This window comes from Hyperolius riggenbachi, chromosome 3, assembly GCF_040937935.1.
Source record: "Hyperolius riggenbachi isolate aHypRig1 chromosome 3, aHypRig1.pri, whole genome shotgun sequence".
Lineage (NCBI taxonomy): Eukaryota > Metazoa > Chordata > Amphibia > Anura > Hyperoliidae > Hyperolius > Hyperolius riggenbachi.
In genome coordinates, this window is record NC_090648.1 from 432,569,815 (window position 1) to 432,641,903 (window position 72,089).

The 72,089-nt window shown below is 48.3% G+C and overlaps 1 protein-coding gene across 1 annotated transcript; it reads left to right on the forward strand.

Moving 5' to 3' along the window:
- The first annotated feature begins 13,795 nt into the window (after positions 1-13,795).
- Positions 13,796-54,953, forward strand: LOC137562386 (tubby-related protein 3-like). The gene is made up of 12 exons (XM_068273723.1): positions 13,796-13,856; positions 18,502-18,627; positions 28,651-28,782; positions 40,655-40,785; positions 40,869-41,025; positions 43,924-44,027; positions 45,393-45,590; positions 45,669-45,781; positions 46,907-47,027; positions 48,896-48,994; positions 49,997-50,168; positions 53,324-54,953. The coding sequence occupies exons 1-12, from the start codon at positions 13,796-13,798 to the stop codon at positions 53,455-53,457; spliced, it is 1,548 nt and encodes a 515-aa protein (XP_068129824.1). The 3' UTR covers positions 53,458-54,953.
- The last annotated feature ends 17,136 nt before the right edge of the window (positions 54,954-72,089 follow it).

Sequence of the window (72,089 nt, forward strand, 5' to 3'; positions counted from 1 at the left end):
TACACCCCACTGACCCCATACACTGTGCTCCCCACTGACCATACAATGCACTGACCCCATACACTGCCACACCACTGACCCCAATGCACTGTACACCCCACTGACCATACAATGCACTGACCCCCATACACTGTACACACCACTGACCTCCATGCTCTGTACAACCCAGTGACCCCCATGCACTGTACACACCACTGAAACCCATATACTGTGATCTGCACTCAGCAACTTTTTATATCTCCATGACTAAACTTAAGGTTGGAAGTATGCACGGACGCACAGCTGCGCATGCACACTACAACCTCTGCAGGAAGCCGCCACCCACACTAAGCCACCACCCTTTAAGTGCACAGGCACACCATGCACTGTACTCCCCACTGACCCTCATGCACTGTACTCTCCACTGACCCCCATGCACTGTACTCTCCACTGACCCCCATGCACTGTACACCCCACTGACCCCATACAATGTGCTCCCCACTGCATACAATGCACTGACCCCATACACCGCCACACCACTGACTCCCATGCACTGTACACCCCACTGACCCCCATGCACTGTACACCCCACTGACCCCCATGCACTGTACACCCCACTGACCCCCATGCACTGTACACCCAACTGACCCCCATGCACTGTACACCCCACTGACCCCATACAATGTGCTCCCCACTGACCATACAATGCACTGACTCCATACACTGCCACACCACTGACCCCCATGCACTGTACACCCCACTGACCCCTATGCGCTGTACTCCTCACTGACCCACATGCACTGTACACCCCACTGACCCCCATGCACCGTACACCCCACTGACCTCCATGCACTGTACACCCCACTGACCCCATACACTGCCACACCACTGACCCCATACACTGCTACACCACTGACCCCCATGCACTGTACACCCCACTGACCCCTATGGATTGTACTCCCCACTGACCCCATACACTGTGCTTCCCACTGACCATACAATGCACTGACCCCTATGCACTGTACACCCCACTGACCCCTATGCACTGTACTCCCCACTGACCCCCATGCACTGTACTCCCCACTGACCCCATACACTGCCACACCACTGACCCCCATGCACTGTACACCCCACTGACCCCTATGGATTGTACTGTACTGTACTGTACAATGCACTGACTCCATACACTGCCACACCACTGACCCTAATGCACTGTACACCCCACTGACCATACAATGCACTGACCCCCATACACTGTACACACCACTGACCTCCATGCTCTGTACAACCAAGTGACCCCCATGCACTGTGCTCCCCATTGGCCCCCGTGCACTGTACACACCACTGAAACCCATATACTGTGATCTGCACTCAGCAACTTTTCATATCTCCATGACTAAACTTAAAGGGATACTGTAGGGGGGTCGGGGGAAAATGAGCTGAACTTACCCGGGGCTTCTAATGGTCCCCCGCAGACATCCTGTGTTGGCGCAGCCACTCCCCAATGCTCCGGCCCCGCCTCCGGTTCACTTCTGGAATTTCTGACTTTAAAGTCAGAAAACCACTGCGACTGCGTTGCCGTGTCCTCGCTCCCGCTGATGTCACCAGGAGTGTACCACGCAGACACAGACCATACTGGGCCTGCGCTGTGCGCTCTTGATGACATCAGCGGGATCGAGGACACGGCAACGCAGGCGCAGTGGTTTTCTGACTTTAAAGTCAGTAATTTCAGAAGTGAACCGGAGGCGGGGCCGGAGCATTGGGGAGTGGCTGCGCCAACACAGGATGTCTGCGGGGGACCGTTAGAAGCCCCGGGTAAGTTCAGCTCATTTTCCCCTGACCCCCCTACAGTATCCCTTTAAGGTTGGAAGTATGCACGGACACACAGCTGCGCATGCACACTACAACCTCTGCAGTAAGCCGCCACCCACACTAAGCCACCACCCTTTAAGTGCACAGGCACACCATGCACTGTACTCCCCACTGACCCTCATGCACTGTACACCCCACTGACCCCCATGCACTGTATACCCTACTGACCCCGTACACTGTGCTCCCCACTGACCATACAATGCACTGACCCCATACACTGCCACACCACTGACCCCCATAAACTGTACACCCCACTGACACCCATGCACTGTACACCCAACTGACCCCCATGCACTGTACACCCAACTGACCCCCATGCACTGTACACCCCACTGACCCCATACAATGTGCTCCCCACTGACCATACAATGCACTGACTCCATACACTGCCACACCACTGACCCCCATGCACTGTACACCCCACTGACCCCTATGCACTGTACTCCTCACTGACCCACATGCACTGTACACCCCACTGACCCCCATGCACCGTACACCCCACTGACCTCCATGCACTGTACACCTTACTGACCTCATACACTGTGCTCCCCACTGACTCCATACACTGCCACCCCACTGACCCCTATGCACTGTACACCCCACTTACCCCATACACTGTGCTCCCCACTGACCCCATACACTGCCACACCACTGACCCCCATTCACTGTACACCCCACTGACCCCTATGGATTGTACTCCCCACTGACCCCATACACTGTGCTTCCCACTGACCATACAATGCACTGACCCCTATGCACTGTACTCCCCACTGACCCCCATGCACTGTACACCCCACTGACCCCATACACTGCCACACCACTGACCCCCATGCACTGTACACCCCACTGACCCCTATGGATTTTACTCCCCACTGACCCCATACACTGTGCTTCCCACTGACCATACAATGCACCGACCCCTATGCACTGTACACCCCACTGACCCCATACACTGTGCTCCCCACTGACCATACAATGCACTGACCCCATACACTGCCACACCACTGACCCCAATGCACTGTACACCCCACTGACCATACAATGCACTGACCCCCATACACTGAACACACCACTGACCTCCATGCTATGTACAACCCAGTGACCCCCATGCACTGTGCTCCCCATTGGCCCCCGTGCACTGTACACACCACTGAAACCCATATACTGTGATCTGCACTCAGCAACTTTTCATATCTCCATGACTAAACTCAAGGTTGGAAGTATGCACGGACGCACAGCTGCGCATGCACACTACAACCTCTGCAGTAAGCCGCCACCCACACTAAGCCACCACCCTTTAAGTGCACAGGCACACCGGGAAGGCATCATAGGTTGGACCTCAGGTGTTGAACTCCAGGCCTGGAGGGCCAGATCCATGCCAGTGTTTAGGATGGACTGAGAAAGAGAGGAATGTGTTTTACCTAATGGACCACACCTTTCCTGATTCAGACCCATTAATTAAATTGAGCTGTGTCTAAAATGTGTGAGGACCTCGGCCCTCGAAGGACCGGTTTGGCATCCCTGCGGTTAGACGTACAAGGGAGGAACGGAAATGGGTACATCGCAGGGGGAGGGGGGGCATCTGGGATTTACACATCGGAGGATGGATGCCCTGGGAAGGGGGGGTGCATCGGAGCTTTATGATTCTTTCAAGAATCAGGGGTTTCCTGGTTTATACCGACAGGAGCAGCATAGCACAGATAGACATATTCATACTAATTCCTTCTCTGCCACACACAGAGGTACAGCTGCCCCCCTTTATTTTCCAGCTGTTTGCCATGTAATGGGTCTCTGGCACAGGGCATTGTGAGCACACAGCTAGATTTGCACATCTCTAGTGCCCCATTCTGAAGCACATGGGGGGAGTGTCCTCCAGAGTCTGCAGTGATGTCACAGTGATGTTTGTTATCCTTCTCAGGAATCGGAGAGTCTTCTGTCCCGGTGGCAGAGCAAACACAATGAAAACATAATCGAGCTGCACAACAAGGCTCCGGTGTGGAATGACGACACTCAGTCCTATGTGCTGAACTTCCACGGCCGCGTCACTCACGCCTCCGTCAAGAACTTCCAGATTGTACATGACAATGACCGTAAGTCCTTTGTACACCAGCTGCCGTATGTGTCTTCCTCCTTTATCTCTGGCTTTTCCTTCCCCCCCTCTACAGACTCAGGCCTGGTTCACACTACAAGAGCTTTTTCTAAGCGCTTGTGATTTTAAAAGTTCTTGCGAATGTAAATGCTGTGGCTGTGTTGTCACTTGAGCAAAGTGACTTTACAAAAATCACCCATAGCATTACATCACTAGCGTTTAAAGAACAAGTGACACCTATGCTAACCTAGAAATAAAAAGCACATATATGAGTAGATAAATACTAGTTCTACTTACATAACAGATGTATTGTGCTATCCACGTAATGATTCCTGTGAATTTTATAAAGGAAAAGCAAAGAATCCTATTCTAGGCAGTTTCCATCTTGATTACCTTTAACCTCCTGACATCATTTCCTCCCTCACTCTTTTTTTCTCTTGCTAATTGTGTATTAGTTACCTGCCCTCCTCCCAGAATCTTCTGATACTCCCACTTACCCACTTAGGTTTATACTAGGAAGTGCACTGTCTTATGTTATTAGGAGGGGGAAATAAAGGGAAGAGGAGGAATATATTATAGATAAAAAGACCCCCAGCATGCAACTGTTTGGCAATGGCAATTAAAGGGACAGTGCTCTTAAGGTATGCGATTAACAGCAGAAATAGTTTTGAATGCAGGATTAGCATCTTTGTCACTTAATACGCTCACACCAGTTGCTGTTGAAATTTGATTTTTATGGTGACAATCCCGCTTTAAAAAGCTCTTGCAGTGTGAACCAGGCCTAATCCTCCTCCACAAGCTTGACCTGTAGAACTGTCTGGAAGCCTGTTAAACGAAAAGAGGAACTTTACCGAAAGTTAGTAGTAGGGAGAGAAAAAATAAATTAATACATTGCAAAGTGAGAAGTTAAATATAATCTCTGTGTAATCTCATTTATCAAAAAAAGAGAAAAAAAAGACAAGACAAGACAAGACAAATAACATTTATATTGCGCTTTTCTCCTTGCGGACTCAAAGCGCGAGAGCAGCAGCCACTAGGGCGCGCTCTATTGGCAGTAGCAGTGTAAGGGAGACTTGCCAAAGGTCTCCTACTGAATTAGTGCTGGCTTACTGAACAGGCAGAGCCGAGATTCGAACCCTGGTCTCCTGTGTCAGAGGCAGAGCCCTTAACCATTACACCACCAGCCAACTAAAACGGGAAAGAGTAGTTTGGCACATGCATTTCTCTTAAAAAAGCTTTATTTATCTGGCTTCCAAAAACGACATTTCAGTCATATGGATAGAAAAAGTTGCATATAAAAATCCTACCAGGTTCTCCAAGCGCTGTGGGGTATGGTGGGAGCAGTGTTGGGCCTGACGACCGTTTTAGCTCACTGAGCGTCCTCAGAGGCTCTCTGCACGCCGTGGCATCCATTCCTGGATAACTTTATAGGGAAGTCCTTCCTCTTGCTTGCGTGCTTGTTCACCGCCGTACGCCTAATCTCCCGGCCAGCCGTCGCTTACCCGACGTCACGCTGGAACCGGAAGTTCGTGCGTTCCACCAAAAACATCAATCACATGTCAGACCAGATATGTAGTATATATCATCTGGTGCCCGTGCCTTCGTTTTTACGTGGGCATGACCACCAGAAAACGAAAAGAAAGAATACAGGGGCATATCGGGTCCATAGGATCAGGAAAAGGCTGCCCTCGTTTAATTGAACATGTCAAGTCACAACATGGTGGAGATCCAGGATGTCTAAAATTTGCTGGACTGGAACAGGTTATGACCCCACAGAGAGGTGGAGACAGAAAGAAGTTGTTGTTGAGAAGAGAAACCCAATGGATCATTAGAACTGATGCCATGGGGGCATTAGGCCTTAATGATTATGTGGACATGGCCTGTTTTCTTGATCCCTAAGTCAAGTGCCAATTTAAGTATTTACATAATGTACACCATCCCAGAGCTTTTCCTGTGGAAAAAATCTGTAAAGAATGTAAAATGTCACATGTGCATCCCATTGTGAAACACTAGCGGTGTAGTGCCCGCCTATTTTTCTTTATCAAGTGTAATCTCATTTATGTTTTTTGATTCACCATGAGCCTGCGGGCCATCATCTTTACTGCAGGCAGACAAGAAAAAACAGCACCAACAGCTATTATCTATAAACACACCCACTACCAATGTGATGGGCTAAATGGTTGTGTGTATGGTTATTATATTTCTCACAATACAATTAGGTTTACATACTCTGTCATCACAGTGTGGAAGGGATTTCACCACAATATCAGCTATACAGATGTCCCTGATGATCTATTAGAGAAAAGGTAAAGATTTCTAGTGGGAAAGGGTGTAAGGCCCGGTTCACATTAGAAAATATGAGCCAAACGGATCCAGTGAGCAGATCTGGTCTCCGCTTCACCGGATCAGGATGGCTCTGTGCACATTGACAAATGAATTGTGAAAACTGATCTGATCACTGTTGGATCGGATCGGTTTTCACTCTGTTTGCCAGCAAATGCATAGCTAATGGCAGCGGCAGAGGCTTCCTCTTCTTGCGCTGTGATTATGCAGCGCGTCACGTGACTAGTTACATGACGCGGAAGAAGACAGAAGCCTCTACCGCCGGCCTTTAGGTATGTATTTAAGGCCTGGTTACCCTCGCTCACCCACCCGCCTGGCTGCTGCACTCTCCCTCACCCTCCCGCCACTCAGGTTCACGTCCCCACATCCCCCGTGGAACTAGCGTGAAGAAACATTCCGTTCTCCATTGCCCCCAATGCAAAAGCATTTTTCATCCGGTTCTGTTCCGCTGGGCAGCAAGGTCCGGAAAATTAGGGCCTGCTGCAATTTTTTGATCCTGGGAACTGATCGTACTGAACGTATCCGTACCAATGGACGCATGTGAACAGTCCGTTGGGTTAACATTGGATCCTTTTACATCCGTTCCATTTGAACAGTATATGTTCCAGTTACATTCCGTAAAAAAAAGCAGACGTGAACCAGGCCTAATTGGCTACTGATTGGGATGAAGTTCAGTCTTGGGTTAAAGTTCCTCTTCTAAATCCAGAAAAAAAAAGAAGGAAAATCTTGTGTTGTCACTGTCACAGACCGCAAGGCCGGTGTAACAATGTGTGGTGTTTGGTGCACACTCAAGAGTATTCAGATTGTTGGTGATCCGCAGTATCACCAATAATGCTGATATATCCGATTATGTGGCGATCTGCGGAATCGCCAATAATGCGGATATTTATTTGTAACTCTGGATACCGGGTATAACAACAGTGGAAAACCCACCACACTGATATCTTTAAGAGGACTGGGTACCTCTAAAAGAGAAACGCAGTGTGTGCGATTCTGCGACTAGATGACGTAACGCTAGAATCGCGTTCCCCAGCAGCAATGATATACTGGGGAACCACTGAGACCTCCGCAAGGAGGGATTCAGCAGAATAAACCCTTTAGTGGGAGAACCACTAAAGGGGGCAAAGTCAGAAATCTAGCCAAGGTCAGTAACGGAAATCAGATAGGCGGAGGTACAAAGTCAGAAAGCCGAACTCGTAGTGAAATAGACAAGCAGAGGTTCGGCAACGGGAGATCAGAAAATGGCACAGATAACAATAGTGCTTGCGAATATATTGGCAAAACCAATATATGTCGCAGATCAGGAAAATAACAAGTCTGACTGTTGTGGGCTAGTTACGGCAAGCCGCACTTGGCCCACGATGGTACTGACTGTCAGATCACTATCTGGCTGACTATTAGATCAACTGACTGGCTGACTATAACAGAGATCAGGTTACATACAAATATACAATAATCAGGAAAACAACAAAGACTGACTGATGAGAGACAGGAGCCTTGCTCCAGCTAGGACTGTCTCTCTCGGATCTAGCTAAGGTCTGAGGGCTATCACAAAGTAACGCTTACTGCAGACAACTTGCAACTGACAGAATGCCTGCTTTTATACTGTGCTGGGCTCAACCAGCCCGCCCAGCCAATCAGCCAATCACAACACAGTTCAAGGACCTTGCAGCACAGCTCAAGGACCTTACTGAGGTCAGCTGACCAGCTGGTCAGCTGACTCTCCTTCTAAGAGTATAAAAGGCTTTATTGCACACGCGCGCAGCCCCTACGGGGTCCAGACTGGATTGAGGATAGCGTTGGTGTGTGGCAGGCCCTGAGGCCTGTGAGGGAAGAACCGGGCCACAGCCTCGACGTAAAGTACGCCGAGAGGCCTGTGACCGAACGGTGGATCGCAACGCCGATGCGGATGTTTCTCCGCGTTCCGCATGCGACCATGTGGTGGATGGTGCCGCTAATGCGGACGCGGCCAAACCTCCGCGTTCCGCTTGCTGAATGCGGTCAGGCCGCCGTCTTATTACAGTACCCCCCCTTTCAGGCGTGGCCTCCGGACATGCCTCTCCAGGCTTCCCGGGATGTGACTCATGAAACTTCTTTCTTATCTCTTTGGCATGCAGATCTCGAAGGGGAACCCATAATCTTTCCTCTGGTCCATACCCCTTCCAGTGTACCAGATACTGAACTTTATTGCGTACAATGCGAGAATCCAGGATATCCTGAACCTCATACTCCAGTTCCCCATTGACCACCACAGGAGAAGGGGGAGCCGAGTCTACCCTAACAGCAGGTTTCAATAGGGAGACATGGTATGTCCTGCCACATCTCAGACTGGCAGGTAGTTTCACCCTGTATGTCACATCATTAATCTTTCTTTCCACAGGGAAAGGCCCAATAAACCGGGGACCCAGTTTTGCCGATGGCTGTCTGAGAGAGATATGTTTGGTGGATACCCAAACAAAATCCCCCGGAACAAAGTTCCATTCAATGGAACGTCTTTTGTCCGCATACTTTTTCTGGATCTTAAAGGCCTTATTCAGATTGTACCTGACATTCTCCCAAATTTTCTTGAAGGCTCCTTGCCTCTCCTGGAGAGCCGGAAGAGGTGACTCCCTGACTGGAAGCGACGAGAATTTGGGTGATCTACCGTAAACGACCTGAAATGGAGAATACCCGGAAGATGTGTTCCTGAGATTATTGTGAGCGAATTCAGCAAATGGCAAGAATTTCACCCACAGATGTTGCGCCTCCGCCACGTAACATCTCAAGAATTGTTCAAGGGATTGGTTGATTCTCTCTGTCTGCCCATTGGTCTGGGGATGGTAGCCAGACGAAAAAGACAGAGAGATGCCCAAATCTTTGCAAAAGGACCTCCAGAATTTAGATACAAACTGTACCCCTCGGTCTGAAACCACATCCACAGGAATTCCATGAAGCTTAAAGATGTTATGCACAAATAGTTCTGCCAAATCCTGAGCAGACGGCAACCCGGGCAGAGCAACAAAATGTGCCATCTTACTGAACCTGTCAGTTACGACCCAGATGACGGTCTTACCGTCAGATTCAGGCAGTTCACCCACAAAGTCCATGGAGATGTGGGACCATGGAACCTGTGGAGAGGGCAGGGGTTGGAGAGACCCGGCTGGAGCCTTCCTGGAGGATTTGCACTTGGCACAGACAGAACAGGACTTGACAAACTCCTCACAGTCGGACATGAAAGAAGGCCACCAGACAGCCCTACTCAACAGTTCCTGAGTACGGGCAATGCCCGGGGTCCCACATTCTTGTGTTCATGAAACACATGTAGCACTTGCCCTCGGAAGCGGATGGGAACATACAGGAGACCCTCGGGTTTCCTCTTAGGAACATTAGCCTGACATGCCGAAAGCACCTTGGAAAGATCCTCCGAGATCTCAGTGGCTGCCAGAAAGTACTTTTCAGGGAGGATATTAGTAGGAGTAGCAGATGGGGCAGATTCAGGCTCAAAGCACCTAGACAAGGCATCAGCCTTAACGTTCTTGTCACCTGGCCTATACGTGATCACAAAATCAAAACGAGAAAAGAAAAGCGCCCATCTGGCCTGTCTGGGCGTTAACCTCTTAGCTTTCTCGATGTATTCAAGGTTTTTGTGATCTGTATACACTGTAAAAGGGAACTCTGCCCCTTCCAACCAATGGCGCCACTCCTCCAGTGCCAGTTTGATGGCCAACAGCTCTCGATTCCCCACATCATAATTTTTCTCCGCGGGCGCAAACCTCCTTGAGAAGTATGCACACGGATGGACCTTACCATCCGGGCCAAAAGCCTGCGATAAAACTGCGCCGACTCCTACATCGGATGCATCCACCTCCACCATAAAGGGGCGGGTGACGTCAGGATGACGCAAGATGGGAGCGGAACAGAAGGCTGCTTTCAACAACTCAAAGGCCTTAACTGCTTCAGATGGCCAGTTACTAGCATCAGCCCCCTTTCTTGTCAACTGAGTCATAGGGGCCACCACCGAAGAGTACCCCTTAATGAACCTCCTGTAATAGTTGGCGAATCCCAAAAACCTCTGCAGTGCCTTGAGGCCTGAAGGCTGTGGCCATTCCAGGACTGCTGCGACCTTACTAGGATCCATTGCCAACCCAGATGTGGAGATAATGTATCCCAGAAAGGCTACCTCCCTGACTTCGAAAATACATTTCTCCAACTTGGCGTATAATTGGTTCTCACGTAGTTTTTGGAGGACAAACCTAACATGCTGCCTATGCTGCTGCAAGTCTTTCGAAAAAATTAAAATGTCGTCAAGATAAACCACTAAGAATCTGCCTGATACATCTCTAAAGATATCATTGACAAACTCCTGAAAGACCGCCGGGGCATTGCATAACCCGAAGGGCATGACGAGGTACTCATAGTGACCGTCAGGTGTATTAAACGCGGTCTTCCACTCGTTGTCTTCTCGGATACGAATAAGGTTATATGCCCCCCTCAGGTCCAACTTGGAAAAAACACAGGCATCAGTAATCTGTGAGAATAGATCGTCGATGAGTGGGAGAGGGTAACGGTTTTTGATGGTGATCTTGTTAAGTTGTCTATAATCTATACACGGGCGAAGACCACCGTCTTTCTTCTTAACAAAGAAGAACCCCGCTCCCGCAGGGGACTTGGAAGGACGGATAAAGCCCTTCTCCAAGTTCTCCCTGATATAATCCTTCATCGCGATCTTCTCGGGACCAGAAAGATTGTACAACCGTCCCCGAGGGGGCATAGTACCTGGTCTCAGCTCAACAGGACAGTCATAGGGTCTATGGGGAGGCAACCTGTCCGCAGACCGGGCACAAAACACGTCACTGAATTCAGAATACTGAGGTGGAACCCCTTCAACGTGAACCTCAGAGGAACAGACTGATACAGACCCTAAACAATTCTCCTGACAATAGTGTGACCATGCAGACAGTTGTCCCTCTCTCCAATTTATCTGGGGAGAATGCTTCCTCAGCCAAGGGAGACCCAGGATGACTGATGAGGTGGCCATCTTTAAAACAAAGAACTGAATGTTTTCTGTGTGAAGAACCCCAATCTGGAGGGTGAGAAATGGAGTTTGACAAAGAGGTGACTTGTCTTGCAGTGGGGAGTCATCGATTGCAGTGACATAGATATGCTTCTGAATGGGGAGAATGGGGATATTGAACCTCAAAGCTAGATCACGATCTATGAAATTGGCGGCGGAGCCCGAGTCGATGAATGCAGACGTGTGACAAACTTGATTCTCCCATTGAAGGGAATAAGGCAGCAAGATCTTACTGTGATATGGAGGTAGGGTTGGCTCGCTTAGGGCGGTACCTCCAACCAGCCCTAAGCGGACAAGTTTCCCGTCCTCTTGCTGCACTTCTGCACTCGGTGACCCTTCTCCCCACAGTATAGGCATAGTCCCTCCTTCATTCTCCTAGCTCTCTCAGACCCTGTCAGATGGCCATGCCCCAATTGCATCGGTTCCTCCTCCGAGACCTCAGGAGGACTAACCGCATGGGACACCCTGGCGAGTGCTAAAGATCTGCCCTTCTTATGATATCGAATACGTCTATCAATTTTAATGGACAGTGTTATGGCCTCATCTAAACTTTTTGGTTCAGGGTGGCTTATGACGACATCAGAGATGGAATCAGATAACCCATTCATAAACGTGTCTAATAGTGTGAATTGATCCCACCTCACTGAGACTGCCCACTTCCTGAACTCTGCCGCATACTCCTCAACCATGCGACTACCTTGTTTAAGTTCCCTGAGCTTGCGCTCGGCTGTGCCGGCGATGTCGGGATCATCGTAGATAATGGCCATCGCTTTAAAGAATTCAGACACCGATGACAAGGCAGTATGACCTTCGGGAAGGCTAAATGCCCAGGTCTGGGAATCTCCCTGTAAGAGGGTCCTAATCAGAGTAATCCTCTGTGCCTCTGAACCGGACGACACAGGTTTCATCTGGAAATATGCTAAACAGCGATTTCTAAAGTTACTAAAGTCGGCCCGTGAGCCAGAAAAATTTTCCGGAAGGGGTATCTTGGGCTCGACTGTGTGAGGGGAAGGTTGAACCACTGGTGGAGACAGGGCATTAATTCTCTCTGTAAGCTGGGAGATCTGAGCTTGCTGTAAGGTCACAGTTTTGGACAGTTCTCCAATAGTGCCTGACAGCATATTCAATCGTTCCACCAGACCTTCCATATTCATAATATGGTCTGCAGTACTGTAACAATGTGTGGTGTTTGGTGCACACTCAGAGTATTCAGATTGTTGGTGATCCGCAGTATCACCAATAATGCTGATATATCCGATTATGTGGCGATCTGCGGAATCGCCAATAATGCGGATATTTATTTGTAACTCTGGATACCGGGTATAACAACAGTGGAAAACCCACCACACTGATATCTTTAAGAGGACTGGGTACCTCTAAAAGAGAAACGCAGTGTGTGCGATTCTGCGACTAGATGACGTAACGCTAGAATCGCGTTCCCCAGCAGCAATGATATACTGGGGAACCACTGAGACCTCCGCAAGGAGGGATACAGCAGAATAAACCCTTTAGTGGGAGAACCACTAAAGGGGGCAAAGTCAGAAATCTAGCCAAGGTCAGTAACGGAAATCAGATAGGCGGAGGTACAAAGTCAGAAAGCCGAACTCGTAGTGAAATAGACAAGCAGAGGTTCGGCAACGGGAGATCAGAAAATGGCACAGATAACAATAGTGCTTGCGAATATATTGGCAAAACCAATATATGTCGCAGATCAGGAAAATAACAAGTCTGACTGTTGTGGGCTAGTTACGGCAAGCCGCACTTGGCCCACGATGGTACTGACTGTCAGATCACTATCTGGCTGACTATTAGATCAACTGACTGGCTGACTATAACAGATCAGGTTACATACAAATATACAATAATCAGGAAAACAACAAAGACTGACTGATGAGAGACAGGAGCCTTGCTCCAGCTAGGACTGTCTCTCTCGGATCTAGCTAAGGTCTGAGGGCTATCACAAAGTAACGCTTACTGCAGACAACTTGCAACTGACAGAATGCCTGCTTTTATACTGTGCTGGGCTCAACCAGCCCGCCCAGCCAATCAGCCAATCACAACACAGTTCAAGGACCTTGCAGCACAGCTCAAGGACCTTACTGAGGTCAGCTGACCAGCTGGTCAGCTGACCAGCTGGTCAGCTGACTCTCCTTCTAAGAGTATAAAAGGCTTTATTGCACACGCGCGCAGCCCCTACGGGGTCCAGACTGGATTGAGGATAGCGTTGGTGTGTGGCAGGCCCTGAGGCCTGTGAGGGAAGAACCGGACCACAGCCTCGACGTAAAGTACGCCGAGAGGCCTGTGACCGAACGGTGGATCGCAACGCCGATGCGGATGTTTCTCCGCGTTCCGCATGCGACCATGTGGTGGATGGTGCCGCTGATGCGGACGCGGCCAAACCTCCGCGTTCCGCTTGCTGAATGCGGTCAGGCCGCCGTCTTATTACAGACGGTCTGCGGATGGGGTCAATCGATCAGCTTCAGAAATCCTCTCACGCGGTCATTTTGCTCATCACGAAGGGTAACCCGACTTTGCAATTTGATGAACCGACTCGCGGAGGGAGCGTTCAGACACCAAAGGATTCACCACAAACATACAATTCAAAGATCTGCCACCAAGCGGGTTACACAACCCGCTACTGTATTTATACTAGGACTTTGAGAACGCTCTATTAACCCTTAGCAGTATGCAGGAACCTGGGTCAGATCTTTATATCTGGGCCGGGTTCTCGCATACGGGTTATAAAGGTACACTTCTATTAAACACAGGGTAGCGATTTCAGGAGAATAGGTACGATTGTGCATGTTCAGCAACAGGTCATAACCGCTAAACGATTTTTAAAATGTTTAATAACAAAAATGCATTACATACAGTTATATACACCAATTAACATATATCACAAAGCTTAAAAATAAAGGAGTAAAATTAGAAAGTTCTTACGTAGTTATGGCTGCAGTCCATTTGGAGAATGAAGAAACAGAGTCCAGTTTAAAAGTAGGCATTAATGTTAAGAGTCCTTAAACACAGCATGCGTCGGTTCCCCTTGAACGCATGCCTGGACTTTCCTGGTCGATGGAATTTGGAGAACTGGGTGGGTTTGGTCCCGCCCCACTTTTATAGGACCTGAGTTTTGGGCTGTCACTACCTGGAAAGTAGGTGTGTTTAAGGCGGTATTACCTCCTAATCATCAGGTTGCCACCCCCCAGACTCAGAGCAAAAAATGTAACATTTATGAATTCTCTGTGTGACTCCGCCCCAGATTGGCGCATCGCAAATCCGAGGCTATATTCATAAGCGGCCTGCGACCCTGTATCAAACGAGGCTATACATGCCTATTCTATCGCATTCGCTCTACGCAGGCCGGATAAAGTGGTTTTCCTACGGATTCCTGACAGTTAGAAAATTGTAGTTCAGGTGAATGATAGAACTGATTTCTAGGTATCAGAAAATGTGTTTTTTGTCTTTCTGCGACAAGGCTATTTTGAATTACAAATACATAAAAGTTATCTTTGTTTGATTGTATGATTTTGGAGGGAATCTCTTATCTTACTAGTTGGAGCTAGTTCCTTTGGGGGAATGAGCTGTGCACCAAATGGCTCTGCCTAGGGGGTTGACCACGTTCCTTTCTGACCTCACAGGAGTGGGGGGAAGTTACTGAGCTCTGCTTTTTAAGAGCAGAGAGAGAAAAGATATCTGCTTGTCATTTTTCAGCGAGAATGTCATGTCTACTGATGGCGCAATCGCTATGCGTCATCAGTGGCGCGATATGCCATTTTATTCGCCACAGATACCATTATCAAATGCAGAGGCGTATCTGGGTAATATGGCGCCTATGGCAAAGACTGAAATTGCGCCCCCCCCGTTTATTGGTTGAAAGGTCTCTCAGGCAGGTTGAAAGGTTCCAGTCCAATAAGAGATGAGAGACTACAATTCAATACTGCCAAAGAGGCAGTTTAGCTTTTCTCTGCAGCCTGCACCACTGAGATGAGACAAATGTGTCCCTAGATACTAGAGGTAAGCAACTGGATTACCCAAATACCAGAGTTTAAAATGCCCCCCCGCCCCCAGGATACATAGATCCACAGACCCACAAGCCATCATCCAGATAAAATAATAAAATTGTCACACACCTCCAAATAAAATAGTTAAATAGCCAGGTGTTTCACAACAAACAAATTAAATAGGCAGGTCCCAGGTGTGTTGAGATAAGAATATTGCGTAGCCAAGTCCACCCTGCATTAATAAATAAGTAGCCATGTTCCCCAGATAAAATAATTAAGTAGCCATGTGCACATATATATTAGTATTAGGTAGCAATTTGTATCCCCATGATATTAGAGCTGTCCCCCAATTGCTGGCTGGGCGCAGTGTGCTTGCTGAGGGCTGTATGCAGGGAGCTGGCTGGGGCAGGATGCTGGCTGCCTGAGGCATGGTGCAGGCTGTGGTAGGGTGCTGCCTTGGGGCAGACTGCTGCCTAGCGTAAGGTGATGGCTTTCTAGGGCAGGGTGATGCCTGGATTGAACAAGTTGCTGGTTTGCTGAAGCAGGGTGCAGGCTTGCTGGGGCAGGGCGCTGGCTGGCTTGGGCTGGGTGCAGGCATGGGCTGGGTGCAGGCTTGGGCTGGGTGCAGGCTTGGGCTGGGTGCAGGCTTGGGCTGGGTGCAGGCTTGGGCTGGGTGCAGGCTTGGGCTGGGTGCAGGCTAGGGCTGGGTGCAGGCTTGGGCTGGGTGCAGGCTTGGGCTGGGTGCAGGCTTGGGCTGGGTGCAGGCATGGGCTGGGTGCAGGCATGGGCTGGGTGCAGGCTTGGGCTGGGTGCAGGCTTGGGCTGGGTGCAGGCTTGGGCTGGGTGCAGGCTTGGGCTGGGTGCAGGCATGGGCTGGGTGCAGGCATGGGCTGGGTGCAGGCATGGGCTGGGTGCAGGCATGGGCTGGGTGCAGGCTTGGGCTGGGTGCAGGCTTGGGCTGGGTGCAGGCTTGGGCTGGGTGCAGGCATGGGCTGGGTGCAGGCATGGGCTGGGTGCAGGCATGGGCTGGGTGCAGGCATGGGCTGGGTGCAGGCATGGGCTGGGTGCAGGCATGGGCTGGGTGCAGGCTTGGGCTGGGTGCAGGCATGGGCTGGGTGCAGGCATGGGCTGGGTGCAGGCATGGGCTGGGTGCAGGCTTGGGCTGGGTGCAGGCATGGGCTGGGTGCAGGCATGGGCTGGGTGCAGGCATGGGCTGGGTGCAGGCATGGGCGCTGGGTGCAGACATGGGCTGGGTGCAGGCTTGGGCTGGGTGCAGGCATGGGCTGGGTGCAGGCATGGGCTGGGTGCAGGCATGGGCTGGGTGCAGGCATGGGCTGGGTGCAGGCTTGGGCTGGGTGCAGGCTTGGGCTGGGTGCAGGCATGGGCTGGGTGCAGGCATGGGCTGGGTGCAGGCATGGGCTGGGTGCAGGCTTGGGCTGGGTGCAGACATGGGCTGGGTGCAGGCATGGGCTGGGTGCAGGCATGGGCTGGGTGCAGGCATGGGCTGGGTGCAGGCTTGGGCTGGGTGCAGGCTTGGGCTGGGTGCAGGCTTGGGCTGGGTGCAGGCTTGGGCTGGGTGCAGGCATGGGCTGGGTGCAGGCATGGGCTGGGTGCAGGCATGGGCTGGGTGCAGGCATGGGCTGGGTGCAGGCATGGGCTGGGTGCAGGCATGGGCTGGGTGCAGGCATGGGCTGGGTGCAGGCATGGGCTGGGTGCAGGCATGGGCTGGGTGCAGGGTGCAGGCATGGGCTGGGTGCAGGCATGGGCTGGGTGCAGGCTTGGGCTGGGTGCCGGCTTGGGCTGGGTGCCGGCTTGGGCTGGGTGCCGGCTTGGGCTGGGTGCAGGCTTGGGCTGGGTGCCGGCTTGGGCTGGGTGCCGGCTTGGGCTGGGTGCAGGCTTGGGCTGGGTGCAGGCATGGGCTGGGTGCAGGCTTGGGCTGGGTGCAGGCATGGGCTGGGTGCAGGCTTGGGCTGGGTGCAGGCATGGGCTGGGTGCAGGCTTGGGCTGGGTGCAGGCATGGGCTGGGTGCAGGCTTGGGCTGGGTGCAGGCTTGGGCTGGGTGCAGGCATGGGCTGGGTGCAGGCATGGGCTGGGTGCAGGCATGGGCTGGGTGCAGGCATGGGCTGGGTGCAGGCTTGGGCTGGGTGCAGGCATGGGCTGGGTGCAGGCTTGGGCTGGGTGCAGGCTTGGGCTGGGTGCAGGCTTGGGCTGGGTGCAGGCTTGGGCTGGGTGCAGGCATGGGCTGGGTGCAGGCTTGGGCTGGGTGCAGGCATGGGCTGGGTGCAGGCTTGGGCTGGGTGCAGGCATGGGCTGGGTGCAGGCATGGGCTGGGTGCAGGCTTGGGCTGGGTGCAGGCATGGGCTGGGTGCAGGCATGGGCTGGGTGCAGGCATGGGCTGGGTGCAGGCATGGGCTGGGTGCAGGCATGGGCTGGGTGCAGGCTTGGGCTGGGTGCAGGCTTGGGCTGGGTGCAGGCATGGGCTGGGTGCAGGCATGGGCTGGGTGCAGGCATGGGCTGGGTGCAGGCATGGGCTGGGTGCTCGTTAGGTGTTACCTGTCGGCAACCAGTCCTCCGATGAGTCCGATGAATGATTGCTGCCCCTCCGCCGCCTGAGCATCCTCTGCAGCCAGTATCAGACCTTCGATCAGCACGACAGTGGAGGCATAGAAGGACACACTCTACTCGCGCCCGGTGTACTTCAAATGCGGAAGTGACGTCATTAGTCACTTCCGCATTTGGCGTACACCGGGCGCAAAGAGTGTGCGTCCTACTCTGTCTCTGCTTACGCGCTGATCGGAGGTCTGATACTGGCTGTAAAGAGGATGCTCAGGCGGCGGAGGGGCAGCAATCATTCATCGGACTCATCGGAGCATTGCGTGAGGGGGGCGCAGGCACAGCGGCAGACAGTACAATGGTGGCATGGGGCAGGCATGGCGCCCATGGGTGCATGGGCGCCCATGGCACAAGCCATGCCTGCACCCCTCTAGTTACGCGTCTGATCAAATGTCTTGTTTTTCACTTTTAAAGTTTTAAGTAATACTTTCATCATTGTCTCCACTGTTAACTGCCCTAACCTTCCACACTCCTGACTGCGGTTGTGTATTGCTGGTTTTATGTAGGTTTGTCTCTGCGTCTGACCTTGGCCTCCTCTTTTCCCCCTCTAGCCGAGTACATTGTCATGCAGTTTGGCCGGGTAGCAGAGGACCTCTTCACCCTGGATTACAGCTACCCCATGTGTGCTCTGCAGGCCTTCGCAGGGGCCCTCTCCAGCTTTGACAGCAAGCTTTCATGTGAGTGAACAGGAAGCAGCTCCGCCATCCATCTACGCACATTTATGAAGGTGGCGCCTTTCTCTTGGATATCATCCTCATGCTCAACGCTCAGGGCAAGGCGGAGCCTCATTCAGGAGAAACGCGTGTGTCCGTCCTTACCTCTTAAGTACTGACCTGCGCCTGTAGTGCACAAACGCCATTGTGCCTTTATTAACATCCAATATGCAACAAGGCAGGTGGGACATCCTCTCTGCTGCTTTCTCTAGCTTAAAGGGACACTTAAGTCATCCCAAAAAAATGAGTTTTACTCACCTGGGGGTTCCAATAGCCCCCTGCAGCTGTCCAGTGCCCACACAGTCTCCCTCCGATCCTCCTGGCCCCGCCGGCAGCCACTTCCGGTTTCGGCGACAGGAGCCGACAAGCTGGGAACACAAGTGATTCTTCGCGTTCCCGGCCACAACAGCGCCCTCTATGCTGCTATAGCATAGAGGATATTTCATATAGCAGCATAGAGGGCGCAATTGTGGCCGGGAACCCGAAGAATCACTCGTGTTCCCAGCCTGTCGGCTCCTGTCGCCGAAACCGGAAGTGGCTGCCGGCGGGGCCAGGAGCATCTTATGGAGTCTGCGTGGGCATGATACAGCTGCAGGGGGCTGCTGGAAGCCCCAGGTGAGTAAAACTCATTTTTTTGGGATGACTTAAGTGTCCCTTTAACAGTCGCAGTTTGTGATGTCCATAAACAGACACTACTGGTGAGGTGCAGCTGCCACAAGGTGTTTTATACTGCACATCTTTTCCTGTGGTCTCTGGCAGTCCGCCAGCCCTGGGTGCACCATATGGTGGTTCTGATGCAAAATCCACAACCTTTCAGTCGCTTAAAGCCCCAGTCCTGGCACAGTTCGTTTATATCCATTTGATAGAACACTATTTTTGCTTTCTTTTGCTAAATGAAAAAAAAACTTCTGCACCAATTCATTAATAATCATGGCCTCCTCATCAACCCCCAGCTGCCTGTTCATTTAATCTCTTAGTTAGTCTGAAGCCACACCTTTCTACTAGCGGCTGAGCCATGATAGGCCGTCAGCAGAGAGGTGTGGCTTCAGCTGATGAAGCAATAACTCTTCCCCCTGCATGCCTATGGGATTAAAAGGAAGAGACTGATTTAGGCCTCTTCCACACAGGCAGTGGACAGAGATAGATCCAGTGCCTGCTGCTCCCATGGATCTGGTGGCAGGCACTTGCAGTGTAAGTGTCAGGCAAAGGTAGTGAGGGGTCCCCTCCACATACACATCTGAGTGGGCTGCAGCCACCTCCTAGATGTTACATGTAATGGTTTTCTGTTACACAGTTAGGTCATTCTAGGAATTGCCGGCAATTCTAAAAATCACTGCCAATAAAAATGGTAGGAGGTGAGCCAACTGAAGTAATTGCGATTTGGCTAAATTTGCAATTTGGCTTTGCCTCATTTGCCAGCATTTTGCTAGCGATCATGATTTAATGTTAAGTATAGGATTGCAGCAAAATCACTTTTCAACAACAACAACAAATAACATTTGTAGAGCGCTTTTCTCCCATGGGACTCAAAGCGCATAAGCATGGCTCCGACCATCGTGGTACAGAGGAAGAATTTTATAAGTCTGGAAATGCCAGGCTAAACAGGTGGCTTTTCAGTCTGAATTTGAATAGCTCCAGGGATGGTGCTGTCTTTACTGGGTGTGGCAGGGAGTCCAAAGAATAGGGGCAGCATGACAGAAGGTTCTATCTCCAGATTTTTTGAGGTGCACTCAGGGAGTGACCAAGTTTATAGAACTTGCTGATCTGAGGTTGTGAGAGGTGTGGTGCAGCTTCAGCAGGTCCTTCATGTATCCAGGGCCCAGATTGTGCAGGGATTTGAATGTCAGCAGTCCAATCTTGAAGAGTATTCTCCATTCTACTGGTAGCCAGTGCAGTGAGCGAAGGATCGGTGTAATGTGACAGTGGCGAGGCTGGTTTGTTAGCAATCTGGCAGCAGCATTCTGCACTAATTGCAGGCGACGCAGGTCCTTTTTGGGGAGGCCAGCATAAAGGGCATTGCAGTAGTCCAGCCGTGATGTGATGAAGGCGTGGACTAGGGTTGGAAGATCCTCTGGGGGAATCAGATGTTTAATCTTTGCAATGTTCTTCAGATGAAAGAAGGAAGATTTATCTACAGATGAAATTTGGTTTCTGAAACTCAATTCCCCATCCATTAGCACGCCAAGGCTGCGCACAAGGTTGGAGCTTTTTATGTCTGAATTCCCAATCCTGATTGGTGTTGCTTTAGGATAGAGCCGTTTTGATGGCGAGTGCTGGCTTTGGACAAACAGGACCTCAGTTTGTCAGCATTCAGTTTCAACCAGTTATCATTCATCCATGCCTGTAGCTCAGCTAAGCAAGAGTTTATTTTTGGGGTAGGGTCTGTTCCACCAGGTTTGAAGCACAGGTATAGCTGTGTGTCATCGGCGTAGCAGTGGTACGTCAGGCCATGACGTAGGATAAGTGTACCGAGTGGCAACATGTAGATTGCAAACAGCAGAAGGGATAGGATTGATCCTTGTGGCACTCCGAATTGTAGAGGTGCAGGTTTGGACATTATAGGACCTAAGGACACTCTCTGTGTTCTGTCAGTAAGGAATAATCTGAACCACTGGAGGACTGATCCACTGATGCCACAGTACTTCTGCAGTCTGTTAAAGAGACTCTGTAACATGAAAAACATCCCCTGGGGGGTACTCACCTCGGGTGGGGGAAGCCTCGGGATCCTAATGAGGCTTCCCACGCCGTCCTCTGTCCCACGGGGGTCTCGCCGCAGCCCTCCGAACAGCCGGCGACTGTGCCGACTGTCAGTTCAATATTTACCTTTGCTGGCTCCAGCGGGGGCGCTGTGGCGACTTTCGGCACGGAAATAGACGGAAATACCCGATCTCCGTCGGGTCCGCTCTACTGCGCAGGCGCCGGAAACTTGCGCCTGCGCAGTAGAGCAGACCCGACGGCGATCGGGTATTTCCGCCTACTTCGGCGCCGACAGCCATCAGAGCGCCAGCGCAGGAGCCAGGAAGGTAAATATTGCGTCACCGCTGTACGGAGGGCTACAGCGAGACCCCCGAGGGACGCAGGACGGCGTGGGAAGCCTCATTAGGATCCTGAGGCTTCCCCCACCCGAGGTGAGTACCCCCCAGGGGCCGTTTTGTCGTTACAGTTCCTCTTTAAGCAGGATTTCATGGTCAACTGTATCAAAAGCCGCTGAGAGATGCAACAGGATTAGGATGGAGCATTCCCCTCTGTCCCTTGCCATGAGCAGATCGTTGCAGACTTGGATGAGGGCTGTTTCACAGCTGTGGTGTTTCTTAGCCTTCCTGGCGGTAAGCCCGAGCTGAGCTCGGGCTATGCCGCCGGAAGGCACCGCTCAGGCCGGCTGGGCCGATTTGCATAATTTTTTTTTGCTACACTCAGCTACCACTTTGCTAGCTGCGTTTGCAATCTGATCGCCGCTGCTACCCGACGATCCGGCGCAATCCGTCGCGCCGCACCCCCCCCCCAGACCCCGTGCGCTGCCTGGCCAATCAGTGCCAGGCAGCGCTGTGGGGTGGATCGGAGTCCCCTTTGACGTCACGACGTCGATGATGTCAGTGACGTCATCCCGCCCGTCACCATGGCGGGTGAAGCCCTCCAGGAGATCCCGTTCTTTGAACGGGATCTCCTGATCTCCGATCGGAGGGGCTGGGAGGATGCCGCTGAGCAGCGGCTATCATGTAGCGAGAATTTAAAAAAAAAACAACACGGCTTTGCTGCCCCCTGGCGGATTTTGATAAACCGCCAGGAGGGTTAAAGCCAAATTTCAAACTCTATACATAGCGATTTTACAGCTCTTGTACGACCCAGAAACCACCAAACTGCTACCCAAAATCCCTTGCAGAACTTTAAATTGTTAATTGCAATGGCTTTTGCTATTGACAGCAATAAAATAAAACCGCTACAAAAAAGGCGGGGGATTGCTGTTGAAAACGCTCTACAAAACAGTAGCAAAAACGTTGAGCGACAGTGATCAGCTATCTGTAGTACGTCCCAGCAGGCCTCAGGGCTGGGATCCACTAGAAAGCACCAATTGCTGAGCGCTTTTGGTAGCGATTTTTTTCAGAGTGATTGCTGCATTTTTTCAGAGTGTTTTCTGGTGTTTCTTAAAGTGAATGTTTACCTGTTTTAAAAACAAAAAGTCAGATACTCACCTAAGGAGAGGGAAGGCTCGGTCCTAATGAGCCTTCCCTCTCCTCTCCCGGTGCCCGGTCCCGCGCAGGATCCCCTGTGGCAGTATTCGACCAGTTCGGTCAAATACTGCCACTTCCGCATGCCGAATGGAGCTTTCGGAAGGCTTCGGGAGCACTCGGGCTCCCAATGACGCGGCCGCTCCTTACTACGCATGCGCGAGCGCCCTCTATGACGCGCTCGCGCGTACGTAGTATGGAGCGGCCCGTCTTCGGAAGCCCGAGTGCTCCCGAAGACCTCCGAAGTCCCTGCGGCGGCGGACGCGAACGGGGGAGCCAGCGCAGCACCGGGAGAGGAGAGGGAAGGCTCATTAGGACCGAGCCTTCCCTCTCCTTAGGTGAGTATCTAACTTTTTGTTTTTAAAACCGGTACCCATTGGCTTTAAGCGATTATGAATTTAAAGCAAGCAGTTTGTACAGTTGAAGACAGATATAGCCGCACTGGATCAGACAAAGGGTACTTTTATTGTGGTTCATAGGTACAGACAACGTGGTATGCAGTGGGGGGTAGGAGGAGCCTGATAGCCGTTTTATGGTTACACACTTTTTCAGAGGCTAAAGTGTAGCTTCTGAAGAGCTGTCAGGATCCTCTTACCCAGGGGTCTAGTCCTGGGAAAAGAAGTGAGTGGACTCATTTGGAGAACTCCTGCGCGGCGCACCCAAAAATGGGCGTGGTCAAGCACACTGTGGGCGTGGTCATGGGTCGGGCCAAATATACATGACCTTAGCAGTGATGTAAAAGGTCTGACGAGGAAGTTTGAGCTCTGCCGTAGTGTATCCCCCAAAAATAGATGTAATCTGACAACATTTCAGCCAAAAAGATACAGATAATATGGAAGTGGTTCCCCCAAAATAGACAATGTGGCAGCAGCAGTTCCACCAACATACACATAATTTGGAAGCAGTTCCCCAAAATACGAGAAACCTGGCAGCGGATCACCCAAAATACACGTAACACCCAAAGGACATATAATCTGGCAGTAGTGGTCCCTCAAACATACACAATCTGGCAGCAGTTCCCCAAAATACACGTAATCTGGCAGCAGCCATTCCCCTAACATACACATAATCTGGCAGCTGTTCCGCAAAATACATAACAGCGGTTCCACAAAAATGCAGATAATCTGACAGCAGTTCCCCCAAAATAGGTACCCACAGGTAGCCAGGTCTATAGGTGTCCCCAGTATAAGTAGCCATGAGTATAGTCAGTGCAGTTTCTAGGCTAAAATGCACCCAGGGCGAGGGTGTAAAAATTGCCCTCCCCCCCCCCCCCCCCGCAGCAAGGTATGGGTGCCCGCAGTATAGGTTAGCCAGGTATAGTTGCACTCAGTATAGATTCCCCCAGAATAGGTACCCCAGTATAGGTAGCCAGCTATAGGTCCCCCCCAGTATAGGTAGCCAGGCATAGGTGAGCCAGCAAAGTTGCCTCCGGGATAGGTTAGCCAGGTAGGTGCCTCCAGTATAGGTAGCCAGTATAGTTGCCCCCAGTATAGGTTAGATAGGCAGGCGTCCTTGGTATAAATTAGATAGGTAGTAGGTGCCCCCAGTACAGGTTAGCTAGGTGGGTGCCTCTAATATAGGTAGCCAGAATAGTTGCCCCCAGCATAGGTTAGATAGGTAGATGCCCCCAGTATAGGTTAAAGGGAAGGTTCAGGGAGGGTGGCTTAAAAATAAAAATCAATTTCCACTTACCTGGGGCTTCCTCCAGCCCGTGGCAGGCAGGAGGTGCCCTCGCCGCCGCTCCGCAGGCTCCCAATGGTCTCCGGTGGCCGATCCGACCTGGCCAGGCCGGCTGCCAGGTCGGGCTCTTCTGCGCTCCAAGGCCCGGCACTTCTGCGTCCCACGCCGGCGCGCTGACGTCATCGGACGTCCGCCGGGCTGTACTGCGCAGGCGCAGAACTACTGCGCCTGCGCAGTACAGCCCGGAGGACGTCCGATGACGTCAGCGCGCCGGCGTGGGACGCAGAAGTGCCGGGCCTTGGAGCGCAGAAGAGCCCGACCTGGCAGCCGGCCTGGCCAAGTCGGGTCGGCCACCGGGAGCCTGCGGAGCGGCGGCGAGGGCACCTCCTGCCTGCCACGGGCTGGAGGAAGCCCCAGGTAAGTGGAAATTGATTTTTCTTTTTTAGCCATCCTCCCTGAACCTTCCCTTTAATTAGGTAGGTGCCTCCAATATAGGTAGCCAGTATAGTTGTAACCTGTATAGGCTAGCTAGGTAGGTAGGTGCCCCCAATACAGGTTAGATAAGTTAATGCTCCCACTATAGGTTAGATAGGTAGGTGCCCCCCTGTATAGGTTCGATTAGGTAGCTGCCCCCTCAGTATGGGTTAGATTAGGTAGCTGCCCTATAGGTTAGATTAGGTAGCTGCCCCCTCAGTATAGGTTAGATTAGGTAGCTGCCCCCCAGGTTAGATAGGTAGCTGCCCCCCAGTATAGGTTAGGTAGGTGCCCCACAGTATAGGTTAGATAGGTAGCTGCCCCCCAGTATAGGTTAGATAGGTAGCTGCCCCCAGTATAGGTTAGATAGGTAGGTGCCCCCAGTATAGGTTAGATAGGTAGCTGCCCCCAGTATAGGTTAGATAGCTGCCCCCCAGTATAGGTTAGATTAGGTAGCTGCCCCCCAGTATAGGTTAGATTAGGTAGCTGCCCCCCAGTATAGGTTAGATGATAGGTAGCTGCCCCTCAGTATAGGTTAGATAGGTAGGTGCCCCCCAGGATAGGTCAGATAGGTAGGTGCCCCCCAGGATAGGTTAGATAGGTAGGTGCCCCCCAGGATAGGTTAGATAGGTAGGTGCCCCCCAGGATAGGTTAGATAGGTAGCTGCCCCAGTATAGGTTAGATTAGGTAGGTGCCCCCCAGTATAGGTTAGATTAGGTAGGTGCCCCCCAGTATAGGTTAGATTAGGTAGGTGCCCCCCAGTATAGGTTAGATAGGTAGCTGCCCCTCAGTATAGGTTAGATAGGTAGGTGCCCCCCAGGATAGGTCAGATAGGTAGGTGCCTCCCAGGATAGGTTAGATAGGTAGGTGCCCCCCAGGATAGGTTAGATAGGTAGGTGCCCCCCAGGATAGGTTAGATAGGTAGCTGCCCCAGTATAGGTTAGATTAGGTAGGTGCCCCCCAGTATAGGTTAGATTAGGTAGGTGCCCCCCAGGATAGGTTAGATTAGGTAGGTGCCCCCCAGGATAGGTTAGATAGGTAGCTGCCCCCCAGGATAGGTTAGATAGGTAGCTGCCCCAATATAGGTTACGTAGGTGCCCCCCATGATGGAGAGGGGAGCCGCAACCGCGGGTAGGGCAGCCCGACCTCTCCCTCCCTTCCACTCCCCAGGCCGCCCTCCGTGTGATTTCTCCTCGGACTGCAGAGTAATGCAGCAGGGAAGCGCTATAGAAAACTACTCACCTCCCTGGTTCCGATCGCTGCTCTCTCGCCGCCAGTCTCCTCTCTCTGCATAGACGCTGATACACACACACGCTGCTTCCTATTTAGCCGGAAGCAGTGTGTGTGTGTATCAGCGTCTATGGAAAGATGAGACTGGCGGCGAGAGAGCAGCGATCGGAACCAGGGAGGTGAGTAGTTTTCTATAGCGCTTCCCTGCTGCATTACTCTGCAGTCCGAGGGGAGATCGCACGGAGGGCGGCCCGGGGAGTGGAAGGGAGACAGAGGTCGGGCTGCCCTCCCCGCGGCTGCGGCTCCCCCCTCCATCACAGCGCCCCCCTCCCAGCAGCGCTCAGGGCGGCGGCACGGGCCGCACGGCGGTAGAACCGGCCCTGAGTATAGTAGTCCCCAGTATATGTAGCCAGGGATATATGTGCCCAGTATATGTAGCCAGTGGGATGTGTCCCCGGTATATGTAGTCAGGGGTATATGTGCCCAGTATATATAGCCAGGGGTATATGTGCCCAGTATATATAGCCAGGGGTATATGTGCCCAGTATATGTAGCCAGTGGGATATGTCCCCAGTATATGTAGTCAGGGGTATATGTGCCCAGTATATATAGCCAGGGGTATATGTGCCCAGTATATATAGGCATGGGTAAATGTGCCCAGTATATATAGCCAGTGGGATATGTGCCCAGTATATATAGCCAGTGGGATATGTGCCCAGGTAGCCAGGTTTGCCGCCAGCAGGAGGGGAGCAGCGCAGAGAAGGAGAGCTATGGGGACAGCGGGGATGGGCGGACATCTCCCCCCCCCCCATCCCTCACCTTCGTGCTCCCCTTCCTGCCTCTCCCCTCCAGTGTTGTGAAGTGTCGGGCCCGGCGGCGAAAGTGGGCGGAGACTTACCGCGTTCCAGTTGCAAGGGACGCTCTGCTCTGTGTGCGGCTAGTCTGGTCTTCTAGCCGCACACAGAGCGGAGCGTCCCTTGCGGCCGGAAGAAGGCGGTAAGTCTCTGCCCACTTTTTCCGCCGGGCCCGACACTTCACAGCACTGGAGGGGAGAGGCAGGAAGGGGAGCATGAAGGTGAGGGATGGGGGGGGGGGGGGATGTCCGCCCATCCCCGCTGTCCCCATAGCTCGCCTTCTCTGCTCTGCTCCCCTCCACACAAGCCAGGGTGAACGGCGTCCACGCTGAAGAAAAAGTGGGTGGACGCCGTTCACCCGCGTCCACGCAGGACTCGACCCCTGCTCTTACCCCTCCCACTTTATACTACATTGTCTGGAAGTTTCAAGGTGGAAAGGTTGTTAGGTTGGCACTGTAGCAAAAAGAATTGTACTTGAGCGAGGAGCTTAATTGGCAGGACCCACAATGTAGCATGCACTACGTGGCTAAGACTGCGTGCTCTGGTCAATAGTAACAGTATTGTGCTGCATAGAAGAGGGAGAGAGAGGAGAGGAGACCGGCACTGCTGTCAAATATTTATTCCAAGTGCAAAAGGTGACAACTGTAAACACATGTTGTTCATATTAAAGACATACCATTCTAGGCGACAAAGGTGGGTGACGGTGTGTGCTGGGCATTGTATGCCTACATATACTACATTGTCTGTACCCCAAACCACAATAAATGTACCCGTCTGTCTGATCCAGTGCCACTATGTCTGTCTTCACCTATATGGATGTCCTTTCTGGTGTGCACATTTTATGAGTAGCAATGACTCGGGGCCACACTGCCAGCTGACATCTAGTACCGGTCTCTCCCCTACTGCCCTGTACAATTTGTACAGTGATTGCGATTTCCATAGTGATTTGAAATTTCCATAGATTTGGCAGTAAAGGACCACAAAATTGTTCTGTATGGTGGTTGAAAAGCGACTTTGCAGCGATCCTATATACAAGTGCAAATGCTGCAGCGATTGGGATTTTGGAAAATCGCAGTCGCTACTGTGGCATGCCCTCCATTGACTTTCATTAATTTAGCACTAGGTGATTCCAAAATGCTGCTCTCTAGTGGTCCCTAGGCCTAACTGCACCTTGTACTAGCCACCGATGTGTGGTTACTAATGCTGCCATTTGGCTGCATGGCATCTGGGTGCTGCACGAATCTCGGCCGATAGGAAGCAGAACCACAAACGCAAATGCGCAGTTCAGCCGCCCATGTGAAAGAGGCCTGAGTGAGCTGGCAGCTGGTGGTTCCTGAGCTTGGGAAACGAGAATTAGTGCAGCAACTATTTTTATGAAAACTGGTTTTATGCATATTTTAAAATCATGTTCTGCTAATAACATAAAAATGGGCCTGAACAGGCTGAGTACACAAAAGTCCAACTAATATCAGTCAGGATCACATCCAATAATAGAAGCTGCTTTTTCCCCCTTTCACATTCAGCCATTCTACAAAATAAGCCTGTCATGGGGTTGGATGTGGCAGGAAGGGATGGGCGGAGCTTCAAGTCAGGCCTCTATCCTGTGTGGGCCAGAGACAGCTGGATCACAGTAAGGTATCTGGAGGATAGCCGAGGTACTTTTGACACCGTTTGGTAGCTGTACTTAAAGGACAAATGAAGTGAGAGGTATATGAAGGCTGTCATATTTATTTCCTTTTAAGCAATACCAGTTACCTGGTAGCATGGCCGTTTCTACGACCGTGCGGGGCGTGCCGCCGCCTGGGGCGCTGCTGGGAGGGGGGCGCTGTGATGGAGGGGGAGCTGCAGCCGCGGGGAGGGCAGCCCGACCTCTCCCTCCCTTCCTCTCCCCGGGCCGCCCTCCGTGCGATCCCCCCTCGGAGTGCAGAGTAATGCAGCAGGGAAGCGCTATGCAAAACTACTCACCTCGCTGGCTCCAAGCGCTGCTCTCTCGCCGCCAGTCTCCTCTCTGCCTACACGCTGATACACACACACGCTGCTTCCTGTTTAGCAGCGTGTGTATGTATAAGCCTGTAGGTAGAGAGGAGACTGGCGGCGAGAGAGCAGCGCTTGGAGCCAGCGAGGTGAGTAGTTTTGCATAGAGCTTCCCTGCTGCATTACTCTGCACTCCGAGGGGGGATCGCACGGAGGGCGGCCCGGGTAGAGGAAGGGAGGGAGAGGTCGGGCTGCCCTCCCCAGCGGCTGCGGCTCCCCCCTCCATCATGGTAGGCACCTACCTAACTTATACTGGGGCAGCTACCTATCTAACCTATCCTGGGGGGCACCTACCTATCTAACCTATCCTGGGGGCACCTACCTAATCTAACCTATACTGGGGGCACCTACCTAATCTAACCTATACTGGGGGCACCTACCTAATCTAACCTATCCTGGGGGGCACCTACCTATCTAACCTATCCTGGGGGGCACCTACCTAATCTAACCTATACTGGGGGGCACCTACCTAATCTAACCTATACTGGGGGGCACCTACCTAATCTAACCTATACTGGGGGCACCTACCTATCTAACCTAAACTGGGTGGCAGCTACGTATCTAACCTATACTGGGGGCACCTACCTAATCTAACCTATACTGGGGGCACCTACCTAATCTAACCTATACTGGGGGCACCTACCTAATCTAACCTATCCTGGGGGGCACCTACCTATCTAACCTATCCTGGGGGGCACCTACCTAATCTAACCTATACTGGGGGGCACCTACCTTATCTAACCTATACTGGGGGGCACCTACCTAATCTAACCTATACTGGGGGCACCTACCTATCTAACCTAAACTGGGTGGCAGCTACGTATCTAACCTATACTGGGGGCACCTACCTAATCTAACCTATACTGGGGGCACCTACCTATCTAACCTAACCTGGGGGGCACCTACCTATCTAACCTATCCTCCGGGGCACCTACCTAATCTAACCTATACTGGGGGGCATCTCCCTATCTAACAAAAACTGGGTGGCAGCTAACTATCTAACCTATCCTGGGGGGCACCTACCTATCTAACCTATCCTGGGGGGCACCTACCTAGTCTAACCTATCCTGGGTGGCACCTACCTAATCTAACCTATACTGGGGGCACCTACCTAATCTAACCTATACTGGGGGCACCTACCTAATCTAACCTATACTGGGGGCACCTACCTAATCTAACCTATCCTGGGGGGCACCTACCTATCTAACCTATCCTGGGGGGCACCTACCTAATCTAACCTATACTGGGGGGCACCTACCTAATCTAACCTATACTGGGGGGCACCTACCTATCTAACCTAAACTGGGTGGCAGCTACCTATCTAACCTATCCTGGGGGGCACCTACCTAATCTAACCTATACTGGGGGCACCTACCTATCTAACAAAAACTGGGTGGCAGCTAACTATCTAACCTATCCTGGGGGGCACCTACCTATCTAACCTATCCTGGGGGGCACCTACCTAGTCTAACCTATCCTGGGTGGCACCTACCTAATCTAACCTATACTGGGGGCACCTACCTAATCTAACCTATACTGGGGGCACCTACCTAATCTAACCTATACTGGGGGCACCTATCTAACCTATCCTGGGGGGCACCTACCTATCTAACCTATCCTGGGGGGCACCTACCTAATCTAACCTATACTGGGGGGCACCTACCTAATCTAACCTATACTGGGGGGCACCTACCTAATCTAACCTATACTGGGGGGCACCTACCTATCTAACCTAAACTGGGTGGCAGCTACCTATCTAACCTATCCTGGGGGGCACCTACCTAATCTAACCTATACTGGGGGGCACCTACCTAATCTAACCTATACTGGGGGCACATACCTATCTAACCTAAACTGGGTGGCAGCTACGCATCTAACCTATACTGGGGGGCACCTACCTAATCTAACCTATACTGGGGGGCAGCTACCTAATCTATACTGGGGCAGCTACCTATCTAACTTATACTGGGGGGCACCTACCTATCTAACCTGGGGGGCAGCTACCTAATCTAACCTATACTGAGGGGGCAGCTACCTAATATAACCTATACTGGGGGGCAGCTACCTATCTAACCTATACTGGGGGGCAGCTACCTATCTAACCTATACTGGGGGCACCTACCTAATCTAACCTATACTGGGGGGGCACCTACCTAATCGAACCTATACTGGGGGGCACCTACCTAATCTAACCTATACTGGGGGGGGGGGGGGGCAGCTACCTAATCTATACTGGGGCAGCTACCTATCTAACTTATACTGGGGGGCACCTACCTATCTAACCTGGGAGCTACCTAATCTAATCTAACCTATACTGGGGGGCACCTACCTAATCTAACCTATACTGGGGGGCAGCTACCTATCTAACCTATACTGGGGGGCAGCTACCTATCTAACCTGGGGGGCAGCTACCTAATCTAACCTATACTGAGGGGGCAGCTACCTAATCTAACCTATACTGGGAGGAACCTACCTATCTAACCTATACTGGGGGACAGCTACCTATCTAACCTATATTGGGGGGCACCTACCTATCTAACATATACTGGGGGCAGCTACCTATCTAACCTATACTGGGGGGCACCTACCTAATCTAACCTATCCTGGGGGGCACCTACCTAATCTAACCTATACTGGGGGCACCTACCTAATCTAACATATACTGGGGGCACCTACCTATCTAACCTATCCTGGGGGGCACCTACCTATCTAACCTATCCTGGGGGGCACCTACCTAATCTAACCTATACTGGGGGGCACCTACCTAATCTAACCTATACTGGGGGGCACCTACCTAATCTAACCTATACTGGGGGGCACCTACCTATCTAACCTAAACTGGGTGGCAGCTACCTATCTAACCTATCCTGGGGGGCACCTACCTAATCTAACCTATACTGGGGGGCACCTACCTAATCTAACCTATACTGGGGGCACCTGCCTATCTAACCTAAACTGGGTGGCAGCTACCTATCTAACCTATCCTGGGGGGCACCTACCTAATCTAACCTATACTGGGGGGCACCCATAACACTGCGGGCACCCATAACTTGCTTCGGGGGGGGGGGGGGGGGAGAGAGCAGCGCTTGGAGCCAGCGAAGTGAGTAGTTTTGCATAGCGCTTCCCTGCTGCATTACTCTGCACTCTGAGGGGGGAATCGCACGGTGGGCGGCCCGGGTAGAGGAAGGGAGGGAGAGGTCGGGCTGCCCTCCCCGCGGCTGCGGCTCCCCCCTCCATCATGGGGGGCATCTACCTAACCTATACTGGGGCAGCTACCTATCTAACCTATCCTGGGGGGCACCTACCTATCTAACCTATCCTGGAGGGCACCTACCTAATCTAACCTATCCTGGAGGGCACTTACCTAATCTAACCTATACTGGGGGCACCTACCTATCTAACCTATCCTGGGGGGCACCTACCTATCTAACCTATCCTGGGGGGCACCTACCTAATCTAACCTATACTGGGGGGCACCTACCTATCTAACCTAAACTGGGTGGCAGCTACCTATCTAACCTATCCTGGGGGGCACCTACCTAATCTAACCTATACTGGGGGCACCTACCTATCTAACCTAAACTGGGTGGCAGCTACCTATCTAACCTATACTGTGGGCACCTACCTAATCTAACCTATACTGGGGACACCTACCTATCTAACCTATACTGGGTGGCAGCTACCTATCTAACCTATACTGGGAGCACCTACCTAATCTAACCTATACTGGGGGGCACCTACCTAATCTAACCTATACTGGGGGGCAGCTACCTAATCTATACTGGGGCAGCTACCTATCTAACTTATACTGGGGGGCACCTACCTATCTAACCTGGGGGGCAGCTACCTAATCTAACCTATACTGAGGGGGCAGCTACCTAATATAACCTATACTGGGGGGCACCTACCTAATCTAACCTATACTGGGGGGCAGCTACCTATCTAACCTATACTGGGGGCAGCTACCTATCTAACCTATACTGGGGGGCAGCTACCTATCTAACCTATACTGGGGGGCAGCTACCTATCTAACCTATACTGGGGCACCTACCTAACCTATACTGGGGGGCAGCTACCTATCTAACCTGGGGGGCAGCTACCTAATCTAACCTATACTGAGGGGGCAGCTACCTAATCTAACCTATACTGGGGGGAACCTACCTATCTAACCTATACTGGGGGACAGCTACCTATCTAACCTATATTGGGGGGCACCTACCTATCTAACCTATACTGGGGGGCAGCTACCTATCTAACCTATACTGGGGGGCACCTACCTAATCTAACCTATCCTGGGGGGCACCTACCTAATCTAACCTATACTGGGGGCACCTACCTAATCTAACCTATACTGGGGGCACCTACCTATCTAACCTATCCTGTGGGGCACCTACCTATCTAACATATCCTGGGGGGCACCTACCTAATCTAACCTATACTGGGGGGCACCTACCTAATCTAACCTATACTGGGGGGCACCTACCTATCTAACCTATCCTGGGGGGCACCTTCCTAATCTAACCTATACTGGGGGGCACCTACCTATCTAACCTATACTGGGGGGCACCTACCTAACCTATACTGGGGGGCAGCTACCTATCTAACCTATAGTGGGAGCATTAACTTATCTAACCTGTATTGGGGGCACCTACCTACCTAGCTAGTCTATACAGGTGACAACTATACTGGCTACCTATATTGGAGGCACCTACCTAACTAACCTATACTGGGGGCATCTACCTATCTAACCTATGCTGGGGGCAACTATTCTGGCTACCTATATTAGAGGCACCCACCTAGCTAACCTGTACTGGGGACACCTACCTATCTAACTTATACCGGGGACGCCTGCCTATCTAACCTATACTGTGGGCAACTATACTGGCTACCTATAATGGAGGCACCTACCTGGCTAACCTATACCGGAGGCAACTATACTGGCTCACCTATGCCTGGCTACCTATACAGGGGGGACCTATAGCTGGCTACCTATACTGGGGTACCTATTCTGGGGGAATCTATACTGAGTGCAACTAGACCTGGCTAACTTACACTGCGGGCACCCATACCTTGCTTCGGGGGGGGGGGGCGCAATTTTTACACCCTCGCCCTGGGTGCATTTTAGCCTAGAAACTGCACTGCCTGGTAGCCCCGCTGATCCTCTGCCTCTAATACTTTTAACCATAGGCCCTGAACAAGCATATGCAGATCAGGTGTATCTGACATTATTAGGTGCATACTGGTTTCTGGTGTTATTCAGACACAATTGCAGACAAATAGATAAGCAGGGCTGCCAGGCAACTGGTATTGTTTAAAAGGAAATAAATATGGCAGTCTCCAATTCCTTCTCACTTCAGTTGTCCTTTAAAGGACACGTAAACTGAGAATGATATGGAGGCTACCATATTAATTTCCTTGTAAACTATACCAGTTGCCTGGCTGCCATGCTGATCATCTGCCTCTAATACTTTTAGCCATAGCCCCCAAACAAGCAGGCAGATCAGGCGTTTCTGACAAGATTAGCTGAATGCTTGTTTCAGGGGTGTAATCCAGACACTACTGCAGCCAAAGAAATCATCAGGACATCAGGCAACTGGCATTTTTAAAAGGAAATAAATATGGCACTCTCAGTTCAGGTATCCTTTAAGGTGGGCATACATGAAGGAATTTAGATAAAAAGCAATACCATAAGCACCCACTTTAATTTTGTTTCTTTCCTTATATTTCATAGTAGCAAACACAAAATAACCTGTATGTGCTTCTCATCACATCATGATGCGTTATCCTTACATCATACAACAGCAACTCACATTGCTAAGTGTATGGAAAGAAAATAATGTATTCAGTGCATCTGAACATGCGCATCATCAGCTTGGTGGAAGAAAGGGGGGGGGGGGGGGGGGAGATGGTATTATGACTCACTTCCTGAACAGTTTGATCGACAGCACAAATCTTACAAAATCAGATATCATGTACAGTGTATGGACAACTGATTGACTGTTCATCCATTGACAAACCATCTTCCGATCAAAAAAAGATTTGGAATGTGGATTGGGCCTTGCAGGTTCATGTACTCTCCTATAGAGAGGGAAAGGGGATCAGATACAGGGGGCTTCCGAGTACGGACAGAAACAAAGAAATCAGTCAAAATAATCCAAACCAGCCAATCACCCGGGTAGATAGTTGGGCATCAGTACGCCATTGACTATATGGGGCTATAGTGTGAGCAGAGTGCGATATTCACAGTACGTAGAAACGCAAAAACTAAAGGATATGGGAACTTATAAAACAAAACATATATACCGTATATTCCGGCATATAAGACGACTGCGCGTATAAGACTACCCCTCTTCCAACGCACACCAAATATCATATACTGGTGCTATGTATGAACAGATACTGGTGCTGTACTGTATGTGATACCCAGTATATAACAGTATATAGGCGACTGGCTGGTTGGATTGGTCAGCTCTCCCTCTCCCTAAATGGATTGGTCAGCTCTCCTTGTCTACCTGTTTATCAGAGCTGTATGGAAGAATAGATTGCGCTGTGCCCATAAAACACGCCTCTTTCACCCGTCTGGCCCGCCCCTTCTATCCTATTTGCCTCCTTCTCACACATGTGCGCCTGCGCTACTTCACTACAGTCCTCAGCAGCGAGATATGAGCGTCGGTAACAGGATAGGGCGTATTACCCGGCATCAATGACACCCGGCATATAAGACGACCCCTGACTTTTCAGAAGATTTTCAGGGGTTAAAAAATCTTATACGCCAGAATATACAGTAAATGGATTTCCCCAATGCTGCACTACAGTTATATGGAGCTAGTAACCAAAGGTATACCTCTCAGTAGCTATCCATACTGTGATCTGCTGGTGCTCACTGCCTCATGTGTGGAAAGAAACATGGCAGCCCCCCATCCCCATAGTTAAAAAGACACTTAAGCCAGAAAAAAAATGAGTAATACTCACCTGGGGCTTCTACCAGCCCCCTGCAGCAATTCTGTGCCCTCGCAGCCACTCACTAATCCTCTGGTCCCCCGCTGCCAGCTAGTCTCGTTTTTGCCGACAGGCCCGTCAGGACTGGCCATGCGTAGCTTTTTCCGCATTCCCGGAATGCTATCCATACGCGTACATCAAAAAAGGGCGTCGGGAAAAAAGGGCGCGTGGTGTAAATGATAAGCAGTATTATCGTTTATAAAAATATTGTGTAGAATTTCGTTTACAAATAGTGTTTTAAGAATTTATAAATCATTAAATAATGTGTATGAAATCGGCAATTCTTAAAACGTTAATCTTCCCTGTTTCTAAACTGAAACTTATAATTACATTTGTTAAAAAAACTGTATTATTTGTTTAAACATTATAATTATATATTGTTATGAATAATCTTGGTTTATCATTTATTATTATAATAAAATGTGAAAATATTGTTTATAACAATGATATTAATATAAGTACATTCATAATAACTGTTGATTAGTATTATTAAAATTGTACTAAAACTATACCTAACCCTACTCTCACATAGAACCCTCCCTGTACCCATCCCTAACCCCTAGACCCCCTGGTGGTGCCTAAACCTAAGACCCCCCTGGTGGTGCCTAAACCTAAGACCCCCCTGGGGGTACCTAAACCTAAGACCCCCCTGGGGGTACCTAAACCTAAGACCCCCCTGGGGGTACCTAAACCTAAGACCCCCCTGGGGGTACCTAAACCTAAGACCCCCCTGGGGGTGCCTAAACCTAAGACCCCCCTGGTGGTGCCTAAACCTAAGACCCCCCTGGTGGTGCCTAAACCTAAGACACCCTATGGATAATAATGTTTTACAAACATTAATAAATGAAAAATGTAAATAAAAAAATTTAAATAATTTTTGGGGGTGGATAATAATGTTTTAGAAATGTTTTACAAATAGTGATTGTAAAAAATATATTGCAATTTACGTTACGTACTGATCGCTTTATTTTGTGAATAATAATGTTTTACAAAAAGTAAGGGTTAAAATGTTAAATAATGTTTTAATTAAATAGGATACATATGTTTAGTATTTTTATAAACGTTATTCATCACAGGCTCATTATCTAAACGTAAATCATCACAAGCACAGTTACAAAACATTAAAAATCTCTGGGCGCCGTTTGTAAAACGTTAACCTCCTTGGCGGTTAATTTTTTCTGCAAAAATTGCAGAAATCCAATTTTTTAAAAAAATTTTTTTTATGTTTCATGTAAAGCTACCAGAGTGGTAGCTACATGAAACTCCACTAGAGGGCGCAAGTGTCCCTCTAGTTCGATCGTCGCCGGCAACAATAGCAAACAGGGGAACGCGTATATAACGCGCTCCCCTGATTGGCTTCTCCTGTCGCCATGGCGACGATCGGAATGACGTCATGGACGTCCTGACGTCAGATGTCTCCGATCCAGCCCATAGCGCCGCCCGGAACTCATTGGTCCGGGCAGCGCAGGGCTCTGGCGGGGGCCCTCTTGCGCCGCTACGTGCGGGCGATCGCCGCAGAGCGGCGGCGATCAAGCTGTACGGCGGCGATCAAGCTGTACGCCCGGCTAGCAAAGTGCTAGCTGCGCGTACAGCACTTTACAGGATGAAAATCGCCCCACCAGGGGCTGAGATCTCCTCCTGCGCGGCATAGCCCCCTCCCTGTTCGGCGCCCATTAAACAATATTTATAATGGGAGTGAATGGGGCGCCCTTTTGTCCACTTGTCTCATGCGCCCAAATCTGCTGCTTCCATCCATACTGTGATCTGCTGGTGCTCACTGCCTCGTGTGTGGAAAGAAACATGGCAGCCCCCCATCCCCATAGTTAACCACTTTACCCCCGGCGGTACGAATTTCTCTGTCACTTTTTTCCCTCCTAAAAAACCAGGGACGGAGAAATCCGTACCTTCCGCGCTCCCGCCGCTGTCCGCGCTACCGCCGCTCGTGCGCGCGCACCCGCCGCTCGTGCACGCCGCCGCCCGCTTGCCCGGAGATCAATGAACGGGAAAATCCATTCCCGTTCGTTGATCTAAGCCCCCGCAATGATCTGCTGCTTCTTTCAGAAACAGCGCGATCATTGTGAGTCTCCCAGCCTCCTACTGCTTCCTGTAAGCGTCCTTCCGGTCGCTTACAGGTCGCATGTAAACATACTCACTGTGGCCATCTTGTGTCCAAATAGTAAACTACACCTTAATGCATTTTACACATACAAATAAATTGTTTTACATAATAAATTAACTCATTACCTCCCACACTCCCCAATTTTTTTTTTTTTTGTAATTTAAAAAAATAACAAATATATATATATATACAATAAAAAAAAAAACATAAATAGTTACCTTAGGGACTGAACTTTTTAAATATTTATGTCAAGAGGGTATAACACTGTTACTTTATAAACTACGGGCTTGTAATTAGGGATGGACGCAAAACTGAAAAAAATGCACCTTTATTTCCAAATAAAATATTGGGGCCAAACATTGTGATAGGGACATAATTTAAACGGTTTTATAATCGGGAATAATGGGCAAATAAATTTCATGGGTTTTAATTACAGTAGCATGCATTATTTAAAAACTATAATGGCCGAAACTGAAAATAATAATTTTTTCCCACATTTTTTCCTATTTTCCCCATTAAAACACATTTAGAATAAAATAATTCTTGCCATAATGTCCCACCTAAAGAAAGCCTAATTGGTGGCGGAAAAAACAAGATATAGTTCATTTCATTGCAATAAGTAATAATAAAGTTATAGACGAATGAATGGACGGAGCGCTGAAAGGTGAAAATTGCTCTGGTGGTCAGGGGGTAAAACCCCTCAGTGGTGAAGTGGTTAAAGAGACACTTAAGCCAGAAAAAAAAAATGTATGAAATATAAATATCCTGCCTTATTACTAAGATCATGCTGTCCTCTGTATTCTGGAGAATGTAATTCCGTATGTGGATCTGTCCATTTAAATATCAAGTTATTTTTGTAAAAAGCTAATGCTTATCAGTCATTAACACACTTGTAAATGTTGGGTTATCTGTTCTGTATAAAAATCAGGATAATAAGATTTCAGTTTGCAACGCTTGAACAGTTGCTTAAAGCGGACCTGAACCTAGAACTTTCTCTCTGCTCTAAAAGATAAGCAACAGCATAATAAGCTTTAAAGAAAAACATTTTAGTGTCAGCTGTTACAAATCCTGCAATACATTGGCAGTGTGGCTACTTACTGCTTTCATGGAAGCAGACATGGGGTTAACATCCTGTGTTTACAAATTAGCTGTTCTGCCCAGGCTGGCGAGAATTCTTGGGCTAAAACAGCTGAAATATCAAATTACACTTGTGGTAAGTCACAGATGAGGGGAAATAGACAGGCTAAACTCTCTAAATACGTACAGGGTGGATTTTTCTATGTTTTCTTTCTGTCCTAAGCACGAGTTCAGGTCCACTCAATGTCTAAGCCAGTGACACCTTGTGGGATTTTTCTTTAAAGTGGACCCAAATTAAAAATGCAAGATTTCAGAAATAAAACCTATTTTCTAAATTATATTAATAAATAGCAGCCTTTTTTCAGCTGCATGATGACAAATATAAAATATTTTACATTTATTAGAGGAACCCTTCCTTTCTTTTCATATTGCCGGGACAGAATCCGGCAGACAGGTGAAGTAGGTGGTGTCCGGCAAAGGAGGAATTGCTAATGGCTGCCACCTGTATAACCCTAGTAATGAAAAGAGAAGGGTGAGAGGGATGCACTGAAATGCTCATAGGCTTGAAGGTGTGTTTATCTTTGTATGTGTCAGAGTGGCGCAACTAAAAAAATTTCGGTTTGGGTCCACTTTAATGTGTGTTATTTCTGAGCTTCTTCTGTCTCCTTCCAATTACTAGAGGGCACTGTTGGAGCAGAAGCAGAGGAAGAAGAGGCAGGAGATCCTAATGGTGCAGCCCAACCATGAGCCCAGACAGCGAAGACCGAAATCGAGAAAGAGCGAGGAGCAGGCTCTTCTCATGCCATGTCACACGCCTTGATCTGCCAGCTCAGATGTCATCCTGGATGGTAAGAGCTGGTGATTGAGATCACACAGAAAGCCTGATAATGTGCTGTATACACCTGGGAACATCACACCCGGAGAGGGCTTAGAAATACTAGTTGATAATATGATAACTATTCAGTGGCAAGCAGCATCAGCTAAATATGGAGACTGCCATAGACCTGGTGCTCTGACTGAAGTCTGACTGGATTAGCCACATGCTTGTTTCAAAGTTGTGGCTCAGACACTACTGATGCCAGAAAATCAACAACGCTGCCAGGCAACTGGCATTATTTAAAAGGAAATAAATATGGCAGCCTCCATATTACTCTCACTCCAGGTTCACTTTAAAGAGAACCTACAATGAGGATAAAATGGAGACTGCCATCTTTAGTTATTACAATTTGTCACCTTCTAAATACCTCCAGAATTGTTCTCAAAGTTCCTGTACCTCTTCTCTTTCTTCATCACTACAGGAATTGACGGTCCAGCTGCCTTCCTGCATTCCGATACTCAGGATGTAGAATACAAATACCACATTTTATCAGTGGGCGAGACTTGTCCTGATGAGGAGGAATTGGAATCCTCCAGACCTGAGTCGAGTGATGTGAGCAATAGGCCGAGGCCAGGTGAAGGCAAGGTGTCAGTGGAGAATAGAGGTAGCTCAGAGGTCACCACTGACACTAGCAGACTCCAGCAAGAGTCAGTGAGGTGAAACCCCAGAAGAAAGAGGTCATATCCCGTCCTGCTGCCAGCAAGACCACAGCCAGGCCTGTTCATGAGGAGGGGGCCCAGGAAAACCATGAGGAATCTAGACGAGACCTGCAGGAATTGCTGCAGGAGAGAGGTCAGTGGTGACAAATAATGTCTTCGAATGTCTAAAGTGTATTATTATTATTTAGTATTTATAGAGCGATAACATCTTCCACAGCGCTCTATTCAATTCAATTCACTTTATTGTCATTGTGTAACACAACGAAATTACTTTTCATGACAACCCCACGGTGCATATAGGGAACATGTGATAGTAACAAGGAAGAGGATAGTGATAGTAACAAGGAAGAGAAGAAATTATACACATATGCCAGGTATTACAGATATTTAAACAATTTGTACACAGTGTTAATTATTTCAGAGAGGATTCAGAGTTCATCAAGTTTATGGCAGATGGGAAAAAGCTGTCTTTCAGTCTGTTTGTGTGTGTGCGGATTGATCTAAAACGTTTACCTGATGGAAGGAGCTCAAACAAGGCATTTCCAGGGTGAGTGTTGTCCTTGATAATGTTTTTGGCCCTTCTCATGCTGCGAGTATTATACAAAAGTTCCAGTGACGGTAGTTAAGTGCCAATAATGGCTTCTGCTGTTTTAACAACTCGCTGCAGGGCTTCTCTAGTAGCCTTCGTGCAGCTGTTGTACCAGGCCATCATGCAATTGGTCAGAACGCTTTCTATAGTGCATCTGTAGAAATTAACCAGCAGCTTCTGTGGGAGGTTAGCGCTCCTTAGTTTTCTCAGAAAGTAGAGGCGTTGTTGTGCTTTGCCAGTTAGAGCTAAAGCATTGTCAGCCCAGGACAGGTTCTCTGCGATGGTGACTCCCAAAAATTTGAAGCTGGAAACTCTCTCCACAGCCTCTGCATTGATCATTAGCGGTAGGTGAGTGGTCTTTTTGGTGGTCCTAAAGTCCAGAATAATTTCTTTGGTCTTCTTTGTATTTAATAACAGGTTGTTAATGTCGCACCATGCAGTCAGGTTCCTAACTTCTTCTCTGTATGCAGCTTCCTCATTGTCTGATATAAGCCCAATGACAGTCGTTTCATCTGCAAACTTAACAATTATGTTTGAGGTATGGATAGGCTGGCAGTCATGGGTGAAAAGTGCATAGAGGAGAGGGCTTAATACACAGCCCTGTGGCACACCAGTGTTCAGGGTAAGGGTGGAGGATGTCTGTTTTCCTAGTCTGACAGTTTGAGGGCGATTAGTAAGGAAGTCCAATAACCAAGTACATATGGAGGGAGCAAGACTTAGTGCATGGAGTTTGTTGGTCAGCTGGCTAGGTACAATGGTGTTAAATGCTGAGCTGTAGTCAACAAAGAGCATCCTAACATAGGAGTTGGGCTATTCCAGGTGTGAGAGGGCAGCATGGAGAGCTACACAGATGGCATCCTCAGTCGATCTCTTTGTTCGGTAAGCAAACTGGTGTTGATCTAGATTTGCTGGGATGGAGGCCTTGATGTGTGTGGCTACCAGTCGTTCAAAGCACTTGGCGATGACAGGGGTTAGAGCAACTGGTCGATAATCATTAAGACAGGTTATCCTAGGATTTTTTGGGACTGGCACAATGGTTGTAGATTTAAGGCATGATGGAACTACACCCAAGAACAGAGAAAGGTTGAATATTTGTGTAAAAACTTTCGCTAGTTGACCAGCACAGGCCTGGAGCACACGTCCTTACACACCATCAGGACCTGCAGCTTTCCTGGTGTTGATATTTGTGAGTGCTTGCTGCACTTCATGTATGTGAAGGATTAAAGGCTGTGAGTCTGTAGTGGGCCCAAAGTTGACTGGAGGCCGATTGTTGTCTTTTTCAAATCTAGCAAAGAGGTTGTTAAGTTCCTCTGCTAGGCTGGGGATGTTATTGTCCAGTGTATATGGAGTGCTATTCTTTTTGTAATCTGTGAATAGTTGAATGCTTTGCCACATCCTCTTTGGGTTTGAGTCATTTTCAAAGTTTTCCTCAATCCTTTGTTTGTATAGGGGTATATTGTCTTGTCACTTGACTGTCCCTCAGAGGGGCTTGCAATCTAATCTCTACCATAGTCATATGTCTATGTATGTATTGTGTAGTCTATGTAATAAAGTCTAGGGCCAGTTTATAGGGGGAAGCCAGTTAACTTAAAGTGTACCTGAGGCTGAGCCATGCATGCGCAGAGGCCCACGACTGCTCAGCAGAACGGAGGACATATCGGCAGAACGGAGGGGCCGAACGAATGGCGAGGGAGGCCACAGTGCTTGAGAAAGCCCCAGGTATGTATAAATAGGGGCTAGTGAACTATCTCAGGTTCACTTTAATTGTATGTTTTTATGATGTGAAAGGAACTGTAGAGCCTGTGGAAACCCACACAGACACAGGGAGAACATACAAACTCTGTGTAGATAGTGCCCTGGCTAGGATTCGAACCGGAAACCAGCATTGCAAGGCGAGAGTGCTAATCCCTACACCACCATGCTGCCCCTCTGTATAAACTGTTTCCTAAATTCACTCTACTATTTTCTCTAGACTGTGTGCATTATAATAGCGCCAATTTTAAAGTGTATTCAAGACAAACTTAAAGACATGGTCATACAGCCGGTCCTGGGCAGCAGCAGTGGTCTCCAGAAGGATGGGGAAAGCCTCTGGAGAATGGTTACTCTTATCTCTGTGGCCAAAATACTTCACAGTGCTACATTCTCATACTGTCTTTATGTAAACAGGCCCTTTGAAATCTCCTAGTTTAATATCACAATCTTTTTGCTATAAAACATTTATGAGGCATCATAAAACATTTAAAGCATAGATATGTAGAATGACAGACCTGTAGAGATGGTATACTGCTGAAAGCTAAAGTAATTGTGTCCCTGTCACAGGTTCCCTTCATTAGATGGCTATAATGCTGCCATCTAGTGGACTCCTGGCTGTCATACATCAGAGGTCATGTTTTGTTTCATTCTCTAACTGCTCTAACATAATTGAATTGGTATTATGAACAGGCATCTCAGACAGTCTACCTTTTGATGAAGACACAACCGATGAGGAGGAGGGAGACTCTGGAAGTACTCGGCCCGGTTCTTCAGCCAGCAAAAAGTCTCTGACCGTAAGTTCTGGGACGGACAAGCTGCTTTAGACCTCCATAGAGCATGCTGAAAAGCTGTCTACAGGGGGATACCTACAGTGAAAACCACATATCTAAATTTCGAGTAGCACCAGAAATGGCAGAGTACAGATTCAGAAGTGAAAATCAGAGTAATGTGAACAGAAACACAAAACCAGAGCTCTGCCAATCCAAGGAAACGTAATTTATTACTACATAGGCTTTACTTTGCTTTAAGTTTAGTAATACATTTAATCAATTACTACATAAGCATTACAGTAAGGCAGAACACAGCTGATTTTACTGAACATTTTGTGAAATGTCAGTTCACTAAGGCCGTTCGGTACCGCATGGAAAGCTGAAATTACTGACTTGTGAGATAAATTGCTGACTTGGGAGCATGGCAATGGCTACAATTAACAATAGGCTGTTCGACAAAAAGTAAAATACCGCATTCATTATTTTAGACTTTTTTTTCCCCCAAATTCACAAAGATTTTCACAGATGCGGTAGAATTTCAGTAAATTACTGAAAAATGTTGCTTCAATACACCAAGCCCTGTTGGGTATTAAGTCAGCTAAGGTCTCTGCAGCAAGCTGTGCCGACGCTCCTGTGACAGAGAGGAAAAGGCTTTCTGCATCACTGTAACCACTTAAGTACCAGCGGTCTCTGCCCCCTTCAGGACCAGAGGCCGCTGGTACAATACCGACGCATACCCACCACAACCGACGCACGCCGGGATCCTCCTGACATAGACTCTGCCGTCTCTATGATGGCAGAGTCACGTGAGCCTGTCAGGAGCCACTTTCATTGGCTCCTGACCGTGTCTATCAATGTAAGCCAATGGGAGCGGCTTACATTGATAGACACGCCCTGGAGCCAATGAAATCGGCTCCTGACCAGCTCACGTGGCTCTGCCGTCATAGAGACAAGCAGAGCCAGTGAGCTGCGGTGAGAGGCGTTGTGTTTGAGCGGTGTGATCGGCGGGGAGTGACGGAAACGGCGGATACGCGCTGCGGGCGGTGATTGAAATCTACGCCCTGCCAGCCAGGAGCCCACCAAAACAGGGCATAGATTTCAATCACCGCGGGCCTTAAGTAGTTAAATGTGCTTACATGCCACTAGATGCCACTCTTCTCTGTATCCCTATATAGATCTGCTCATTTATAGTGATGCAGAAAAGCCTCTTTGGAGTGTCTCTTTCTCCAGCTCTGTCATTCTGAAGTCTGACCTACAAGTGTATCGGATCAAATAGGGTGAAAAGAAGGAGGGGGGTGGCTCTTGCTATTGGCTGTCTGCTGTCTATTAAAGTTTGTTGAAAATAGTCCTCATGACATAACTGAGTAACCACTGCTCTGTTCTCTGCAGGAATCTGCGTCTGCAGAGACCATACCTATTGCTGCTCAAAGTGACGTAGGAGAAGTGGGTGACTTGAAAGAATTTGCCTTGCAGCCGGCCCCCCGAGGTGTCACTGTACGGTGCCGCATTAGCCGCGACAAGAAGGGGATGGACCGCGGACTGTTCCCCACTTACTACATGCACCTGGAGAAAGATGACACCCGCAAGGTGAGGCTGCTGAGGCCTGTGCTTCCGGGTGGGCGGGGCACAATCCCTGCATCCTGCTTACTCGGGCTTCTGTTTCAGATTTTCCTTCTGGCTGGAAGAAAGCGGAAAAAAAGCAAAACATCCAATTATCTGATTTCCATCGACCCCACAGACCTGTCCCGGGAAGGGGAATGTTTCATTGGCAAACTCCGGTATGCAGACATATTTCACATTGCACTGTTCTCTTTTATCTCTCAATGGTCAATAAATAGGCTATTGAATTTGCCAAAATGTATATTTAAAGCATTAGCATACCTTTTCCTAAAGAACCACTATCGTAGAAGGTTGTACAATTTAAAATACATACATATAAAATGTAATTAAACAGAAAATTAAACATCAGGTATGCAAGTGACAGTTTGTCTCCTGTTGCGACTGTCAGACTATAGCATAACCCTCACTGATGAGGAACTACAGCCGTAAAACTCTTTCCTGGTAGAGAACAGCTTCTGAGTGAGGGGATAGATGAAAGAGGTCAGTAGTTCATATATTTTAGCTTCTGGGACACTGAGAGCGGACCTGAACTCAGAACTTCCTCTCTGCTCTACGCAACAGCATAATGACCTTTAAAGAAAAGAGTTTCCTTGTTACAACTGATAGAAATCCTGCAATAAATCTGCAGTGTGTCACTTTCTGCTTTCGTGGAAGCAGACATATTGTTAACATCCTGTCTTTACCAATTTAGCTGCTCTGCCGTGACAGTCAGCTGATACAGCTAAGGGATCAAATTACAACTTGTGCTTTTAGTCACAGATGAGGAGAATTAACAGGCTAAACTCTCTAAATACATACAGGGTGCATTTCTCTCTGTTTTCCTTCTGTCCTGTGCAAGAGTTCAGGTCCAAGACTGTATCAGTCATATGATGCCTACCCCGGCGCAGCAGTAACATAATACGTTCTGTTGAGCACATTCTCAACAGACACACCTAATGTGTAAACATACCTTAATTTTAGATGAGACACACCTTTAAAATTGTAGGATTATAAAAAAAGTCATAATTAGGAGTAGGAGATAGAAATGTGAAAAGCAAATCTATTCATTTATAAATATATTCAGGTTACTGGGCTGCCCTCAGCCCCGCCTCCACATGCTGAGTGTGCCTATGGAGCATGCCAGGGTGATCCTTTCCTTACTCCAGTCTTCTTCCATCAGCTGCGTCCTGCTGCAGTATCCTCTGCACCTGTACATCTCTGGTCTAGATTTGTCCTCATCAGCGAATGGCTGCCTGAGGTCTATATTCTGGGTTGTTGTAATGATCTATTTACTTTCTTGTTTTATCCAACCTGATGGGGACCAAGTTTACTGTATATGACGATGGTGAGAGCCCCGGTAAGGGCAAGGCTGCTGGAGCGATGGACACTAACAAAATGAGGCAGGAGCTGGCGGCTGTTTGTTATGTAAGAGGCTCCTCCTACTCTTCTCTCCTGAACCCCCATACTCTTATTCATAGTCAAAGGACCGCTATCACCAAAAATTGTAACATTTAAAATACATACATATAAAATGTACATTTCTCCTAGAGTTAAATGCACAGTACATTATTTGTTTCCTATAATGCTGTCCCTGACAAATCTGTCATATATTGGACTAGCCCATCTCCTCATGGGGGATTCTCTGTACCTCCTTTTATTTTTACAAAACCACCCCCCGCAAAGCCAGCTTTCCTACTTGTGAGATGGACTAGTCTCCTGCCTTCCGTAAGTGACAGGAACTTGGAAAAAAGTAATAAATTTATAGTGCATTTTACTCAGGGAGAGATGTATGTTTTATATGTATGTATTTACATCTTTTGTGCAATAGTTGTCCTATAATCAGTGCTCCCTGACCCTTTTATATATATGTTTTTGTGTGCAAGATTTTGCATTTTGATTTTTTTTCCATCTAATTAACTTCAAAATCACATGCAAATGTTAACAGAAATATTCTGTGTTTCCATTGACTTGCATTGAAGCTCGACTTGCACATTGCACATAAAATTAACCACTTGAGGACTCAGCCTTTACCCCCGCCCCCCCCCCCCCCCCCCTTAAGGACCAGCGCTGTTTTTTATGATCTGTGCTGGGTGGGCTCCGCAGCCCCCAGCACAGATCGGGTTGCAGGCAGAGCGATCAGATCACCCCCCCTTTTCCCCCCTATGGGGATGATGTGCAGGGGGGGTCTGATCGCTCCTGCCTGCCTGGGTGTTGCGGGGGCACCTCAAAGCCCCCCTCCGCGGCGAAATTCCCCCCCCCCCCTGTCACCCCTGGTGATCGGGGCTGCACAGGACGCTATCCGTCCTGTGCAGCCTGTGACAGGCTGTCCTCTGTCACATGGCGGCGATCCCCGGCCGCTGATTGGCCGGGGATCGCCGATCTGCCTTACGGCCAGGGCCGGATTTGTATTCTTTACCGCCCAAGGCCACTGCCAGAAGCCGCCCCCCTTCACTATAGGTAGGCACATGACTCTTCCTCCTCCTTGCAGTATAGGCGGCAGTCTATTAACCCTTCCCTCTAGTACAGGCAGCCAGAGAACCCTTCCCCCACCCACCTCCAGTATAAATAGCCAGATAACCCTTCCCCTCCCCTAGAGTTTAAATAGCCTGATGTCCCCCCTTCCCTTCAGTATAGGTAGCCTGATGACCACTTCACTCTAGTATAAAAAGCCAGATGACCCTTTCTCCCCCTTCCGAATAGATAGCCTGATGACCCCCTCCCTCCCGTATGGCCTGCTGCCCACCCGCCCTTGATCCTGTGGTGCCCTAGGCCATGGCCTATGTGGCCTTGGCTTAAATCCGGCCCTGCTTACGGCGCTGCTGTAGCAGCAGCGCCGTTCAATGTAAACAAAGGAGACAAACGTCTCCTGCTGATCGCGGCTCGCAGACTATTCACGGAGACCCGCTCCGTGATCTAACAGGAAACGGCCGCTCGCGCGAGTGGCCTTTCCTGATTAATTAGGGAGGCACCTGGCGACGTAGATGTGCGTCGCTGGTCCTCCAGCTACCACTTTGCCGCCACACGGTATGAGTGTGCGGTCGGCAAGTGGTTAAGCAGACTTATGATCCAAATATAAACCGCAGAGAAATTATGTAAGCATGCACAAATGCTAATAAAACGTAGTGCCATTGAAATACATGACCTATGTAGCAATCGCTTTTTTTGAAAAATTGCATGTGAACTCTCGTTCTTTTTCTTCTGTTTTTTTCCTCCTCTTTTTTTTTGTCTGTCCCTTCCTACCTGCCTCTCCCTCTCCTCTCTTTATTGCTTATTCTTATCATTTCATCCCTTAGGAGACCAATGTTTTGGGCTTTAAAGGACCCCGGAAGATGTCTGTGTTAATCCCTGGAATGAATATTAATCATGAACGGGTTCCTTTCCAGCCAGTAAATGTAAGTTTCCCATTTTTTTATGGCCCTTTTATTGTGCAGTAGCTGTACACCCCACTGACCCCTGTACAATGCACCGACCCCGGTGCACTGTACACCCCACTGACCCCTGTACAATGCTCCGACCCCCATGCACTGTACACCCCACTGACCCCTGTACAATGCACCGACCCCGGTGCAGTGAACACCCCACTGACCCCTGTACAATGCACCGACCCCCATGCACTGTACACCCCACTGACCCCTGTAAATGCACCGACCCCCATGCACTGTACACCCCACTGACCCCCTACACTGTGCTCCCCACTGACCATACAATGCACTGACCACCAAACACTGTATACACCACTGACCCCAATGCACTGTTCACTCCACTGACCATACAATGCACTGACCCCCATGCACTGTACACCCCAATGACCCCCCGTACAATGCACTGACCCCATATACTGTGATCTGCACTCAGCAGCTTTTCATCTCTATTACTAAATTAAGGTTGGAAGTATGCACGGACGCACAGCTGCGCATGCACACTACAACCTCCGCAGTAAGCCGCCGCCCAAACTAAGCCACCGCCCTATAAGTGCACAGGCGCACCGGAAAGGCATCATAGGTTAGACGAACAAGGGGGGACGGAAATGGGTGCATCGCACGGGGAGGGGGGCATCTGGGTTTCACGCATCAGAGGATGGATGCTCTGGGGGGGGGGGGGGGGCAGTGGAACTTTATGATTCTTTCAAGAATCAGGGGTTTCCTGGTTTATACCAACAGGAGCAGCATAGCACAGATAGACCTATTCATACTAATTCCTTCTCTGCTGCACACAGAGATACAGCTGCTCCCCTTTATTTTCCAGCTGTTTGCCATGTAATGGGTCACTGGCACATGGCATTGTGAGCACACAGCTAGATTTGCACATCTCTAGTGCCCCATTCTGAAGCACATGGGGGGAGTGTCCTCCAGAGTCCGCAGTGATGTCACAGTGATGTTTGTTATCCTTCTCAGGAATCGGAGAGTCTTCTGTCCCGGTGGCAGAGCAAACGCAATGAAAACATAATCGAGCTGCACAACAAGGCTCCGGTGTGGAATGACGACACTCAGTCCTATGTGCTGAACTTCCACGGCCGCGTCACTCACGCCTCCGTCAAGAACTTCCAGATTGTACATGACAATGACCGTAAGTCCTTTGTACACCAGCTGCCGTATGTGTCTTCCTCCTTTATCTCTGGTTTTTCCTTCCCCCCTCTACAGTCTCAGGCCTGGTTCACACTACAAGAGCTTTTTCTAAGCGCTTGTGATTTTAAAAGTTCTTGCGAAAGTAAATGCTGTGTTCTCACTTGAGCAAAGTGACTTTATAAACATCACCCATAGCATCACAGCACTAGCGATTTAAAGAACCAGTGACACCCATGCTAACCTAGAAATTTAAAACACATAAAGTACAGACCAAAAGTCTGGACACACCTTCTCATTCAAAGAGTTTTCTTTATTTTCATGACTATGAACATTGTAGATTCACACTGAAGGCATCCAAACTAGGAATTAACACATGTGAAAGTATAGTACATAACCAAAAAGTGTGTAACAACTGAAAATGTGTCATATTCTAGGTACTTCAAAGTAGCCACCTTTTGCTTTGATTACTGCTTTGCACACTCTTGGCATTCTCTGGATGAGCTTCAAGAGGTAGTCACCTGAAATGGTCTTCCAACAGTCTTGAAGGAGTTCCCAGAGATGCTTAGCACTTGTTGGCCCTTTTGCCTTCACTCTGAGGTCCAGCTCACCCTAAACCATCCACCCCATCACTCTTCTTCCTGTTCAAATAGCCCTTACACAGCCTGGATGTATGTTTGGGTCATTGTCCTGTTGAAAAATAAATGATAGTCCAACTAAACGCAAACCGGATGGAATAGCATGCCGCTGCAAGATGCTGTGGTAGCCATGCTGGTTTAGTATGCCTTCAGTTTTGAATAAATCCCCAACAGTGTCACCAGCAAAGCACCCCCACACCATCACACCTCCTCCTCCATGCTTCACGGTGGGAACCAGGCATGTAGAGACCATCCGTTCACCTTTTCTGCGTCGCACAAAGACACGGTGGTTGGAACCAAAAATCTCAAATTTGGACTCATCAGACCAAAGCACAGATTTCCACTGGTCTAATGTCCATTCCTTGTGTCCTTTAGCCCAAACAAGTCTCTTCAGCTTGTTGCCTGTCCTTAGCAGTGGTTTCCTAGCAGATATTCTACCATGACGGCTTGATTCACACAGTCTCCTCTTAACAGTTGTTCTAGAGATGTGTCTGCTGCTAGAACTCTGTGTGGCATTGACCTGGTCTCTAATCTGATCTGCTATTAACCTGCGATTTCTGAGGCTGGTGACTTGGATGAACTTATTCTCTGCAGCAGAAGTGACTTTTGGTCTTCCTTTCCTGGGGCGGTCTGCATGTGAGCCAGTTTCTTTGTTGCGTTTGATGGTTTTTGAGACTGCACTTGGGGACACTTTCAAAGTTTTCTCAATTTTTTGGACTGACTGACCTTCATTTCTTAAAGAGAACCCGAGGCGCGGTTCTTACAACGCAATCCCCATACAGAGGCTGGGTCTGCCTATAGAGCCCAGCCTCTGTTGCTATTTAGCTTCCTCCAAAGCCCCCCCCCCTGCGCGCTGTGAGACCCCATAAAACACAGCCGCGCTGTCGAAACGCAGCGTGTCGCAGCGGGCTGTGTTATTCTCTCTAATGTCAGTCTCCGCTCTCCCCGCCTCCTGAATCGCTCCGGTCCCCACCCCATCCCTCGCTGCTGATTGGAGGGAAGGGACGCTTGCGGAGACGGGAGCAATGCAGGAGGCGGGGGAGAGCGGAGATTGACATTAGAGAGGTAAACGATTTATGGGGTCTCACAGTGCGCAGGGGGGGTTTTGGAGGAAGCTAAATAGCAACAGAGGCTGGGCTCTATAGGCAGACCCAGCCTCTGTATGGGGATTGCGTTGTAAAAACCCCGCCTCGGGTTCTCTTTAAAGTAATGATGGCCACTCGTTTTTCTTTATTTAGCTGCTTTTTTCTTGCCATAATACAAATTCTAACAGTCTATTCAGTAGGACTATCAGCTGTGTATCTACCTGACTTCTCCACAACGCAACTGATGGTCCCAACCCCATTTATAAGGCAAGAAATCCCACTTATTAAACCTGACAGGGCATACCTGTGAAGTGAAAACCATTTCAGGTGACTACCTCTTGAAGCTCATCAAGAGAATGCCAACAGTGTGCAAAGCAGTAATCAAAGCAAAAGGTGGCTACTTTGAAGAACCTAGAATATGACATGACAGTTGTTTTACACTTTTGGTTATGTACTATACTTCCACATGTGTTAATTCATAGTTTGAATGCCTTCAGTGTGAATCTACAATGTTCATAGTCATGAAAATAAAGAAAACTCTTTGAATGAGAAGGTGTGTCCAAACTTTTGGTCTGTACTGTATATGAGTAGATAAATACTAGTTCTACTTACATAACAGATGTATTGCACTGTATGCGTTATGATGCCTGTGAATTTTATAAAGGGAAAGCAAATATTCCTATTCTAGGCAGTTTCCATCTTGGTTACCGTTAACCTCCTGACATTTCCTCCCTCACTCTTTTTTTTCTCTCTTGATAATTGTGTATTTGTTACCCGCCCTCCTCCCAGAGTCTTCTGATACTCCCACTGAGGTTTATACTAGGAAGTGCACTGTCTTATGTCATTAGAAGGAGGGGAAAATAAAGGGAAGAGGAGTAATATATTATTGAAAAAAAAAGACCCCCAGCATGCAACTGTTTGGCAATGGCAATTAAAGGGCCAGTGCTCCTAAGGTATGTGATTAACAGCAGAATAGTTTTGAATGCAGGATTAGCATCTCTGTCACTTAAAACACTCAGACCAGTTTCTGTTGAAATTCGATTTTTATGGTGACAATCCCGCTTTAAAAAGCTCTTGCAGTGTGAACCAGGCCTAATCCTCCTCCACAAGGTTGACCTGAAGAACTGTCTGGAAGACTGTTAAACGTAAAGAGGAACTTTACCGAAAGTTAGCAGTAGGGAGAAAAAAAATAAAATGAATACATTGCAAAGTGAGAAGTTCCTCTTCTAAATCCAGAAAAAAAAGAAGGAAAATCTTTTGTTGTCACCATTATCAAATGTCTTGTATTTCTCTTTTAAAGTTTTAAGTAATGCTTTCATCATTGTCTCCACTGTTTACTGCCCTAACCTTCCACACTCCTGACTGTGGTTGTGTATTGCTGGTTTTATGTAAGTTTGTCTCTGCGTCTGACCTTGGCCTCCTCTGTTCCCCTCTAGCCGAGTACATCGTCATGCAGTTTGGCCGGGTGGCAGAGGACCTCTTCACCCTGGATTACAGCTACCCCATGTGTGCTCTGCAGGCTTTCGCAGTGGCCCTCTCCAGCTTTGACAGCAAGCTTGCATGTGAGTGAACAGGAAGCATCTCCGCCCTTCATCTACGCACATTTATGAAGGTGGCGCCTTTCTCTTGGATATCATCCTCATGCTCAACGCTCAGGACAAGGCGGAGCCTCATTCAGGAGAAACGCGTGTGTCCGTCCTTACCTCTAAAGTACTGACCTGCGCCTGTAGTGCACAAACGCCATTGTGCCTATACTAACACCCAATATGCAACAAGGCAGGTGGGACAACCTCTCTGCTGCTTTCTCTAGCTTAACAGTCGCAGTTTGTGATGTCCATAAACAGACACTACTGGTGAGGTGCAGCTACCACAAGGTGTTTTATACTGCACATCTTTTCTTGTGGTCTCTGGCAGTCCGCCAGCCCTGGGTGCACCATATGGTGGTTCTGATGCAACATCCACAACCTTTCAGTCGCTTTAAGCCCCAGTCCTGGCACAGTTCTTTTATATCCATTTGATAGAACACTATTTTTGCTTTCTTTTGCTAATAGAAAAAAAACTTCTGCACCAATTCATTAATCATCATGGCCTCTTCAGCAACCCCCAGCTACCTGTTCATTCCATCTCTTAGTTAGTCTGAAGCCACACCTTCCTACTAGCGACTGAGCCATGATAGGCCGTCAGCAGAGAGGTGTGGCTTCAGCTGATGAAGCAATCACTCTTCCCCCTGCATGCCTATGGGATTAAAAAGGAAGAGACTGATTTAGGCCTCTTCCACACAGGCAGTGGACAGAGATACATCCAGTGCTTGTGAGCTGCTCCCATGGATCTGGTTGTAGGCAATTGCAGTGTAAGTGTCAGGCACAGGTAATGAGGGGTCCCTTCCACATACACACCTGAGTGGGCTGCAGCCACCTCCTAGATGTTACATGTAATGGTTTTCTGTTACACAGTTAGGTCATTCTAGGAATTGCCGGCAATTCTAAAAATCACTGCCAATGAAAGTGGTTGGAGGTGAGCCAACTGAAGTAATTGCGATTTGGCTAAATTTGCGATTTGGCTTTGCCTAATTTGCCACCATTTTGCTAGCGATCATGATTTAATGTTAAGTATAGGATTGCAGCAAAATCACTTTTCAAACTCTATACATAGCGATTTTACAGTTCTTGTACGACCCAGAAACCACCAAACTGCTACACAAAATCCCTTGCAGAACTTTAAATTGTTAATTGCAATGGCTTTTTCAATTGGCAGCAATAAAATAAAACTGCTACAAAAAAGGCAGGGAATTGCTGCTGAAAACACTCTACAAAACACTAGCAAAAACGTTGAGCGACAGTGATCAGCTATCTGTAGTACGTCCCAGCAGGCCTCTGGGCTGGGATCCACAAGAAAACACTAATTGCTGAGTGCTTTTAGTAGCGATTTTTTTGTGATTTGCTGCATTTTTCAGAGTGTTTTCTGGTGTTTCTTAAGCGATTATAAATGTAAAGCAAGCAGTTTGTATAGTTGAAGACAGATATAGCCGCACTGGATCAGACAAACGGTACTTTTATTGTGGTTCATGGGTACAGACAAAGTGGTATGCAGTGAGGGGTAGGAGGAGCCTGATAGCTGTTTTACGGTTACACACTTTTTCAGAGGCTAAAGTGCAGCTTCTGAAGAGCTGTCAGGGTCCTCTTATCCCTCCCACTTTATACCACAATATTGTCTGTACCCCGAACTACAATATAGGTACCCGTCTGTCTGATCCAGTGCCACTATATCTGTCTTTACCTATATGGATGTCCTTTCTGGTGTGCACATTTTATGAGTAGCAATGGCTCGGGGCCACACTGCCAGCTGACATCTAGTACCGGTCTCTCCCCTACTGCCCTGTACAATTTGTACAGTGATTGCAATTTCCATAGTGATTTGGGATTTCCACAGATTTGGCAGTAAAGGACCACAAAATTGTTCTGTATGGTGGTTGAAAAGCGACTTTGCAGCGATCCTATATACAAGTGCAAATGCTGCAGCGATTGGGATTTTGGAAAATTGCAGTCGCTACTGTGGCATGCCCTCCATTGACTTTCATTAATTTAGCACTAGGTGATTCCAAAATGCTGCTCTCTAGTGGTCCCTCGGCCTAACTGCACCTTGTACTAGCCAGCGATGTGTGGTTACTAATGCTGCCATTTGGCTGCATGGCATCTGGGTGCTGCACGAATCTTGGCCGATAGGAAGCAGAACCACAAACGCAAATGTGCAGTTCAGCCGCCCATGTGAAAGAGGCCTGAGTGAGCTGGCAGCTGGTGGTTCCTGAGGAGCTTGGGAAACGAGAATTAGTGCAGCAACTATTTTTATGAAAACTTGTTTTATGCATATTTATGTTAAAATCATGTTCTGCTAATAACATAAAAATGGGCCTGAACAGGCTGAGTACACAAAAGTTCAACTAATATCAGTCAGGATCATATCCAATAATAGAAGCTGCTTTTTTATCCCCTTTCACATCCAGCCATTCTACAATATAAGCCTGTCATGGGGTTGGATGTGGCAGGAAGGGATGGGCGGAGCTTCAAGTCAGGCCTCTATCCTGTGTGGGCCAGAGACAGCTGGATCACAGTAAGGTATCTGGAGGATAGCTGAGGTACTTGTGACACCGTTTGGTAGCTGTACGTAAAGGACAAATGAAGTGAGAGGGATATGAAGGCTGCCATATTTATTTCCTTTTAAGCAATACCAGTTACCTGGCAGCCCCACTGATCCTCTGCCTCTAATACTTTTAACCATAGGCCCTGAACAAGCATATGCAGATCAGGTGTATCTGACATTATTAGCTGCATGCTGGTTTCTGGTGTTATTCAGACACAATTGCAGACAAATAGATAAGCAGGGCTGCCAGGCAACTGGTATTGTTTAAAAGGAAATAAATATGGCAGTCTCCATATCCTTCTCACTTCAGTTGTCCTTTAAAGGACACGTAAACTGAGAATGATATGGAGGCTGTCATATTAATTTCCTTGTAAACTATACCAGTTGCCTGGCTGCCATGCTGATCATCTGCCTCTAATACTTTTAGCCATAGCCCCCAAACAAGCATGCAGATCAGGCGTTTCTGACAAGATTAGCTGAATGCTTGTTTCAGGGGTGTAATCCAGACACTACTGCAGCCAAAGAGATCATCAGGACCTCAGGCAACTGCCATTTTTTAAAAGGAAATAAATATGGCACTCTCAGTTCAGGTATCCTTTAAGGTGGTCATACATGAAGGAATTTAGATAAAAAGCAATACCATAAGCACCCACTTTAATTTTGTTTCTTTCCTTATATTTCATAGTAGCAAACACAAAATAACCTGTATGTGCTTCTCATCGCATCATTATGCGTTATCCTTACATCATACAACAGCAACTTACGTTGCTAAGTGTATGGAAAGAAAATAATGTATTTAGTGTATCTGAACATGCGCATCATCAGCTTGGTGGAAGAAAGGGGGGGGAGATGGTATTATGACTCACTTCCTGAACAGTTTGATCGACAGCACAAGTCTAACAAAATCAGATATCATGTACAGTGTATGGACAACTGATTGACTGTTCATTGACAAACCATCTTCTGATCGAAAAAAGATTTGGAATGTGGATTAGGCCTTGCAGGTTCATGTACTCTCCTATAGAGAGGGAAAGGGGATCAGATACAGGGGGCTTCCGAGTACGGACAGAAACAAAGAAATCAGTCAAAATAATCCAAACCAGCTAATCACCCGGGTAGATTGTTGGGCATCGGTACGCCATTGACTATATGGGGCTATTGTGTGAGCAGAGTGCGATATTCACAGTACGTAGAAACGCAAAAATGAAAGGATAAGGCCACTTACAAAACATATATACTGTATATTCCGGCATCTAAGACGACTGGGTGTATAAGACTACCCCTCTTCCAACACACACCAAATAACATATACTAGTGCTATGTATGAACAGATACAAGTGCTGTACTGTATGTGATACCCAGTATATAACAGTAGGGCTGCTCAAATCCGGATCTGGGAGATACTCGGATAGTTGCTATCCGGATATCTCCCAGTAAACCTGGGTGGGGGAGTCAAGCTTACCTGTCTGACGTCTTCTTCGTCCGTCCCTGACGCCTCCCACGATGCGGTCCACACGCATCACGTGACTACAAACACTTCCTTCTTCAACCCGGAAGGAGGAAGTGTTTGTAGTCACGTGACCGCTTCGTGGACTGCATCGTGGGAGGCGCCAGGGACAGACGAAGAAGACGTCAGACAGGTAAGCTTGACTCCCCCGCCCAGGTTTACTGGGAGATATCCGGATAGCAACTATCCGGGTATCTCCCGGATCCGGATTTGATCAGCCCTATATAGAACAGTATACAGGCGATTGATTGGTTGGATTGGTCGGCTCTCCCTAAATGGATTGGTCAGCTCTCCTTGTCTACCTGTTTATCAGAGCTGTATGGAAGAATAGATTGCGCTGTGCCCACAAAACACGCCTCTTTCACCCGTCTGGCCCGCCCTTCTATCCTATTTACCTCCTTCTCTGCCTCTCAGATCTCACACATGTGCCTGCGCTCCTTCACCACAGTCCTCAGCAGTCAGACATGAGAGTCGGTAACAGGATAGGGCATATCCAGGGCCGGAGTTACCATAGGAAAAAATGGGCAATTGCCCCAGGGCCCCAGAGCCTGTAGGGGCCCCCAGGTTGTCCCTCCCCCATCTTAACTGTTGCTCCCCAGGGACTATGCAGGGTCTGTTAAGTTGGGAGGTGATTGGGGGAGGGTCAGCAGCCAGCTCAGGGGCCCAGGAGGGAAGTTTGGCTGCGACAAAGGGACTCTAATGATGCTTTTTGGTCGGGGGGTGTCTGTTGGGGGGCCCCCAGGCTAATCTTGCCCTAGGGCCCAATTGTTACTTGAACTGGCCCTGGGCGTATCACCCGGTATCAATGATACCCGGCGTATAAGACGACCGCTGACTTTTCAGAAGATTTTCAGGGGTTAAAAAGTCTTATACGCCAGAATATACAATAAATGGATTTCCCCAATGCTGCACTACAGTTATATGGATCTTGTAACCAAAGGTATACCTCTCAGTAGCTATCCATACTGTGATCTGCTGGTGCTCACTGCCTCGTGTGTGGAAAGAAACATGGCAGCCCCGGGAGCCCCCGATCCCCATAGTTAAGCAGGTAGATTTAGAAGTGGTGTGGCAGCTGACTGAGAACCAGTCCAGCAGAAGCGCCCTCTGCTGCAAATGAGCAAGTTTGAACTGGGCAAGCATGGCTGTGAGCTAGCTAATGACCACTATGATTGCGCACATTCATGGCAGCAGGAGCTTCCGCTCAACCAGTTTCCAGTTCCCCTGGTTGAGCAGTCGTGTTGCCATGGTTGCATGATAGAGGAATTATAGGCTTTTTTTTAGCAGTTTTATAAAATAACCCTAATCTTGGCTGGCTTCAAGCTGTAATGAAAAGGTCATTTTTTTTAATGTTAAAATTATAATTTCAGTTTTGCAGTCATTCTGATTTGGATTGTGCTCTCTGGACAGTTCTCTGGTAATGCATTTTATCAGTTTTCCTTTTAGTGTTAGTTTAGGTGCAGAGTGTATATATAAATTGCATAGTTATTGAATTGTGAAGGTATAGCAGAGCACTTTTCTTGTATATGCATGATAATTTCCCAGTGTTAAGGCTGACCACCCACCACACAATCCTGTTGACCCAACTGAACTATATATTCCAATTGCATTCAGTGCGGACGCACAGTACGACCACTTGCGATGGCTTTAGAGCTAGTTTAGGATTCAAGAAAGATTGTACAGTTACATTGTGTTGTGTATGGCCAGCCTTTAAAGTCAATGGGAACTGCTAAAAATAATAGTGAAGCAGATACTTACCTAAGGAGAGGGAAGGCTCTGGGTCCTATAGAGCCTTCCCTCTCCTCTCCCGGTCCCCTCTTCAGCGCTGACTCCCAGGAAGCAGTATTCCACCAATTTGGCCAAATACTGCTCTCTATCTCTCTGCTGCAGAAGGAGGCTTCGGAAGTCTTTAGGAGCCCGAGTGCTCCAAACAATGGGCTGCTCTATACTGCGCACGAGTGAGCGCCCTCTCTTGTGCACTCGCGCATGCACAGTATGAAGCCGCCTGTCTTCCGGAGGATTCAGCTCCCAAAGTTCCCCGAGGCGGGGAGTGCAAGCAGGGGGAGTAAGTGCTTATCAGAGGGGATCGGGAGAGGAGCGGTAACTCTATAGGACCCAGAGCCTTCCCTTTCCTTAGGTAAGTATCTGCTTCATTTTTTTTAGCTATACCCAATGACTTTCAAATAAGTGGGAACACATATAATAAAAGCTTGCTGTTATGCTCACATAGGGCAGGACATGGTGGCCATCTTAGAAAGAGGAGCAATCAGTATGTGATTGTCTCCCTACAGCTGAACGTCCTACCACATGCTTATGGGGCTGTGCATAGAACTGCAGTCACACAATTCCTTGTTATAGTCCAATATAACCCAGGTGAGGGCTGCAAGTGTTTGTTACGTTGTAGCAGACAGTTTCTATTAAATCTACGCTAAGTTGGCTGAATCACGTATGCCCTCCAATGATCTCCAGCTAGGGACAGCCTTAATAAATGACACCCAGAGCTTCTTCTTCATTTTAAGACACAGTGAATGAGACAGTGCCTCCAGGCTAAGGGTACATTTCCACTACAAGCATGCAAACTCACATGCTATTTTCCAGACCTGCAACTGCATGCATGTGGAAATTTGGATGCACTTGCATCCATTTTTTGCATGCAAATTCGCATGTGGAATCGCTACTTTTTTCCCTTTTTCTTTTCGTGTTTTGCCTCTATTGACATAAACAAAAAGGCACACGAGAACGCGAAGACGCTTACCATACGGCATCTGTAATTTTGTAGCACTGCTGTCCAGATTTTTTTCTGCTTGCGAATTTTGGATACAGTGGAAACAGGTCCATTGAAACACATTGCTATGCCAATCTGTGTGCAGAAAATGCATGTGAATTTGCATGTACAGGTAGTCCCCGGTTAACAAACGAGATAGGGACTATAGGTTTGTTCTTAACCTGAATCTGTTCTTAAGTCGAAACATTGTGCCATCTCTGTCCCCTGTGCCTCCAGTGTCCCCCTCTGTGCCCTCTGTACCTGCTTATACAAGTTTAAAGGGGCTCCGAGGAGTGCCCGAATTTAAAAGAATACACTTACCTGGGGCTTCTTCTAGCTCACCATAGGCGGTGAGGTCCGCGGCGTCCTCCTGGCTCCTCTCCTTCAGGCTCCGCTGGCCCCCATTACTCTTCCTGGTTAATGACACAATGCATCATCAGCTTCGCGTCATCATGGCGGCCGGCGTGACACGTCTGTTCATGCGCCGGTTTTCCGACATTAACCAGGAGGAGCCGGCCCGACACGCCGGGTGACGCCGGTAACGGGGGCCGGCGGAGCCTGAAGGAGAGGAGCCAGGAGGACGCCGCGGGACCTCACCGCGTATGATGAACTGTAAGAAGCCCCAGGTAAGTGTATTCTTTTGAATTCGGGCACTCCTCGGAGTCCCTTTAAAAGCCATTTTTACTTTGAATTTTTTTTTTATCTATTTTTTCAAAAACTACAAGTCCAATTAAAAAAAAAAATGTTTTTCACTTGTTCCCATGGAAACACAGAATCCATGCCATTCGTAACAGCGGGTCGTTCGTAAGTCGGGGACTACCTGTAGTGGAAACGGGCCCTCAGTGTTGGAGGGGAGCTCCAGGCTCTGCTAAATAAACATATCCTTCGTTATACCAGTTCTTAGTGATCTTTGTATTCTCTTTTGCTTATTATCAGCTTTAAAATATTGCAAAAAAAAGCATTTTTATCGCTATCAAACATCTTTATCGAAAGTAGAAAACAGCATTTTTGCCACTGAAAACACACTGGGGCCGATTTCTCAAAACCAATGACAGGGAAGTTTGAGCAGAGGTGGAGCAGGTACCCAGATCGATCACTCTGATTGGTTGTTCTGAGCAACTGCTCCACGTAGAAACCTGTTTTGCTTCAATTTTCCTGGCACTACCTTTTTTCACACACATAAAATGACAAGCAGCTTCTGCTGTGCGTTACAGATGACAAGTGTAAATATAATGCAGATCACCTGTCTCTCTGCTTATTCCTGGCTCATTCAGATGCTGGGAGACACTCAGCCTGAGACTCTGATCAGCAGCTTTGCAGCTAACAAGTGACTCCTCCTTTCATAGGCGGCATGAAAGGAGGAATCACTTGTTAGCTGCAACAAGTGACTCCTCCCCCCCCCCCCCCCCCCGAGTGCCCCCTTCCCTGCTCAGTAATGTACAGTTAACTGTTTCCAGGCCCCAGCAGCATACAGTGAACAGGCTAGGATCTGTAAAAAAAACTCTCCCATGTCAGCTTGAGTCTGTGTAGGTGTTATGTAAACCAAGAGTCTTGTCTATTTGCCATAAAAACCCCACAATCTTTGCAAGATCCCTTTCTAATTTATGTATCTGGATGACACTTATATTTGCAAAGAAATGTCTCTAATTCCTTCTGATTATACAGTATGTACTAACATTAACAATCAATAGGAATAGAGTCTGAAGAAGGCTTTCTTTCTTTTAAACTAAATGCTTAACTACTAAGGACTACTAATAAGGAACTACACACAGTGTTTCTCTCCCTCCTGCCTCTTTCCCATCCCCTTGCTTGTAGATTCGTGAGACACAGGCTGGGGGCTGGAATGCTTTGTCTGTGATCTGTCCCACAGGAGCAGCTTACTAGCAAGTAAGGAGCATGCAAGCAAACTAGCCAAGTACATCTGTAGGTAACTTTTCTTCAATAAAAGCACCATCATTTGGACAATCTGCTCTACTTAAAAGCCTTTAAATTCTTTTTGTGAGGTTTACATTTGGTCCCCCCCCCCAAAAAAAAAATAATCAAAAACAAAACTGCTATATACAAAGAAAGCTAGCTGCAAAGCCTCAATGCATGGTCATTCTGCGCTGACCTCACTTGTAGTGAAGGCTGCTTGGATGTGCTGTGATGCTGCATGTAGGGCGGGGCTCGGGGTGGGGACAGAGCTGCTGCTGTTGTTTTAGGTACGGTTTGGTGCTGAAATTTGTGCCTTATATAAAAGTGATTCAGGTGACATTACTAAGCACTGCTGCACTCAGTCTACTGTCCTTATTGCAGCCACATAGGTTGCAGCACCTGGCCTCTGCCTCTGTACGGTGCTTTGTGCTGCTTGTAGAGCGCTGTGTACAGACTACACCATATTAGGCTAACTACATACTCCTTCCTGCTGCCTTTAGGCCTCTATCATATGGGAGGCTGAACTGTGCACTTGTCGGGCAGGTCAGTCTCCTGGCTGCTGGTCACAAGCACCATTCGGGAGCCATTGATATGCAGCTGAATGGCAGTGTTTGTAGCCACACATTTGTCATCACTTGACTTGCAGTGACTTTACCCAGAGGCAGAAACCTGCGGCATGTCAGGAGAGAGCACGGCCGCGCTTAGATGCGACTCCATAGGGGGTGTAACCCCTTCACCACCCATACTAAGTGCCCAGCTGATGCCCGGGAGCTGCTGACAGGCGGGGAATTCACCATCTTTAGCCTCCCAGGTGAAAGAGGCCTTATTCAGGGAAATTGCCATGTTTATGTCATTAGTATGAAATATAAATATCCTGCCTTATTACTAGGATCATGCTGTCCTCTGTATTCTGGAGAATGTAATTCCGTATGTGGATCTGTCCATTTAAATATCAAGTTATTTTTGTAAAAAGCTAATGCTTATCAGTCATTAACACACTTGTAAATGTTGGGTTATCTGTTCTGTATAAAAATCAAGATAATAAGATTTCAGTTTGCAATGCTTGAACAGTTGCTTAAAGCGGACCTGAACCTAGAACTTCCTCTCTGCTCTAAAAGATAAGCAACAGCATAATAAGCTTTAAAGAAAAACATTTCTTAGTGTCAGCTGTTACAAATCCTGCAATACATCGGCAGTCTGGCTACTTACTGCTTTCATGGAAGCAGACATGGGGTTAACATCCTGCGTCTACAATTGGCTACCAGCTGACACAGCTGAGAGATCAAATTATAGTTGTGATTAGTCACATATGTGGGGGAAACATCAGTATGTGCTAAATCATCATGCTCATGGCCGGTTCTCTCATGAAGCAAGGCGAAACATTTGCATCAGGCGCAGAGATTACAGGGGTAGCATGTTTGTACTATACTAAGAGCCCTTTTCCACTAGCAATCGCTAGCGTTCACGCTAAACACTAGCGATTGCGATTCAGCAAAAAATAAAAATTTCCCGGCGATTTCCCGATGTTTGCGATCACGATTTTGCTATGCTATGCACTGCATAGCAAAATCACGGCAAAAATCGTTCCACCCCGCGATTTAGTAAAATACGTATCGCGGTAGTGAAAGACCTACCGCGATTCCTATGTTATTTAGCAAACCGTAGCGATTTGCGATTTTGTGATTCAGCAATCGCAAACACTCTAGTGGACAAGAGGCCCTTACAGCATATAGTCAGAGTAGGAGGAGAAGCGGGAGGAGAGCGAGGTGAAGAGGTCATCATTGGGGAAAAGCAGATGTGAGGTGTGACAGTGAGTGAGGAGGGGAGAGGCCAGAGAGCAGCAGTGTGTAATTTGACCTGAACAGCAGAAGGGAGGAGGTGGCACTGCTGTCCTGACTTAGGAGGAATGGAGTGGCTGAGGGAGAGCAGTTTGTCACAGACTCACAGCCAGACAGTTTTCTATTGTGTTGAGCTGCAGCACGTCACGTGAGAACATTGAAGTAGGGTGCTGTGCGATCATTCCAAATCGGAAGGGGGGGGGGAGGGGCTTTGGCATCTTCACAAGTTTGCCTCAGACAGCAAAAAGTCTAGACCGGGCCCTAATCATCCTGATCTGAGCATAATCTCAGTGGAGTTCTCAGCTCTACCCACTTCTTGTGATGTTTCTGGTCTGACAATGGGGAATTTAGGATCAGGAGTCAGAGGTGGGGTCAGCAGGACCAGGAAATTGGAGTCTCTGAGATATGGTCCTTATTAAATAAATGTCTGCATTGTCACAAGGTGCTCATCTGGTACAAAAAAGGGAAAATACTTTGTAAGGCTCATTCTGTCTCCAGCACTTTAATCATGAAGCTTTTGTTTATCATTGTACTACATTGATTTTTATATTGTGTACTTTGTATTTTGGCAATAAAGTTTATTGTATTGGAGCTATAAGACTGGTGTATGTGTCTGTCATGTTCTTGTCTAAGGGCTGGTGCACGCCAGAGCGGTACGTTTTTTCCACAAACGCAAACACGGGGGCTGCAGCATTTTTTAGATTTCTGAGGCATTACTGCCTCAATGTTAAAGTATAGGAAAGTGGAAAACCGCTCTGAAAAACGCTAGATCAGAGCGGTTTTCCAGGCGTTTTTGTTACAGTAGCTGTTCAGTAACAGCTTTACTGTATCAATATATGAAATCTGCTACACAAAAACGCTTTAGAAAACATGCCTAGAATCGTTCTGAAATCTGCTTCAAAAACCTCTAACGTTTTGCGGATCTGCTAGAGGTTTTTGGTGTGCACTGGGACTACGAGTCCAATTAACGTACCTTTTGGCATTGTTTCTGAATCCAGTCCTCCCTAGTAACATAAATACACTATAGTACTGATTTTGTTGGTGAAACCGGATATGATGTAATACCTTCCAAGCTATTAAGCAAACCTGTAAATTAACTGATGAGATAAACAACGGTATCTATAGTCCTAACCCTAAATAGGACTTTCCTGGAATCCCATAGTGGTATTTTGGTTTAAAGTAAATGGGAACTGTTACTTAAAAAAAAAAAGCCAGATACTTACCTAAGGTAATACTTACCTCTCCCGTAATACTTACCTCTCCCAGTGCCCTCGGTGCAGCGCTGTCCCCAGGAGCAGTATTTTACTAATTTGGTCAAACACTGCTCGCTCCCCTGGTGAAGGTGACTTCGGGAAGTCTTCGGAATGCTCCAAAGACGAGATACTCCATAGATTCCCTGCTGGAATCTACTGAAAATTAAATTTGTTGTTGGATAAGAATCTATTCCCTTCTAAAGGTGCATACACACATCCAATTTTGATTGGCCAATCACTGAACAAATTTTACCACCTTCATGTAAGTATGAAGGCCAACAGACTTTGAAAACTACGGATAGATTGTGTAAGTAAGCTCCTACACTACATGGAAGTGGTGAAATTGGGCAATCAGTTGGATCTGTATTGGCAGGCTTTAATCGATTTCAATGAGAGAGGAATCAATTGTTTTGGATCATCAGGTGAAAATCTACATGTATATGGCGAGCTTTAGCACTGGGGATGGTCAGTGACATGTGTTAAAGGAAAATAACTTACTCAATGAGACTTCTCCAATTCGTGCCAATGAAAATGAAATCTTTATTCACTCAGCTGAGGACCCTTTTATATACCAGCATTTATTAAAGGAGAAACAGGCTAGCTGCAGCCTGGCCAGTCACAAAAGGGGGCAGACTTCCTTCCTCTGTTGATCTTTATACCCCAGTTAACATGCTAATATATTCCTCCCTCCAAACAGTCTGTCATCCCATGAGTCCAATGAACAATGTCCAAAGGGGACTAGACTTCTTCTTTGGGCGGGTTTTCCCTGTGTCTTTCAAGAATTTTCCTGTATTTCAGCTTTCACTTTCAGGCTGACTTCCGTTTCACTGGAAATGAAACAGTGGTGGAGTTTCGTTATGACCTCTAGCCAGTGTTCAGCAAAGACAAATCTGCCCATGGAAATCTGGTTCAAACTGCCCTTCCCAAAGAATTCCTTCTCTGTGCCTGGTACAACAGACGGGAGGGGGGAGGGAGGTCGTTCTGGAATTTCACTGTGAAGGACATAGAAGACTGTGCACAGTAAATAGTTCAAAACATATATTCAGTGATATCGTGATAACTCCTTGGTTAACAATATTCCTTTTACTTAAAGTGTCACTCTAACACAATAATCTAATCTTGTGCATGTGGTCCTTATAGTCACATGAGGATATACATAAAGATTAACAGATTAATTATAAAATTACATGCCAATGATTCCAAGTGTTTTTGTGGTATTTTTATGCAAATACATGCTGCATGGAAATGGACCATTTAAACGAAATAGCTGTTGCGTTTGATTGGATGATTTCAAAGCTGCATACAATTTTCTTTAATTTGCATATAATCTGCATCAACTCAGAATGATTAGCATCTCACTGACCATGCCGGTTATCAGGGATGAGCTCACGAGTAAAGCCTGGTACACACTTTAATTATGATTGGCCAATCACTGCCAATTTTACCACCTCCATGTAGTATGAGGGTTTACCTACAAAATCTGCTCATAGTATTCAGTATCTGTTGACCCTCATACTATATGGAGGTGGTAAAATTAGTCAGTCATTGGCCAATCATAATTGCAAGTGTGTACCAGGCTTAAAGAGAACCCGAGGTGGGTTCTGACAATGCAATCCACATACAGAGGCTGGGTCTGCCTATACTGCCCAGCCTCTGTTGCTATTTCAATCCCCCTAAGCCCCCCTGCGCTCTGCTATCCCCCATAAATCACAGCCTCGCTGTCGCCACAGCGTGTTGCAGCGGGCTGTGTTTATCTCTGTACTGTCAGTCTGCTGCTCCCCCCGCCTCCTGCAGAGCTCCGGTCCCCACCCGCGTCCCTTCCCTCCCCGCTGATTGGAGGGAAGGGACGCGGGCAGGACCAGAGCTATGCAGGAGGCGGGGGGAGCACGCATAGTGACAGTACAGCGTGGCTGTGATTTATGGGGGATTGCAGAGTGCAGGGGGAACTTAGGGAGGATTGGGATAGCAACAGAGGCTGGGCTGTATAGGCAGACCCAGCCTCTGTATGTGGATTGCATTGTCAGAACCCCACCTCGGGTTCTCTTTAAGATTTCGTAATTAAAATGAGCCTTAATTGCCGCAGCTGTGCGGCTGGATGATAAGGGGTTATTTACCCATAATTCTGGTGTCCTGCCTGGGCTCCAAACCGCTTGCACGCATCCTATTGGACGCATTGCAAGCCTCACTACGCGCACTTCCTCCTTCCGGCTTAAAGGAGGAAGTGCGCGTAGTGAGGCTTGCAATGGGTCCAATAGGACGCGTGCAAGCTGTTTGGAGTGCAGGCAGGACGGCGGAATTATGGGTAAATAACCCCTTATCATCCAGCCGCACAGCTGCGGCAATTAAGGCTCATTTTAACCTCCTGCCGACCGCGTCACGCCGATGGGCGTTGTCAGGAACCGGCCCCGTGGCAAGCGTGCAGATACCGTTCCCGACTGCGGGTTTGACCAGATCGAGAGGGAAGCAGCCTTATTCAAGCTACAACAAGGCTGTCACCCCTCAAAGCACTTCTCGCTGCCACCACTAGCTGCTGCTAGACACTTCCACGATTCCCACTCTGCTGTCGAGTGATCTGCACGCAGTCCGTGTTTTCATATTCTGGTCAGCTTTGCGCTTTAGTCCGAATACGGGAACGCCACGCACACACACACACACACACACACACACACACACACACACACACACACTACAATCGTACAGTAGCAAGGCACAATCAGGCACTGAACTTGTAACGTAAATTACACTGCAGTCTCTTCTAGGCTATGAGCGTTGGCTTAGTACAGCAGCCAGGAGGCTGCAATAGCAGCATAGGGGGCGATATACAGGCTGGGAACGCGAACAATCACTCGCGTTCCCATGCCTGTCGGCTGGTGACGGCCAAACCGGAAGTGCTCGCCGGCGGGTCCTGGGACATCAGAGCGGAGGCACCGATCGGCTGCTGGGGGCTGAAGGAAGCCCCAGGTGAGTAAATCTCATTTTTTTCAGTTGACTTAAGGATCACTTTAAGGCCGCTATCGAAGCATCCTGGGCCTCCATAACACCTGAGCAGTGCCACAGGCTGATTGCTTCCATGCCACACCGCATTGAAGCAGTGATTTCTGCAAAAGGATTCCAGACCAAGTATTGAGTGCATAACTGAACATAATTATTTGAAGGTTGACTTGTTTTAAAAACACTTTTCTTTTATTGGTCGGATGAAATATGCAAATTTTTTGAGATAGGAAATTTGGGTTTTCATGAGCTGTATGCCAAAATCATCAATATTAAAACAATAAAAGGCTTGAACTACTTCAGTTGTGTGTATTTGAATCTAAAATATATGAAAGTCTAATGTTTATCAGTACATTACAGAAAATAATGAACTTTATCACAATATGCTTATTTTTTGAGAAGATCCTGTATACTGGCTTGTTTACATATACACAAAGTTCAAAGCAATGCAAGATCCAGGACAGAATAGAGGGTTGTTACCTAATTACCTGTATCCAGAGGAACTGAATGCAAATGTAATTTCATTGACATACCGACAATCACATTAGCAGCTTCTTTGAGCCAGGTGAAAATAGTACACATCTGAGACAGTAGTTCACAGCAGATCAAAGGTGAGGACATGACTGCTAGTGGCCTAATGAACCATTTCCTTGCCCTAAGCTAGCAAGTCACTTTAGCAGTTCCTGCTCTATTGTTCACATGAGCTCACCTTCAGATGCATTTGTACTATTTCCAGGAGACACTACAATATTTCATAGCCCCACACATGTGAAGTAGACACACAAGATGGAGGCTACCTTAGATACTAATAAAAAAAAAATGGTACCCATGTTCTGCATATTACCGTACATATCATCACCACATATATCCTCACAGGCGTGGCCGCGGCGGCAGCCCCAGGACCGCCTAACGGCCATCGGCGTAAATTCCTGGGGCCAGCTAATGCAGGAGATTGCGCGCATCTCCTGCTTGGGGGAAGGAGCTTCACCCTGCCTTCAGTCTCAGGAGAATGTTAGATGGCGAAACCGCCATCTATAAAGCTTATACAGCGCCGCGATCTGGTGCAGAGATGTACTGGGGACAGCCGTGTGACACAGCTGTCCCTTCCATTGGCCCAGAAGTGATAGGCTGTCATAGGCTGAAGCCTATGACTGCCGATCACACTAATAGGCTGGAGGGGGGAGGGAGGGAGTGGCCACTGCAGGGGAAATTTAAAAAAAATACACTATTTTGATAAAAAAAAACCCCACAAATAAATATTTATTAAAAAAAAAAAACAACACCTGGGGTGCAATCAAACCCCACCAACAGGAAGCTCTGTTGGTGGGGAGAAAAGGGGGGTGGGGGGGGGAGGAAATCACTCGTGTGCTGTGTTTTGTGGCCCTGCAGCTTGGCCTTAAAGCTGCAGTGGCCTATTTTACAAAAAAGGCCTGGTCTTTAGGGGGGGGGGGGGGGGGGGTTAACACTGTGGTCCTCAAGTGGTTAATTATGAATTCGAGTCCTTACTGAATCGTGATTACTCGTGAGCTCATCCCTGCTGGTTATCAGCAGGCCACAGTATCTGCAGGTGGGATGGGAAAAAGCTGGCAACTTGAGCTGTTTAAACAGATGATGATAGGATACTGATGGATGCCCTGACTGATGTCCCATCGATACTGGACTGGGCTGGAATACCTGAGGACCCAGAAGGCACTTTGCACCAGTAGGGTACCAGTGGCAGGGTGCACCAGTGGTGTACCAGTGGCAGGATGCACCAGTGGCATACTAGTGGCAGTAAACATCGGCGCAGTTAATACTGATCTTTAATCAATATCGGTTATTCAATACACAGTAGCGCAACTAAGCCACATTTTTGCACATTTTCGCTTCGCCCGCTAATTTAGCCTATTAGTAACCAGGGAAGTTTGGATGGTGTCATATCTGCCAATGGTAAAAGCTGCAATTAGCTACTACAACAGGAAATTTGGGCGCCAGAGGTGCCCTCTATATATACAGCAGCAGGCGCCTGCTATTTCCTGCTGTAACTGCTAATCGCAGCATTTACGCAAAAACGCATACAACACACATATGCAATTTATATAGGCGAACCACAAATGCATTAAAACGCACACAAAATGCATGTGCGGAACAAAAACGCAAACCCACGCAAAATGCACTGAAAATGCACAAACGCATATGCAGCAAAACGCTAACTTGAACGCGTTGTCTAGTGTGTTCCTACCCTGAATGTTTCCAAAGCTGTGGCTTCCCCCGCCTGTGTTGCCACGGCCCAGCCGCCGACAGCAGCCACCTATTAGGTCGCAGCTGCCAAGCTGTGGGTGGGCTGAGGCAACATAGGTAAGTGTGGCCACAGCTTCTGAAAAACTTTGGGTAGAAAACGCCACTGTGGCAGTTTCTAAATACAGAATGACGGACAAGCAGGGAAGCCTTACAGGTGCCTCGCTGTCCTCCCGCTGTGCTCCAGTGATCAGCTGTGATCCACGGAAAGATTGCCTGTCGCGGCTACTGCGCATGTGTGGCCTGGGCCACGCCCCTCCTCGCTTATGCCCCCGTGGCAAGGAACTCCCAGCCAGGTGTAATGATAGGTACACACCATAGCAATTTCTCATCAGAATGATGGGTGTAAGCACTAATTTGCATTATCGTTGAATCCAGTTTTAAAAAAAATTGTGCACGATGCATGCAATGTCCCATCAGATCGACGGGGCGAACTGATAATTTTCGACTTGTCCAATCTACTTCTGATCGATTGCGGGATCGATTTTGTGCAGTAGTGATCTGAAAACCGATCTCTTCATTGATCGGGAGCAGATAAGACATGTCGGAAATGATCAGTTCACCCCGTGGATATGACAGGACATTGCATGCATCGTGCACAATTCTTTTAAAACTGGATTTACCGATAATGCAAATGTTCGATCAGATTTACTGGATTGTAAGTAATCAGAAGGTAATTATCAATTGTTCCCATAAACGGCTTCAGAAGAGCACTATTTCTCTTCAGATACGATAGTAAAATCATCAGCCGTAATAAATCATCGGTTGGTCACACCGGATGGACGATATACTTTGGAGGCAGGTCAGACCGCATCGGTAGCTGCATTCAGTTTTGGGACGACCGATGTGCTCGCAGTAAAGCTTATACTCACATGTCCACCGCTGACGTCTTCTCTCCTTTGCCGCCCGGACCTCTCCTCCCTGTCTCTTCTGTGCTGTGCCTGTGTCTTGGGCACAGCAGGATCATCCACTAGGCAACCTTGGCAGGTGCCAGAGGCCTAGTGGATGTCAAGGGGCCCATCAGCCACCTTCACTTCAGCTTACCAAGAAGACCACAAAGGGGCCCCAAATCTACTTCGTTGCCTAGGGCCCCATTACACCTTCATCCATCTCTGGTCCGGGGACAAACACTAGAGGCCTGGTTCTGCTGCCAACACTTGGCATTGGTGTGGTGGGGGGCATATGCCACTCCATGCCTCTCCTTGTAATAGATCGTATTCTGCTCGGGTGAGATGAAGGCCTGTTATGTCCTGTTACTGATTTGCTGTGTTTTTGTTGTTTTGAAAACTGACCTGAAGCCCCGCCCCCAATTGCTCTTTAGCTGATTGTAGCAGCACTGCAAGTAACATGTAAATGGCAGTGCTGGTCTTCCACTAGCGCTATTCTCTTTCTCCCAAATAACAATCACCAGCCTGCGTGATTTTCACTGTTATTGTGCTCGAATATTGAACGGGTCCCAAGGAAGTGACCGCAACGTACCGCGATCCTTGCGCAGCATGATTACGCTTGTGATTGTGTTACGTA

What these genes read in the sequence shown, in the direction of transcription:
- LOC137562386 (XM_068273723.1), top strand. Translation starts at nt 13,796, where the DNA reads ATGGGGTCAATCGATCAGCTTCAGAAATCCTCTCACGCGGTCATTTTG. An exon ending in CATTTTGCTCATCACGAAGG is followed by an intron (nt 13,857 to 18,501) that starts GTAACCCGACTT and finishes TTCCCCCTCTAG; the next exon opens with CCGAGTACATTGTCATGCAG. An exon ending in GATTGTACATGACAATGACC is followed by an intron (nt 50,169 to 53,323) that starts GTAAGTCCTTTG and finishes GTTCCCCTCTAG; the next exon opens with CCGAGTACATCGTCATGCAG.